This window comes from Papaver somniferum, chromosome 5 (genome assembly GCF_003573695.1).
Source record: "Papaver somniferum cultivar HN1 chromosome 5, ASM357369v1, whole genome shotgun sequence".
Lineage (NCBI taxonomy): Eukaryota > Viridiplantae > Streptophyta > Magnoliopsida > Ranunculales > Papaveraceae > Papaver > Papaver somniferum.
The window spans coordinates 161019411-161091499 of NC_039362.1; the positions used below are offsets into that span (position 1 = coordinate 161019411).

The following is a 72089-nucleotide window of genomic DNA, read 5'->3' on the forward strand; positions in this document are numbered from 1 at the left end:
GAAGTTGATATTCCTTCCAAAAAACAACGAGGACACTGAAAGAAAAAATTCATAGCTCAAAGACAAGCACAATATCCCAATGACACTTCAAGGGATTTTGTTGAATCATTTAAAGCAATGCGGAACTCTTAGCATATTTCAAAGATCAATATGGACCTCTCCGATAATAACTAAAAGAGGAAAATGAGATGTATGGAAGATAAGTTAAAAGAACACAAAGAAAAATTGATGATGACTTATTGGTCTGAGTTATCTCCCGTTTGCTAGAGACAACTTAAAGAAGAAAAAAAAATATGAGAAATACTTAAGAAGAATCAACAGTATAAGAGCAGGGGATAACGTTTAGTTGTTGTTTTCAAATTAAATTTTTTATTTCCATTGTCGAAGTTTTATGTTTCGATGTTTTTAAAATTTTATTTTTCTATTTCGATGTTTCTTAATTGTAGTTTAATTTTATTTCAATATTGTTGACGGGGGTTTTTAAGTTTAGGGCGATAGCCGTAAAATTATATTGTTGATCATAATATTGAACTCTAATCTTCATTATTCGGAGAATTGATGTTTAAAAACCTAATAAGCCTATGTTATCTCTCATTTTATGTATGTGGCCACATTTATGAGCTTCGTCCGGCCGAATTCATAATATATATATACTATTTATATTTACTGAGCAACTTAGTATCTGTATTTACAAGAATTATCAGAATATTAATAATGCATGTTGCAATATTTCCGGATATTCTATAATTTTGTCGCATTGAAACTCAAGTTCCTAAATGAATTATTCACTAGTGTAGAGCATGCCGGTGAGTATTTATTTAATGTTGATTTTCCAACTGAAATCTTAATACTAACCTGATATCCATGACTATATGTTTAATTGACATGATCTATATGTTTTTATCATAAATCTATGTGTCATAGTTATGATGTTTAATTGATTATATATGATAATATGCAATCTTTCGTTTAATTGATTATATATGATAATATGCAATCTTTCGTACAATTGCTTAAATAAAATTGCAGAACGACACTATGCTTATGACTGAAGAATACATGTTTTTATCATAAATCTATGTGTTATTAGTTATGATGTTTAATTGATTATATATGATAATATGCAAGCTTTTGAACAATTGCTTAAATTAAATTGCAGAACGACATTGTGCTTACGACTGAAGAATACATGTTTTTATCACAAATCTATCTTTTATTAGTTAGGATATTTAATTGATTATATATGATAATATGCAAGCTTTTGAACAATTGCTTAAGTCAAATTGCATAACGACATTATGCTTATTACTAAAGAAGAATGAGAGGTCATGTTGAATAATTATGATTGGGGTGGAGAAGTTATTTGGCATGGGGTTACATAACGGATTTTTTTTTCTTTGTATGGGATGTTGATGATTTTGGATAACATGGTAGAGGAATCAAGACCCTTTAAAGAAGGAAAGTTGATTGTGCGAAATTGAACTACTCCACTTCTTGTCATAAGCAGTGATGATCAAAAGGAGAAGATCCAAGTTTTCTTGAATACCTTCTTTTTCACTACCCATCGTAATAAAGTTCAGGGCCACATAATATTCAGTTGTGATATTGCAGTTCTAGCAGGCAATTTGAATGAACTGTTGAATCATAAATCAGCAAGGCTAAGTCCATGTTTCTGTTTAGTGCGGATACATGATCTAACCTACCGGCTTTCACTTTACAAAGGGGTATCTATTATATCTCTACTTTATTGCTATACTATCTTGTCTTTATTCTATTGTTATATACTGACTGCCTATTTTATTTCGTCATGATTTTACTGATTTTAATATTCTCTTTTCGCAGGATCCTATAAAGCGATCTGTTTTTCTACTACAAGTTTATGAACAAGAAGCCGACCAATTTTATGAGGCTTCACCGGTTCCACGCTCCCATTTGGTTTTGACAGAAGTCCATAGAATGTTGCGGGCTTTGAGACTCTTTCTGGAAGAGATTATGCCTCAGGGATTAATGTCACCCCTAATTTGCTCATAGATATTTTTTTAAGAAGACCACGTAGAAGAGTGGAGCGGAAGGTGCCTAAGAAAACTGAATCATATGAATATTTTGCGTCATCTGAGGATCTTGAAACTTGTCGTCGACATAAGGGTGTTATTCCTAAATGGGGGTTCAATTATAAGAGATTTGTGACACTTCTAGATTTCTTTCTTGACGCTGCTGGACCGAATCCGGATGTTTATATTGAGACCACCAAGATAACTGCAGAGTTTAGGCTTACCGTAAATAATAACCTTGTTTCTGCTTTAAGGCTTTAGTGCGCTGTAGATGATCTGCTTGAGGTGGAGGAGAGTGATCCCTCATCCGGTAAGGAGGTAAAGTATTCGGATGAAATGCCACATATGAGTGATTCGGACTCTGACTATGATATTTATTTGATGGTTCTTCTGACAAAGAATGGATTGGTTCCGCGGATGAAGTCATAATCTTTTGTGAGTATCAATGTAGGACTTGTATTTTGTTTTATTAAGAGCTGACATTTATGTTGTTTGAATCATCTCTAACTCCATCATAGCATTAGAAGTGAATAGTATGACTAACAGAAGTCTTTAAATTTTAGCAATCGTATTTTATTTTTCTAGGTATAGTCTATAGTTCCACCCTGCCTTGGGAAGATCCTTTTGTAAGACTTTTTTCTTAAAACATATAGTGCACCTTCTATAATATAAAATTAGTAATAGTTTTTAACAATGTTGATATCAAACCACTTTAAAATTAGTTCTGAATCAACATTTTCTTATTTTACATCTGTAGAACTTATTTACAGACACATTATTTTCTAATTAGCTGAAGGCCCTCTTCTTGCCCATTACTGGACTGATTGCTTAGTCTAAATTCTAACTGCTTCTGTTAAAATTCTTAGGTGTCACCTTTGCTTCTTTTGTTTCTTAGTAAAAGTACTAACTTCTTCAAACTACTACTACTTATTCTTTAAGGTTTTTTTATAGTGCCAGTGATACTTCATTCTGCAGTAGAAATCTTACTGTTTAGTATTTGAAAATATCCATTGGAAGGATCTACGCAGACTGATAGAAGGATTTTAGTCTTGTGTGATTAGTTTGAAGGATTTCCGGTACGATTTCCTAACGTTTTCCCCCAACGCAAACACACCCTGGGAACTGATAGAAGATTTTATATGGACTACGTACGTGTACTATTTTCTCTATCTACCAATTAGTCACGCCCTCATAATCTTTTTACCAACAACAACAAAATCTTTTCATGTTGTTGCGTTTATATCATATATTTGTGTTGGTAAAAATTTGTTGTTGATATGTAACCTCTACGAGTACAACAATAAAAGTAGAGGATGAAGACACCCTTGACTTGGTCTTAACACTCGCGACCAACATACACGCATCGAGGAAGATTAACTGAAATAAGATTCTTTTTCAGTATCAAGAGAAAATGGGTTATTTACCCTTATTTATTTTCTGATGAGAGTAAGTTAGAATTAAGGTGATATAAATACATATGTTTCTTTACTAAACCTACACATCAGTCGGTATATCCAACTTTCAACATGGAATTAAGGTTAGGATCTATGTTGTGGTCATTACACAGTTGTTTAGAGGAGCGTGGGAAATTTGCGCAAAAAAAAATGCACCTATGATCCCACAACAAAGAATGAATCTTTAATTTCAGGAGAAAAACAGCCTAACCTTTTTCATATTCTGGTAGGACTTGATATGCACTGCCGTAAGAGACGTGTTTTTTTATCTAGTAGTGTTAATACCCACTTGTATACTTTCACAAACCTAAAAAAAAAAACAGTACTTTCGTGATTTTTATGGACCAATTCCCAAGTGAACATTTTTCATGGTTTCAAAATTTAAGACGTATCAAGGACAAGAACATGCACAAAAATTGAGTCCTTATGAAACACCTCAAAAACCATTTTTACCACAAATTAACAGATATGAAAGGACTGATCAATCTTACAAAAACAAATGGTTTTGGCCTAATCCAAGGGTTGTAGGATAACGTGTTTTATCAATCGAAGGTTAATATTTCTTTCAAATGGCAAAAGATAAATCGTGGTTGAGAATGCTTTCCATTTACGTTACATGATCCAACGTCCCAGCTACCAAGTTCCCAAGATTTACGGTTTTTATTCACCTTTTCCCATCCTTTTACACGCCTAATGTCATTCATTATGCGTATTTATTCATACCATTCAATGTGAAATCCGTTTCTCTTCTTTAAATAAGAAGAAGAGAAAACCCTAATTTAAGATCTAATTAATTATTCATACCATTCAATGTGAAGTCCATTTCTCTTCTTCAAATAAGAAGAAAAGAAAACCCTAATTTAAGATCTAATTAATTCAGTCCTAATGGACGGGCTTGCAACTGTTAAAAAGTAACAGTTTGAAGAATCCTCCTCTTAAACACCGTGTTCAATTCGCAGTGATTGAATACTCAATCTGTTCTCCCTGCTCCCACCATCAAGGTAATCACCATTCTCAAATTTGTAATCTTGGTTTTTTCATCTCAGTTATATAAACTTTTGAACTTTTTGCCATTTTTGCAGGAAACTTACCACACATAGCAGCAACGAACTTTCCTACAAAAAAACAGGTAATTTTTCCATCGTTCTCTCGAATCTCAGGCTTCCAAAAGTGTTGAATTGCAATAATGTTTCAAGAATTTCCAGTATGCGGCAAAACTAAAGTCATACTATAATTTTGTAGCTTTTTTGTGGATTAATTTTATTATTAATCGAATGTCATTGAAGGTTGCTGGAGAATTAAAATTTCAATGCTGGAGTGACAGAGTTGGAAACAACAAGTCCATCTTATTATGTTGTAGATGTTCTTCTAGATAAATTTGAAGAAGCTCTCTTTTAATTTGATTCCAGCCTATGAATATTATCAAGCATTGGTTGATTGGGTTAAGCAGAAAATAAAATAAAAATTCCGATGTATAATTTTTCCTGTAGGTGATTGGCATGTAAATTTTTGTGTTGAGTTCATTTTGGTTCATAGTTCAATTTCTTTATGTTTTAAATTTACGTAGATTATAGAGAAGGTTCTGAGTGATAAACGGATTTTTATTCTTGCAGATTTTGTTGGAGAAATTACCAATTTTATAACCCTTAAAAATGGATAGGATCAACAATTTTCAACTGCGGCTATTTGTTTTATGTTTTAAGGCTTTGAGTTTGGGGTTGATAACTTTGTATGAGAAAATACATAAACATGAATTAATCAATTCATTATTGTTTCTTGGAACGGAAGGATTATAAAGTTTTTCATCCCTGCTAAAGCATCTTAAGTTTTTTTTGCAGTATTGTTCACAAGAACTAATTTATGATATACTGCTCGGCTCGAAAATATGCATGTCATGGCTGTGCAGAAGAATGTACTTAATATATCAAATCATTTGTTAACCCAACAAGATAGAACGTTTATAAAATTTGCAGATAGTTTGTGGCTAACATTTTTTTTATCATACAGGTCTGAAATTAATCAATCCTTCAAAATGCATACAAACTGTTTGATCAAATTCGTAAGTAATATGCTACTAAATATTATATTTTTTTCCAACTCTTTATCTCCTTAAATTTGTTCTAGTGTTCCAAGTTTAACATACAGTAGAAGGAAAGTGGGAGTACATGTTGAATGTTAATTAATCCATAAAGATGACGTGATAGTCCTGGATGAGGAGTCTTTGAGTTAGATTTGAAACTCTTGGCCTTTTGGGCTCAACGACGGCATTGGAATGTGAATGTGTGCAGCTATTTAATTGCCAGAAATGTTGACAGAAGGATACATATGATAAAGGGAAATAAAAATTCGTGAATATAAACTATATGGTATCTTGGGTTTTTTTTTTTGTGTGTTTCTTTTTTTCGAGACCATCATTTTTTCGAAAAAAAATTGGTTCTGTTGAATCTTACTTTTAAAAATACTATGTGGTAACTACTCTTATTTTATTGTGATTATTAGCAGCGCCGGAGGACTCTATGGAGAAAATCTCCACTTACATGTTGTTCATACCATGATCTCTGCAGCATGGGAAACAACAACATTCGCCTTTGCATATTATGGCTGTCAGAACCATTTTGCGATTGTCTGAGCCAAGCTGTGATTGCTATAACAGTTGAGGCACGCAATAACATAATGATTCTGATTAATTTAAGTTTTATATGGTAACTTTATAGTTCTATGGATGGTATTCTCACTTGGTGAATGTTTTTTGAGGTTTTATTGGTCCCATTTTCCTGAACCCGTGATATGTCGTTTGTCGGTAACCATCAATTGTTCTGCTATATGGGTTGTGAACTTTGACTTGCTTTGTCCTCATTTTTTTGTTACCAAATTAACTACCGAAGTCTATATGGGTTTTATGCGTTTAATTTGTACTGGGTTTTATTCCGTTCTTTAATGTTGGGTCGTAGAGTTTGTCATTATGCATGCTATGCATTACTATGCCAAACCTATACATTGTAGGGTTATAGAGATTGGTAAGAGTAGAAAACTAACACATGTCGAAAGCTAAAAAACACAAAACGAGGGGAAGTTAAAGAGTTTAGTAGTTATCTTGAAGGGAAAGTATATCTCCATTTTCTTCTATAATTATAGTGAAAGTGATGCAATCTTAGTTATCACTCATTGTGTTTAGGATAAGTGACCATAGTTATAGTTCATCACAACTTAGAGAACCAGTTTTTCCACTCAGCCAAGAACAATTTTGGACATATATTTTTTTTTCTTCTTCTTCTGCAGTTGCAGTACTTTAATTTTGGTTGTTATTGTTGTTGGTTTCATAGGGATTGGATTAGTTAGACCCAAACTGCAGTTTCAAAGTATGTGCTTCACCAAATTAAATTTTGGGTGCTATCCTTTATGATTTAACATCCAAGTATTTTATGATCCAGCTTATGTAGTGGGATTTTGTATAAATTCAAAATAGTCGTTTTGCACGTCTTAATTGCAAGATAACATTAATTCTATTGAGACTTCTATAACTAATTTTCTACTTACACCTTCCAAAATGAATTCCTTTTTGCAGATCTGGACTATTGGTATTTACTTTTTCATTTTACTTCGTTTCTATGTGTATCTGTAGGACTGCAGATGCCCGGGGCAAACTACCTGTAAAATGCGGACATACATCTTACCGCAATCGGGTAATACATTTTAATTTTCGGGTTTGTGGATAATACATTTTAACATATCAGTAATTCTTCTTCTTATTTGTTTACCAATTATCTAGCTATGTTCGTTAGCTTTAATAAGAGAGACTAAACATATTCTTTCACTTAGACACTACACGATGTTATGTCACTATCAGAAGTAGCCATTTGCAGCTCTTAAGAATCACTATCGCACCAAATTGTTGCATATATGTATTTAATATTTATGTGACTGTGGAGATTAAAACCCAAATCCAACATAGATCCATTTTATGAGTAAAAGTAACTTAGATCATTCAATACCCTGCAAGTGGGACTTCTGTATTTATAAACTTTGAAATTAGAATTTCTGAAACTAATTATTTTATTATTTTCCTCAATGCCCGTGTCAGGGAGAACTGTTTTCCTGTAAGAGGAGTGTGGGCTGGATAACAAATTTACATAGTATTCACAAATGACCCAGTGATATGAATATGGGATCATGCACCCATCACAACTAAGAATGTAACATCGCCTACAAGCAAAAATGGAGGTCAACAAACAACATGATCAGGTTCGTTGAGGTACATAAATGACTGCGGAGAATTGGTGGTCTCGAATAAATATACCGCGACACTCTCTGTCATAGCTTTTATAATGTTTGCGTTCTGGTGTTGCCTAACAGTCTTTAGAATGTTGTATTTTTAACCAATATTTTGAAGTTTTTGAATCATTGTTAATTATCCCAATAAGTTTAAAAAGAGTTTGTGTTGGCAAAACTTAGGTTGTTTATGGGAAAACCAATTTGTATTCTTCATGAACCATAGAATCAAAATTGTAGTAAGAACTTCATGGTTTATGTATTTATGATATATAAATTTTTTAGACATGTTTATGATTAAGAACAAGGGCTTTGGGATAGAGTGTTTTGACTGCCTTTCGAAAGGATTGAGAGACTAAGTGGTAGGGTGAGTTTTCCCGTGGGAAAGAGTGATACAGAGACCGCTTGACATATTTTTTTATGTTTGAAACATACAGATGACGACACTTGATTAACCGTTCACACCCAAAAAGAAATTTAGATTTTTCTTTTAATGAGATTCTTATCTATCCAAATACCTAATTATATCTAAACAATAGTATTTGGTAAGTATTTTCTATGCAACTTTGGACTTACACGGCTCTTTTTTTTTTTTTATACGACATTTGATTAGCCGTATAGTCTTCACTGTCATACACTCTTTCAATCGATAGAGTGCTTGATTGAGTTTAGAGTGAAAGAGGGTTTGAGATACAAAATAGTAAAGGGACCCATAATAGCACCAAATTAGGTCTATTGAGATAGACTCTTTCATTTTGAAGGAGGCTGTCAGCCCCATAACTCTTGCTCTAAGAGCAAGGGCTATGGAATGAGTGTTTTTGACACTTATTCCTTTTCAAATTGAGTGAGTGACTGAGTGAAAGAGTGTTTTGTGACAGTGGGACTCAAAATTAACAGACTAAGCAGCTGATGTTTATCCGCTTTGAGAAAAAAAATTTCTCCAAAACGGCTGAACTTATGCCTCCCGTAGTTTTTTTCTTTTTTTTAATAATAAAACCTGATGGGCGTCCCACATCCAAGAATTTTAAAATAATAAAACTCTAAAAATAGGGTTGAGATACATATGTTTAGCCGCTCAATGTAATTTTTTTCTTAGTCTCCACTTTCGCACACTCTTTCGTCCCAATGAGTGTATTAGTGATTACTGATGAATGAGTGAGCATTCTCACTCCATAGTAGCACCTAATTTGAGCAATCCAGTGATACTCATTCATATTGAATGAGAACACTCACTCCATAGCCCTTGCTCTAAGAAGAGACTGAAACATATCATTTTACTGTGGGTTTGGATTTTGAAGAGGCAAAGTTATAGGTATAATATTTACAATATATATTTCAATAAAAAGATGTTCATGCGGAAGTCAACATCACCATTTTTGTGAATAACAATTAGTACTTTATTGAAATATTCAGTGTATACATTTTTTTGCTTTGTTTTGAGAACAAAGTTTCTCTATTTTTGATTTTCTATGTTATAGCTAAATCGATATGAGTTAATGGTATCACATTTTGCATAACACCAAATCAATTTCGAGCCGTTACGGCGCGGGTCATATTCTAGTTGGATATAAATAAATAAATCTTTTTATTATTGTCAGTTGTTACCGAAGGTTCAAATCCACCAAATACTTATGATTTTTAAAAGACGCTATAAAATTTCTTGTAGCGCAAATTCGTTAGGCAAAAAAAAGAGAATGTTGCCCTGATCCTTGAATGTGTCCCTTAACCATATATCTTGTATTTTTTTTTTCATTTATACTACAATAAAAACTCCATATATTGATACTCCATATATTAATAAAAAATTAGAGTTCCGACTTGGGCCAGTTATAAATAGTACTAACCTCCACATTTTAATATTAATAGTTTTTTCTAGTCCCGTCATAAGGAATTTACCTCCATATATTAATATATTATCGTCATTATTGGAAACTTATAGATCTTGTTACATTAAAATTTAAAATTGAACAAAGTACTTATCTATAGTTATTTGAGAAATGATGTAAATTTTGGATTCTCATCGCATATTTTGATTTACTAATGCATAAGACCTCATTACTGTGAATACCTTCTTGTTGAAGGCAAAATATTTACTACTTGTCGAGAATGTTTAAAGCTTTTTGCATAAAACATTTGGTATCTCTTTATTATCACCATCAAGATTATCTCCCTTATTTTCGTGTCTAATTCCATCGTTCTTCGATTAAAGCATATACGACTTGTTGCTCATTTGGATGATTAAGGAAGGCATCCATATCCATTATCATTTACGTACTTTGAATTAGCAAAAAAAAAAAAAGAAAAAAAAAAGGAACCGGTATACCTCTCTATATTAATAAACTCCATATATTAATAATCTTGTGAAGTCCCAAGAATATTAATATATGGAGTTTTTATTGTAGTACATGTATTTGGGGTATTATATTTTTGACTAGTTACTATGACACATGCTATGTTACCTTAGGATCCCATTAATTCATTCTCAAATTCTATCTCAAGTAGCAAATGTTTAGAGAGACGTAAAACTACCGTTCGACAACCATATTGAAATCACAGAGATGGGTGAGAGTGATGAATACATGTTGCAAAGTTTATTTTATTTTAATACAACCTAAGATTTCGAGATGAATAAATTTTTTGGATGGTGAAAATTTTCGTCATTTCTCATCTCAATAATCGAATAAATAATTTGTACCTCATAACGAGGTAAGTGTGTTGCTTGGTTGAAAATTTAAGTTTTTCATGGTTAACAATGATGGAAACCTTATTTTCAGTCATTGTTCGTAGGATCAATAATTTGTATACTCGAATGTAATTCACAATCTTATTTTTTCATCGTTTGATGGTTTTTTTCGAACTTATTTAAGACCATTGAATGTTCTATGTAATAGTAATCAAGTTCAGCATTTCTAATTTTGTTAGATCTGCTTCCTACACTTTTGTTGTGACCTTCATTAAGTTATATTTAATTAAATAGTCATTTCAAGTTCGGCATGTTTCTTACCTATGTCGAACTAATATGATTCGACCTTTATGTAATATTTTGAAAGCGAAGTCTATTAAGTAATATTCATTTAATTAAGTCTAAGTAAATTAGATGAAGTTCGGCCTGTTTTACTCATTTCCTTGTCAAACGAGTCTGATTTGGCTACAAATCATTATTCTGTTACCGAACTTACATGATAATTAATATGATTGGGTTTTTAAATACAGAATCAGTTCGAAATGTATTTTTCATGTGTGTTTCGAAGTATCCTTTTTCGGTCGTTAATGGTTATTTAAGACCAACTAGATGATATATAATTGGTCTTTGAAATGTACATATAGTTCGGTAGATATTTGTAACATGCCTTCCGAACTATGGTCATTCGATGCTAATTATTATTTTGTATTGCAAACTCCGTTAAAATAATATTAGTTTAGTTGGGCCTAGGAAATTCAAATTAGGTTTGCCATGTTTTTGTCAATCTCTCTGAATAAATTGATTATTTCAGATAATGGTTCCAGGTATATGGTCAGTTATGTATAATAATATGTAAAATCGTAAATATTTACGTTTTTTGTTTCCTAATATTTTTAATATCTTCAAATGGCATATATTGTAGGTCATTTACATAGTCGATGTTAGTGATGAATATGCTCCAGATGAGGGGGACCCTGATAGTTCCCAATCTCCCAACAAAATTTTCCCTGACACTTCCAGATACTATCACACCAAGCATGCAAGTTATTAATAGGTAGTGCTTTAAAAGATTATATACTTATAACATCTCACGTTAAAATTTATTTATTTTGCTTCTTAAAAAAAACATCTCACGTTGACTTTTTTTAACCGACTTGTAGACCTACGAAACCAGTGATCAAGCAAACAAATGGGTTTTCGAAACTGGTAGGGGTGTGAAATGCGTGATTGTTGGAAACCATCGTTATAGCGCTGCAATAATGGAATTGGTGTGCGGAAGAAGTGGAGACTATCATCTCCACCGTAACGATGTAGTATTTACCATTAAAAGAAAAAATGGAAACGCGGAGGGAAAATCTTTTAGAGAGGGGAAAAATATTCTTATGCAGACTTTCCATGTGATAGAAACGCAAAGGGGAAAATCTTTTAGAGAGTGCTTGTTTCAGTTGATAAAAATCAACATTTCCACATAATACTTTGAGATTTAAACAATGTTCATTATGGACATGCATGAGATTTTGTACCCTTTCAGTTAGTTGGAAGATTGGTGTAACCAGTTCTTTCTTTTGTTTATATAAAGTTGATTGTTGTTTGGTTGTAAGTGATACTTTTGAATTAACCGAATGATTTTTCCCTTTTTTGGCATGATGAGAAGGTATTTACTTTTGAAAAGTGTTTTGATGGGTGTTTTCTTTCTTTATAAAGTGGGTATCATAGTTCGAGGTGGATTTTGTAGGATAGAAGGTTTGTGAAGAATCTGAAGATAAATTTTTGTTTTTAGTCTCTTCTTTATATGTAGCAAAGGTCGAACCTTCTGATAGTATCAGAACTGAGTTTGGTTGTGTTTTTCCAAGTTTCTTATCTGTGCAGGTTATGTGTATCAGTGAGCGAAGCTCGGCCTTTTCAGCCGAGAAACTGGAAGGATTTGTGGGTAATGGTGGTGAATATGTATATATCCATTGACAGAGATGAGAGGTTGTGGTAGAGATAGTGGAGGGATACAGGATTTTCAAAATTTTCAGATACAATCGTATTTTGGTAGATAGAATAAGCGCAATTATGTTTCCCAAACTCAACAAATCTTAAGTGAATCAAGGGGGAAACACGAATTTGTCTGATAGTTTGATCTTCAGGTATGTTGACATGCAAAAAAATAAATAATGACCTTAGAGCAACTCCAATGGGACGGGTATACTTTGCTTATTTTCCTGTCCACGTGGACAGACAACACATGATTTCTCATAGTGGTCAATAGGAGAACTTAACTAGGGGACCTACTTTAATGCATAACCAAATATTTCTTTTAACTGATGGGTCCTGTTTTTGTATAAACAAATATTTATTTTGGTTAAGTGAGACCGACTATATATAAAAATATATTGAAGTAATCAAAATAACTAACTTAACCAACATTTAGAAATTTTATAATTATTATTTTTCGGTGGTGTTTGAGACGATCTCCCCAATGTGAGCCGATCGGTGCAAATAAAACCAATCGTCTCAAATTGAGTCGATCGACTCAATATGAGATGTAGATAAAAAAATTCTTTTATTCGAGGGTTTGCTCATCTGTTTTAATAGTTTGTTGGTCTCATTATAGATATATAATCATCAAATCTGCCTTTTTGATGTGGACCCTGCTCACTAGAGTTACTCTTAGGACGACTCATATGGGGGTGGATAACCCACCCATTTGCCATGCCAGCTGGCCTGAAAAACTGGCCGCGCACTATGGGTAAAAGACAAGTGATCGAGTCTCCACCTAGCGGTCAAACTACACCGCTAGCGATCATTTCGATCACCCGGTCTAGTTTGCACTGCTGGCGATTTAAACTCGACCGTCCTCGGTCGGTGCTCTGCCACCTATAAATACCACAATTACCTTCGATTTTCATTCACAATTTTTTTTCTTCCCTTCTCTAAAGAGCATACCAGAGCGATTTTTTACTTAAAAATGAGTAGTTCCAAAACAAATAGACAAAGTAAAAGAAACAGGAAAGAAAAAGGAAAATTTCTTGCAGATAGTGATATCATATTGGTTCAGGATAAAGAGCAAGAGTTCGCTAATGTTAGGCAACTAGTTGGAACTGGTGTAACATCTACGCATTTATGTAACCATCTTGAGCGAGTTTTGTTACCTAAATTAAGAGGTGGGTGGTCTGTTCAATAATCCCCGAATCTGTTCAATAATCTTGAGCGAGTTTTGTAACCATCTTGAGCGAGTTTTTATGTAACCGAAGTGTTTGAATTACTCCCCGAATCTGTTCAATAATCCTTGAGAAGATATCCTTGGCAGTATTTATATTTCATGAAAGGAAAAAACCACATGACTCAACTTATGCGAGTTATTTGCGAACGTTGGTGGAACACTGCAGATACGTTTTTTTTTCAAGGATTTCGAGTGTGGTAAGTTCTATTTTCCATTCGATAGTTTAATTTTTAGTTCAGAAACAAATTTTAATTTTTAGAGATTCAATTTTTTAGTTTGATACAAATTTTAGTTCCACATACAAACTTTAATTTTATGACCATGTTGTTTTTGGGGTTCACACCGCCAGATTTGTATATGTTGGCTAGAATAAAAAGTGAGGGTGAAGTAGTACAATTTAACCAATTAAAGTGGATATCAGAAGGAAGATGGAAACAATTACTCCCCTTATACTCAAATGATACTGAAGGAAAGTCAAAATCCAAACGGTTACACTCATTTGGGTTAAGAGTGTCTGGGTTGAAGGATTTTTTGAGCCGTTACCATGCCAAGGGGATACACAGTGCTGAATATTATCTCGAGCTTGAACCTATTTCTGTATTATGAATGTTAGGTCAAGCTTTTTTCCCTAATGGTAGATCAGTGTCATTAATTGGTTTTCTGGAATTTTTAGAAGATTTAACTAAAGCACCAAATTATGATTGGGGTTATGCAATTTTAGCTGAGCTATACATATGTCTCAGTGATTGCTCATGTAAAAAGACATATAGCTTTAATGTATTTTTGGTCGTATTGGAGGTAAGAACCACAATCCCTTTCTATTTATTAGATTTATTATCGAGTTGTCAAACTAGTGATGAATGTACTAATTAATACATCAATTTTCGTCAATGTTATTTTTCAGTATTGGTGGTATACTTACTTTAAGGTCGGCGAACCTGATCTTCATGATACACGATTAATTTTTCCTGTCGTGTACAAGTACAAAGTTGATAATTGGATTGGTCAGATTAATGATGGTCAAAATATCGTTGTTGTTCAGAGGATGCAACAACTGTGCAGAACTAGTATCAATATTACGCCAGTGCCGTATGCAGAATGAGTTCCATGGACCAACGGCACAAGCCATGCTTCAGTTAATCCTTAGGCGACGTGTGTTTTACAGTCCAATTAGTGGTCAGGGTATTTGTTACTATGGAGAAAGACATATGTTTCAGCTACAAAGAAGAAAGGTAAAATCAATCAACCCGTTTCCAACTTCAATAATTTCACGCGATGATTGGATAAAGTTGATAAATAATGGACAACCTTGGGAAGAAGTTGATGATTTGATCCAAATTTCAGAAGATGACTATGATTACGTCAGTTGGGCTCAAAAGGTATGCAAGCTAAATATTGCTGTTCATCCACAAAACTTAGGTGATGTTGACTTTCCAGCAATCGAAAATTTGCCACTTACCTATCTTCCATCCCAGACACCACCACCGACGGGCGAAGCACGTACCTGACAGTCAAATGGGGTCGTCAAATATGCCTCCAATATCTTGGGAATTGGTCCAGATTTTATCAATAAGTGGAGATATTGTTACAGTTCCACTTACTAGTGAAGGTATACAATAGAGCTATCCATACTATGGTGTGGTGGCATCACAAGAAGATTATCACTAGTTGAATAATTTTTCGCTTTTATCAATCAATTCCAGAATTTTCACTTGAGACAGATGCAGACACTGAGGGAGAATATAAGTTATGAATTGCCTGAGACTCCGTTAGGGTCAAGTTCTCAAATGCCCGGTGATAGCAGTGCAAGAAGTCTTGGAAGTCGTAGAGGTCGTAGAAGTCGTCATCACACTCCAACTACGGTGGAAGAGACTCAGCTACCACCAACAACAGCAAACGTGGAGAACGTGGAGACGGATTTCCAGTCTCCTATTGGTTTCATCCCCCAAGGTTCTGTATATACTCCTGGTGGTGGTGTAAATATGGATGGATTTAGGCAATCCGTAATTTATACCCCAGTAAGTTCATCATTTCACCGATATCAAGCACCTCCAATTCAACCATCTCCGGTACCATATCAAGGTTATGAATCACCCGATGCTACTCAACCACCATCTTTGAGTCCAAATAATGAGTTTTCACAAGATCAATAGTCTTAGGGGAATATATATTTGGTAATCATTAGTATTAGATAAATGTTAATCGTTAATATGAATCGTGGTTTGTTTAAATCGTTAATGTAATTGCACTTTTGTTTGATAAATAATAATCTTCATTTAAATTTTTCTATTTAAGTTAAAATTGAGAATTGATACATTAGATTAAATTTGGAAACACTTTTAAGATTTCATAACAACTTGCATATCAGAACTGCTTTCCGTTGTCAAGGAGCCACTTTGCACGACATCTTTGATCAATTTCCAGCAGGGTTTCACCACTTCTCATGTTTCGAGCCTCTTTCCTTATCATACTAATATACTTGTTAACATTATTAAAAATTATGGAGAACCGAGCACTCAACACCAACAAATCACGATTGTTGAGGTTCGTTGTTTCTTCTTCAAATTTCAGTAAAATGCGTCCCCAAAACGAAATAATCCGTAATGCGCCATCAACGATTAGATGATTAATGAAGAGAACATAATTCCTGCAGATGCATTCATCTTCTAACGTGCTAAATTTGCTGTTGTGAAACTCTCCAACTATTTGCTCTTCTTATTTCATGTTGCACACTAGCTCTAAGTTCAATTCTTTGATTTTCAGTCGCATGTTGCTCTTTTATGAATTGAGCCATAGACATGTTTTGAGCCATTGAAAAATCTAAGAAAACAAGAAAAATGTGTGAGTTAAAATGAAGAGAAATTTGACATTTATAGGGGAAATATTATGGCCGTTGGATCAGATTCTACGCATCGGTGTAGACTACACGTCCCGGTCTTGTAAAAGCCGCTACTGGTATTCAAAACACCGAAAAGTGTAGTCTTGACCGAGCGGTCGAGACTCGACCTTTTGGTGGAAATTTGACCTGGCCTGGCTAAGTGGCAAATTTCCCACTTAGCCAGACCAGTTTGCCAGCTTGCCAGCTCCATGATGGGTGCGAAAATGGCAAACTCTCAAGTTTGCCATGCCCACACGAACCGGCCTTAGTCAATGCCGGCCAAATGGGCTTCTTTAGTTTTCCTCATGTTCGTGCTATATGGCACGGTAATCCCAGTAAATATAATCCAACGGCACCACTATTGGTCGTCATTCTTTTTATACATTCAAGGCCATAGAAAAACCCTATATTTTGCGCGTGTTCTCTCCTCCTCCCCCCTTCTTCTTCCATCTTTGCTCCTTTCTATCTCTTCATATTCCACCTCTTCGTTAAACCCTTGCCCGATGTAAGGAAATTGTGTATTATCTATCCCCCATATCTCAAAGCCTAGAGATTTTAAATCCCCAAATTTTGGTTGCTCAAATAACTAGGGTCAGGGTTTGCTGTTCTTTCATTATAAGAGAGAGAGGATTTTAGTCAGTTTTGTTCGAAGATCTAGAGAAAAATTCAATGGCTGAAGAAGAAATTGCAGTGGTCGCAGTTGAGACAGGGAACGATGTTAGTTCCGTTCCATCTGATAATAAGAGGAAGCTTGAAGAATTTGAGCCTCAAGAAAACGAGGAAGAAGAAGTTTCTGGAAAAGATCAGGGAGACGTCTCTTTGGATTTGAATGTGAACTCGGATGAGGTTACTGACTCCGGTCCTGATGCGAAACGACCTCGTCTTGACGATGATTCTGATGCTCCAGGTATATACATTAATCATCTCTAGTTTCTTTTATACATAGCGAATTAGGTTATTATGTTGAAGGATTGGGGTTTTTGAAAGTAATGCTGTATTTTAGGGATTATTTTGTATGCAATGTTGAGTGTTTATTGAAACCCTAAGATTTTCATGTTTATGTCTCTGAAGCTAATTAAGACTTCTTTCCAGCTGTAGAGAATGGTCACCAAGGTTTAGAGTCGGATTCTAAACTAATAAAGAATGAGGAGCAGGCATCTGAGGTGGATCCTCAAGATGACAATGCTGAAAATTCATTGGCTGGGAATGTTGATACAGAGAATCCAGAGCATTCAACACTAGAGAATCTGGAGACAGGCAATGCTCAACAGCCATCCGATGATAATAAGCAGACAACAGATGGTCAGCAGCCTTCAGGAGAGGATTCTGAACAACAAGAACAACAGAGTACAACTCGCAAAATGGAGGTCCCTAATAATAAGGTGTGTCAAATGGGTGAATCCTATTTTCCTATTGGTCTGTCTTCTTAGTTTCTGGAACTTATTGTGGTATCTGATAGTAGTGACGTGCTGTATGAATCTTGACAATTGTGCTTCTTGGCAGGTTGGTGTTCTTATAGGCAAATCTGGGGAGACCATTCGGTTACTGCAGAATAATTCAGGAGCTAAAATTCAAATCACCAGAGATGCCGAAGCTGATAGATATGCAACAACCAGACCCGTTGAATTAATTGGAAGCCTTGAAAGTATAAATAAAGCTGAGAAATTGATAAGGGATGTTATTGCAGAGGTATATATTCCTTTTCTTAACATAGTAAATAGTTTACTATAACAGAGTTTCTCCCTGTTCCTCCTCTGGTCCTTGATATTCTCTCATATTACATCAATTATCAGTATATATGGGTACATTATTGATACTTTCCTGCTTTCATTTAGGCTGATGCAGGAGGTTCTCCTTCCCTTGTTGCCAGAGGTTTTAATACCGTGCAGGCTAGTGGAGCTGCTGATCAAATTCAGATACAAGTCCCAAATGAGAAGGTTTGGTCCTTGTTGCTGTTCTTTTTAGTAAATTAAAGTGCGAGCAGTTTTACCACAGTTCGGGGGTATCTCTACTGTGTCTAATTTACAAGCACAATTTCTATGCAGGTTGGTTTGATCATTGGCAAGGGAGGTGAAACGATTAAATCCTTACAGACAAGATCAGGAGCAAAAATCCAGGTAGTTGATACCGTTAGGCTTTGTTTGCAGTGTACCTTGTGATGCAATATGAGGACTTTGATCAAAAAGATCGATATGATTCTCATATGTTTGAGTCCACCAATCATCTAACATTCTGTTTCTTTTAGCTTATTCCACAACATCTTCCTGACGGTGACCAATCAAAGGAAAGAATTGTGCGAGTTACGGGTGATAAGAAACACATTGAGATTGCTAGGGAAATGATAAAGGAAGTTATGAATCAGGTTGGTTTGATTACCCACTTTCTCTTGTTCTTGTTTTCATTACATCATGTATATCTTATCTTGAATGTGTCCATACATAGTCATTAAAATAGGTGCAACCATGCAAGTATGAGATATTATATATCTTATCTTGAACCAGCATGTCTTAATCATTTCACTGAAAGCTAATTAGTCTAGTTACATGCCTGAACGATACTTATTATTTGGGTCCACAGTCTCAATATCCTTATGATAGCGTGAGATACCCACCCTGCTCATTTGTAACATTAATGGAGAATTTTCTTGGATATGCATGTTACTCCAGAAATAGTAGGTGTGTTGATGATAATTTCTGTTTGCTTCTAAGTAACCCAGTTACATTTGATATAACAAATAATTATTTTAGGTATTCACATTGCTGCTAGTTGTTTTCTTTGGACCCTCTTATACTAATGGTTACTGTAGAAGCTAAACATAGGATAAAAATATGCATGTTTTAACTTATAAACTTGTTTAGAACTCATTCAGTTGACACAATATTTAGCTAGGCTTTTACTTCCGTTTAAACCGGAAAGCACGTTGAATTTGCTGGAATGGAATCTTTTTGTTTCCCTCTCAGCATCTTTATTTTTGCTTTTATGTTTGCAAACAATTATATCAGCTATTCGTTCTCCTTGCACAAGCTTTTGTGTTTTTTAAGACACTTCTAGTGTCCTAGTATTTGGTTAAAGTTGTATGTCTGTATTATGCCAATCCATCAAACTAGTGGAACACGTGAACCACTTATTACATCTGTTTGAAAATAGTACATGTACTGGCTTGTACATCGACCGTTTATTCGATGCAGAAAGAATGTTGCATAGTCTCACCATGGGATCAAGAGCATACTTTGTTGAATTGAACTCTTACCAAGCTTGTGTTATTGATGATCCATGTGAAGATCATATGAATGTAGCTAGGAAGATCTTACTTTCAGTTTAAGATATCGGTTGCCATGGTTTCTTTATGTTGAAGGTGCCGATTTCGAATTGGTTGGCTTTCAAAATGCAGATTGGGCTTTTGCCTTTCAAATGGGGTCAACATTGTCATGGTGTAGCAATAGACAATCATTCTCCACCCTGGTCCACTGAAGAAAGGTATCAGGCTTTAAACCTCGCGGTTGCCATATGTTTCTAGTTGGTAAGAATGCTCCTAAGTCTTTAAGAATTAAAAAGCCATTCGAATGCGATAAACTATATTGTGATAACCTAGTACCCCACATGTTTTATGCATGATATAAGCGCTAGAACAAACCTGTATACTTGTGAACTCAACAATGCTGAATTTATATATCATAGTGGAAGTTAGCAGAGATCAAACAATCTAACACGATGTGCATTGAAGAGTAGTATTGTTTGCTGGATGTCAGTTTTCAGAGTAAGATCTATTTGGTGTGATTTTGACTAATTTCATTGTCTATAATCATACTGGAAAATTAAGCATTGCTTCTAAACCATGGGGGAATATGTTAGTTGTTTTGAAAGTTATGAATGTATTCTAAACCATGGGGGAATATGTTAGTTGTTTTGAAAGTTACGGAATGTAGGACTCGTATACTCTGTGTTACCTTTTTGTCTTGACATATAGGGAATGGGGAAGTTGTATATGATTTGCTGATCAAGTATGCAATTCTGCTTAATTTTGATAGCTGTTTAAATCTTTTCTCCCAACCTTCAAAAGGCATTGGTTGGTTTTTCATTTCAGCAGCTGTTGTAAGTATGGTTTGGGGTACTTCGCAGGGTGTAAAGTGTTTTCGCTAACTTGAGGACTTCTGTTACTTCCAAATAGGGCCTTGGAGGTCGGTTTGTGGTTAAGAGGGCTGGTGTTAGGTGCCTATAGCTGTAGTTATGTATTTACTAGAGTTATCAATTGTCAGATCGCAGGGGTAATTTGAGGATATATATTGATGTGGTGAATCTGAATCGCTTCCATACCTAGCGTTGGAGGGTGGAAATGTTGTCTCTCATAATTTAGGGATGGGCAATATATGTAGGACTCCCGAGCTTCTAGGCAGTATAAATATTGCATGCACAACTGATTTGCCAGTTTTACAACATAACTATATTATTGTAGGTGCAAGTCTAAATCTTAAATGTGGAGCATATGTGGCCTGCTGCTGTTGATCATTTATTGGCTATCCATTTGAATGCCAATAATGATTAAGAAAATAAAAATCCTGCATATGCCATATATCTGTCACATTGTTCACTTATTATGTCATTATGCACTTCTTCCCCCGATCTTTGTGCCTCCTTTTGTACAGCTAACCATATTAGTAAACTTTTCATGCCATATTTTCATAAATGGAAGATGTGTTAATACTGTTATATTTGTATGTGGTGTTACATTATGTATGAATTGCATGACACAGAATGCTGTTTAAATTTTGCTTGAAATCTCGCATCATATGATTAAGATTCAAAGGTCTTTTGTGGTTGTTTGACTTGAAAATGTCAAGATTTGTGCTGTTATCTGTATTGACTAAACCGTTCGTACCATCTCTTTTTAACAGTTGCCTGTGAGGGGGTCACCTCTCTCTGGTGGATATAATCAACGTTCTCGTGGGGGTGCCTCTGGTCCACATTCTTGGGGTGGTTCTCGTGCTCCCGCAGCTGCACATGGATCGAGCTATGATTATCTGCAAAGGGGAGGAATGCATTCATCTCACAATCCGCATTATATGCCACCTCCCACTTATGGTGGCTATCCTCCACAATCTGGTCCCAGAGGTGGTAGCTTTAATGGTGGTTGGGATCACCAAAGACCTTCGGGTCCTGCACAACCTCATCATTCTCAAGGTGGTAGCGGTTACGATTACTATGGCCATGGGCAAGGCCAAGGTGGTGGCCATGCAGCTGATGCTCCAACACATGCTCCCATCTCCAATGCAGCAGCCCCTGTTCGTGGCTCAGGCCCATCAACCCAAGGCGGCTATTATGGCGGACCGCACCCACAAGGTGGTCTAGAGTATGGGCAGCCCCCTAATTATCAACAAACAGCTCCTCCTGCAAACCAGGGATATGGGCATGGATACGAAGACCAAAAGTATGGAAATCCACAGCCAGGAGGATATGGTGCGCAACCCCCAGTTAACTCTCAGGCGGGATATGGGCAACAACCATATAATCCTGGTAAGCCACCTGCATATGGAATGCCACCACAGGGGGGACCTGCTTCCCAAACATATGCTGGTCCTAGGACTGGTCAACCTGGAGAGATGCCACCATATCAAGGTACATATGGATCAAATATGCCAACTCAGCAGGGATACCCATATGCAGCAGCAACTGGTGGGCCTTCACAGCAAACATATCCTCCATTTGGTGCAGCACCAGCTGCTTCCAATGATGCGTACGTGCAGCAACCACCTCATGTTTACGCTCAGCAAGGCGCCCATTCTGGTTATAGTCAACCCGGTGCTCAGCCAGCACCTGGATATGCTCAAGGTGGCCCTGTCCCATATGTGACTACTCAAGCAGGTTATGGTGAGCAAGCAGTTCCCAATAGTGCGGGCTACGGGTATCCTGGGACTGCTGAAGCTGGATACAGCAACCCAGCAGCATCAGGTTATGGAGCAGCAGCAAGTGGTCAGGCAGGTTATGGACAACCAGCTCCAAGTCAAACAGGTTATGATCAGCCTATACCTCAATCAGCTGGTTATGGGAGTGCCCCTGGAGCAGCTGCAGCAGCTGCACCGGTTGGTGGTTATGCAAAGAATGTACCTCAACAGGTGTCCTTTGACTCTACACAACAGATGTATGGTGGCGGTCACCATTGATGATCTTTCTATTGGAAGTTCGGAGTAACATGTTGAAATTATTCTAGTGGTAGCTTCTAATACATGCAGTGTCATGTCATATAGTTTAGGAGTGGATGAGAAGTTGCTTTGTAGGTGGGATTTTTATGTAGCTTTGGGTGTTATCTTTTCTCCTTTGTCCTAGGTGAAACTGTTGTTTTTTCTTGGCTAGTTAAAAGGACATCTGTTATCTGATGATTCTGATCCTTCCCAAAATCTCTGTTTTACCTTTATTAATCAATTAGGCTTATATAATCACTGATCGATTAGTGTGGTAACTGTGGTGGAATCATTGAAAAATTTAAACAAATAAATTACATTAACAAATCTATCCGTGGGTTCCTTCCATTATGGGTCTAGTTTATTTGTTGTGGCCTGCACCTTGATTTTTATTAAGGTTGTAGGTTTTTGGTGTGCCGCATTCGGCACCAGTGCGGTTTGCTAGTTAGCCCACATGGCAGAGTTTTCCTGATTCATCACTGAACTGAACGGATGATGGAAAATTTAATGTTGTCTTTTGCAATTTTAGAAGAAAAAAACTCACTGGCCGGATGGTTTGCTTAGCTCCAATCAAGGCACTTGCATCAAAACATAAACTTTCAACTCAGATTCATTTAGTAATGCTAATAACCTCCCTTAATCATTAAGTCATCAGAAAAGCATAATTACAGAGATCAATAACTAATGTAGATCAGAAACATGGCAGCTGAAATAAAATCAAAATCGTTCAGACCCAAACAGATTCGTCGCCCATGATCTTCTTGCTTGTTCAAAACCAGTTGGCTTTTCCCCTGGTTTTAACTGTAGCTGTTTTTTCTCGTTTGATGTTATTTTTTGACAGTTTCAAGTAGATCAGCATTTATTGATGAATTCTTAGAATAATTGAAAGAAGTGGTTTTAGATATTCAATATGCATGGTAGAGTCATACAGCTAGACAGTTGTTCCCTACACGCAAGAAAAAAGTTAATATGGTTGGTGGGGATTGGGCGGATAGGTAGACCGCGTTAAATTTGTTTATGGGTGGGTTTAGTAAAACTTCACCTGTTTTGTGCAAAAGTCCATGGTATTCATCTTTCGTTTTTCTTTTTTGCGTAAGTTTTTTCCATTACTATTATTATGTGTAACTAATTTATCCTCTCTCTTCTAAGATGTGTTTACAGGTTGTGGCTGCTCTAATGGCGTTTGGTACTTTTATAGTTGTGTTCATAGCGTTTGCTGAGCGTTTTATCATTGTTCGTTTGAACATCTGCATATTAAGTGATTGCTTCTCTGGTTATGGTTTGAAGAAGACTTGTTATCGACTCAACCAAGTAAACAGGTCTAGTCAACTAGCCCGCCATTCCTTAATTTCAAAAAGAATTCAAATTCAGAGTCAGCCGTTATATTTGGCTATGCCTAGTTACCTTAGTTATAAGAATCAATTATCTTCGAGATTTAATTCGTATAACTCGGAAAAGAGTAACAAAATCCTGTTCTTCATTGACTATATCCGCTCTAGGCTATTTATTCCTATCGAGTTAGGTCTTATCTACAATCAAAACCTTTCAAACCCTAATAATTTCAGAACCATCAATATGGAAGAAGATAATTCTGCTCAAGTTGGAAAACTCATCAACAATATTAAGAAAGATGTTCTTGATCTTGGAGACACCAATGAAATGGTTATTTTTCAACAAGATAAGAATAATGAAAAATAGGAAGAAGAAGAAGAAGAAGGTAATGCTTGGGAAGCCAGTGCCATAGGAAGAGTCATCATTGGAGGAAGAATGACACATGAAATAGAGGAATAATACATTCAGTTTACCCGGCCTTTCATGAATGAATAAGATCTCAAAATTGTCGAGATTGATCCAAACACTTTCGTCTTCAAGTTCAACACCTGGATCCTACTCAATAATGTAATTAATGAGCGTCCTTGGAATATCAACAAGAAACTTCTTGTGATTCATGATTACATACCTGACATGTTTTACACTGAAAAACATTGGGGATTTCAACAATTCTAGATCCAACTTCAGTTTCTTCTTCCTGAGCATATGAATGCAGCAGCTGTCACTAAAATTGGAGAAATCATGGGGGAGGTTGTTGCTCTTGAACCAAAAGATCCCATCCCAGTTGGAGGAGTCCGTTTCAAAGTCCGTGTCAATATTGATTTAACTAATCCTTTATGCAGAAGAGTCAAGGTTATCACCAATGCAGGAGTTACTCGTTGGATTTAGTTCTATTATGAAAGGCAACCTCCAGGTATTTGTACCGACTATTACATAATCAAGCATTGTAAATGTATTTGCAAAGATGTTGCTGAATATCTGGCCAAAGCTCATGAAAAACCTTACTTCTTCGGTAAAGTCAGTAATTTGAGGAAGACTATTTCGACTACTCCAACTGTTAATGCTCCAGTTTCTAGAAAGAACCAAAAGAATTTTACCAAGTCTGCTACTTTTATCCCCCCTAAGGATGGTGTTCGTATCAATTTAGATTTCCTTTTAAGTCAGGGTGAAACTAATGAAGATGACACTATTAAACTAGGTAAACGAACTAGAATCTCCAATGACTCTACCAGCCTTGTCAATGACTTCGAGTCTTCTTCTACCAATACCACTGATAATGCAATCACAGACTCTCAGGAAGTTCAAAGGTGCACAACTCGAGGAGAACAACCTGGAAATGCATTAATGAAGAGTAAGGTATTTCTTACAACTATAAACTCTTTTATTGCTTCGCTACTTTCGATTACTATTTCTGTCATAGTCAAAATTTATTTCCACTGTTTTTTTCTCACTTTTCCCCCTCCTTGCATGCATTTATTGCCTTAATAGGGTCACGTAATTCTTTATCGCACTTTTGATACTAGGTTTTTTTCTCTTTTTTTACACTTCATTTTTGTTTTAAACTATGAAGTCCATTTATTTAACACTATGAAACTCATATCTTGGAATGTTCAAGGCCTAAAGACCACTAGTACTAGAGATCACCTTTCTGATCTTGTTAAAACTCAGAATTCTGACATAATATTTTTATGAGAGACCAAAATCTCTCAAGATAAAAGTCGACATCTCATAAGTCATTTTCAATACCCCAATCAAGCTTTCATTGAACCTATAGGATTATCTGGTGGTTTAGTCATTTTTTGGAAAGATGGTTTTACATTTTTTTTTTTTGCTGAATCACACATTTTATTAATTAAATGGCCAAAACCATAAAAAAAAGTTTTACAGGACCAAATGGACTGACCACATTATTACAGGGCTAAAAGACTAGCTCAAACAAGGAGATAAAGTAAAATTATAAGAAAAGACATACTTTTAGATCAACATAAGCTAAAATAAGCTACTCTGGAAGTTCAATTCTCTTTAGAAATGGAGGTCTTCCCAAGTGAATGATCCTTTCTCTTGCATTCAAACCTACTCCTTTGTTTTCCAATGTGTTGGCAGTGAAGTTTATCTCCTTTAAACAATGAACAAATTTACAAGAAAAGACATCTTGCTCTGATGTACCAAGGAATTTCACTACTTTTAAAACATTCAATGACCGTGTTTGAATCTAACTGAATGATTATCTTGGAGCACTTTAGATAAGCATCCCATTAAAGTGCACAGAGTACAACATACTCTCATGCAATAGAAGTTAGAGCAACACCAATTCCACCTGTAAGAGTACCAATTACCTGATTGTTGCAGTTTCTAGCAATGACTCCAATGCCTGCATTTCCTGGATCACCAAATGATATTCCAGCACGACAAAATAGAGTGAAACCATCTGCAGCAGCAATCCAGAAAGTCTCTTTGATGCAGTTAAACTTGATGTTTCTGTCACCAATTTTGAAGAAAGATAGTACTTGAGAATCATAGTCTTGACTCCACTTATTTCCTTTCATTCTGTGACTTCCTTCTTGTACTAATTTATATATTCTGCATTTAAAACTATTACTATGAGTTTTCACTTCCTCAAATAGTTGTTTATTTCTTTGAAACCACAGTTATCTCATGGTTGTACAGGGAACTGTTATCCATATTTCTTTTATGATGGGACTTTTGTTTTTGGCAGCTACACAAATGTCTTTAAAAGAGTTTGGATTTTTGAATCCAAAAATTGAGCTCATCCAAGACCATATCTCCAAAGTGAATTTGCATTGCTATAATGTATGACTCATATTATCTTGTTCTTCTTGACAAATGAAGCATCTTGAAACTATGTCATAGCCTATCTTTTTCATTTCCTCATCATCCATATATACTCCCTGCTGCAACTTCCAAATGTTGCTAGCAATACTTGGATGCATAAATGGTTTCCAAATGTAAGTAGGACATACAAGATTTGGCTCTTTTTCCCTTACTCTCTCAATTGCAGTTGAAGTTACAAACTTGCCACTCTTGTGTCCAGTCCATATTAGCCTATCTTCACCAATATTAATATCAGGTAAGTGTGCACCGGTTATAAATGGTTGCAGCTCAGTAGGTATGCACCAGGAATTTCCATTCAACAAATTTGCCACTTTCATGCCTATATTATTTTGAACAAACTCAGAGAAACCAATCTGGTCTATTAGTGGAGAATCTCCAAACCATGTGTCAAACCAAACTGATATTTTTGTTCCATCTCCTATACTCCACCTTATATCTTCTTTTAAGTAATTCTACGCCCATTTCAAACCCTTCCATATAGATGAATGTTTCCATGTAGTGATCCATTGTCCATGTTTGTCTTCAAATTTGGCATTTTAGAAAAGAGCCCACTCTTCCTGTGAATTGATCATTTTCCATAGCATTTTCATGAGCAAAACTTTATTCAACACCTCAAGTCTTTTAATTCCAAGACCACCCTCCTTGTATGGAGTACACACTCTCTTCCATGAAATTATTTTAGACTTCCTTTTTTGTCTATCACCAAAACATAGAAAATTTCTAATGATCTTCCACAGATCTTGATAACAGAAGATGGCCATTTATATACAACCATTGTATGGGAATACTACACAAGACTGATTTAACTAGGATTACTCTATCTTGGAATGAAAGTAGCTTACCTTTCCAAGTAGCCAATTTTCTTTGGAGTTGTTCCACCATAGGCTACACCATTTCTGAGGTGATTCTTCCTGGAGCTAGGATGACACCCAAACATTTGTCTGGAAAATGTGATAACTCCATATTAACCACTTCGTTTATCTGCTGTTTTCTTATAGCTGTAACACCATCCACAAAGCAATTACTCTTGTTTTTGTTGATTACTTGTCCTGAACTGATTTGATACTCATCCAAAAGAGATAGTAAATTTTGTAAGCTTCTTTTTGATCCATTACAGAAAATGAATACATCATCTGCAAAAAACAGATGAGTAGGATGTATACCATTTTTTATCACCATAGGAAGAATTTTACCATTGGCAACTAGCTGTGATATATTTCTTCTCAGCACATCTTCCATTAACACAAATAAGTTTGGAGATAATGGATCTCCCCGCTTCAACCCTCTCCCAACTGAAAAAAATCCACATGGACCACCATTCACCATGAGTGATGTTCTTGCTGATTGAAATAAAGTCATTAACAATCACACCATGATGAAGAAAATCCATATTTCTTTAATACTTTCATGAGAAATTCCCAGCTGACAGAGTCATACGCTTGAGAGATATCCAATTTTCAACCTACATTTCCTCCTCTTCTTTTTATCTTCATTTCATTCACCAGTTCAGATGCAAGTAATACTTGTTCTTGTATGCTCCTTCCTTTCATATATGCTGACTGTTGTGGAGATATTAACTTCACCATAAGACTACTCATCCTTGTGGTAATAATTTTAGTAAAGATTCTAAAAACTACATTACACAATCCTATATGCCTAAATTGGTTTGCAGTTCTTGCTCCTTGTGCTTTTGGTAACAACACTAAGAAAATAGAGTTCATACCTTTAGGAATGAATTTCCTCCTCCAACAAAATTGAATTGCAGCCACCAAGTCATTTTGTATAATTTCCCAGCAACTTCTGTAAAATATTCCAGAGAAACCATCTGGTCCTGAAGAACTGTCAAGATCCATATTAAATATTATATTATTTATTTCCTCTGCACTAGGAATGACATCCAAGAATTTTTGATCTTCTTCATTAATCAACTGGGGAACTACTTCCAGTAGTCCTCTTTAATATTGACACTCAGCTTTTCAAACTTTTTTTCAAAATGTTGTACTAATGCATCAACAATTTGTGAATAATCTGATATTACATTGCCTTCAGAATCCTCCAATTCGCTGATTAAATTACTTGAAGACCTTATTTTAAAATTATTATGAAAAAAACTTGTATTGGCTGATGCTTCCTTTATCCACTTAACTCTTGACTTATGTCTCATTAGTGTATTAAGTTGCACTTCTCTATTTGCATGTTCATTTTGTGCTTTTACTAACACATCCAATGCAGCATAATCAAATGGATCATTATCTGATACTTGCATAACTTCCATGACTTTTGCTTCAGTTTCTTTAAGTTTAATTTGTACATTTACAAATACTCTCCAATTCCAGTCATTAAGATTTCTTTTTAACTCTATCAATTTCTGCATAAAAGTGAAGGCAGGATCACCATCTATTTCAGTAGACCAACTTTTTTTTAACTACAACTAGAAACTCAGGATGACTAATCCACATATTCTGAAATTTTCTGGGCACATTTTTTGGTTTTGGAATATTGGCGCAGCCTCCTAAAAAAGGAGAATGATCTGAGACAATTCTGAGCCTTACTTTATAACCCCAATCTTCATATCTCTGCAACCATTTTTGATTAAACACTACTCTGTCTAAAGTACATAATATTCTTTTCTTCCCTTGTTGACAATTAGACCAAGAATACTGCATTCATGTTTTTGGAGCTTGAAGTAGTTCACATTTATTTAAACATTCACTGAATTCCAACATTGAAGCTCTACTTGGAGACCTTCCACCAACTTTTTCATCTGGAGATAATATAGCATTAAAATCACCTAAAATTATCCAAGGCTTATTGAGATCATTTATCACCTCCATCTCTAACCACATAAATCTTCTTTGAGTTAACTTCACATGAGCATGAACTCCAGAAACAAGTACATATCCTACACTGACTGTAACCATTTGACTTGACATTGATATCACTGTAGGTTGAGTTAAGTTTTTATTCCAAGAAAGCCATATATTGCCTTTATTGTTTGAAGTAGAATTACGAATATCCACTCTCTGCATCCCTGGGAGATTTAATTTACTGCAAAAATAAGTACTACAATGAGCTTTTAGTTCTGCTATCCACACTAAAGAAGGGCTAAATTGATTTACCAGAGACCATAATTTGTCTTGAGCCCTTTTTTTCCCCTAAGGCCTCTGATATTCCAATAAGCTATCTCCATTGTTTGGAAGATGGGTTTTTGGTACCTCCTTTACCCTGATTCTTTCTAAAATTATATTTGTTGTTGATTGGATCATGTTTAACCCCTTTTGAATTATTTGGTGAACTGATTGAGGAAGAAGTTGTTATCATTTATTTTTCAACAACCTTTGCCCAAGATGTAAATTGTACTACTTCATTTGTTACTTTTACATTAGAACCATTCACAAATTTGAAAGTAATATTTTGCAAATTACTTTCATCAACTATCTTGAGTAATTGTGGTACTTTAATTGTAACTGACTGATCTGTCATACTTTGAGTATTATCATTTTCTTTGTCAGATACTTTACTTGAGCCTTCATCCACAAATTTAACTACACCATCCACTTTAGTGACATCAGTAGCTTGAATCTGTTTTTGAGGTTCCATTTCTGCCAATATTTCTTCATCAAAACTTATAACATCATCATCTTCTTGTTCAAATTGGTTAAGAGCATTAAATCTTCCACTATTCATATTTGCTGAGATTGAGTTACTAGTAGCTTGAAAATTAACAGGTGTGACAATATTAGAAATTATAGTATCTTCTTCAAAGAAATGATTACCTGTAGCATTGGATGTACTACTTTGCCTTCTGTCATTAATATTACCATTTTTTTCAACTTCAGATCTGTCACAGATATCAAAAGGTATATTGGAATTACCAGTTCTGGGAGTTTGTTGCTTAGAAGTTGTTGCAGGTTTGATAATGATATTAGGCTGAGCTTTACTTGCTTGCTGGATTTTGTTCTTCTCAACTATGCATTCTGTAATGAAGTGGACAACTATCTTACATGTAGAACATAACTTTGGACAAACTGGGTGCAAATATTTTGAAAAAAACTACCATATTTAGTGCCAATCCAAACCTTGTTAGGAATAGTTTTTGCAAAATCGATTTCAACTAGAACATTTGCATAATACCCAACCTCACATTTAGCAGTAGCTTCATCTAGTTTAATTGGTGTACCAATTTCCTTACAGATCATGAACAATATCTTTTCACTCCAAAATTCAAGACCCAAACTTGGTAATCTAACCCAAACCATGGCTTTAGAAGTTTTTTGACTTTCTGGTCAAAAATTAGAAATCCATTTCCTGATTTGCAGTACCTGATTAAGAACCTCCCATTTGCCTTCCTTAATATATTGACGATCAATTTCATTATCTAGCTTTACTGTAAAGAAACCTTTTCCTAATGGAATAATTTTGCAATCTCCTACCAACTTCTATTGTTGACGAAGAGTGATAGAAGCATCAACAAATTTAACCAGTTGTAACTGTAATCTTCCAATAAGCGAAAAACTCCAAGGATTAAGACTTTCCTCAAATAAATCATCAGGTAATTCAATCGAAGGAATTACCTGAGAATTTTTTACTTTATTAAAACCTAACATATCTTATTTAAGTGATTCAAAAATAGTGGATTTATGACCAGAATCCATAACACCACCTGATTGAATGACTAATCATCAGAAGATACACCTTATTCAAGAAGAAATTTTGGTAGATTTCACCTGAATTAATGATCCTGGGCATGAAAAACGAAGATTGACAAAAAAAAAATTCTCCTGAGTCAGTCGCCCGATTTGCCAGATGGATTTACTTGTGAACTTTATGATTCCAGTTACAACATGTTTAATCTTCTTGTTTAACATGATCCTAGTCGCCCTGAATATCTACGTACATGTATGTATGGATATCCTGATTATGATAGGAAGAAAGAACAGTGGGACTACATGATCGAATTTTATATAGTGGTAAGAAGGTTGTCGTTCTCTCGGACTTGTGAAGATTAATTTAAGATTTAAGATTATGGAAAGAACTGAGACTATGGATTCCACCATTGACCAATTTTTAAGTGATTCAGTTAACAACAATATTTATGCAATTCATACGTTCAATTTGATTCTAAGATATTGCCAATATTAGATTTCCAAAATATTAATTTTTTAATCGCAAGTATGGAACATCAAGAGCTCTAAGCTAAGCATGCACCATCAAGAGAGAACACAACTAATTAATCAAAATATTATAATAAATTATAGTTCAGTGCAAATAATCATAAAGAAATTGCAATAATAAATTAATAAGAAAGTACCACTTTATTATTGGAACAACGCTTCCTCCGTAATCCCAGCATGTGATTCTAGTTCCTCATTATTATAAAGAAAACTAAATAAAAGAAATAAAAGAAAATTGTGAAACTGACTACCGGCTCACCGGCTCTCTAATCACTTCCCTGGTTTCCTGTTCTCGACATCAATATGTAGATTTCAACAAAATCTAACCTTCCTCTGTTAATTCTCTTCCACATGTCATGTCCAATGGGAGTGTGCCACTTGTCTAAGAATACACAATATCATCTAATAAAGACTCGCCACATGTCCGACCACTTGCTTTTATTTTCATGGGAAAGAAAATATTATATAAGCACATATTGATCTTATGCTCAAAATCAATTTTCTTTAGTTGCAAAAGATATTTAGTTTCCTTTCTTCCTCCACCATGTCGACATACCTCGTACATTAATTATTGAGTAGGATTTTTCATTTTACGTGATACCTCCTAAATCCTTCGAGAACTAATCACCAAGTCCTTCATCCTAAAATCCACGAGACCAAAATGCCTGAGCATGTTGATTTCTTAAACCAACTTCAGCCCATCATCTCCTTCACTAACATAAATTGGGCCTATCCCATTTAGATTAAAAAGTATCCACGACCCCTGTACTCCGTAGTCCATATTTTCTTCTTGGAATCCTAGGTTTAGTCGATTTTCTTGGAAGAGCCCATTTTATTCATTTACCTACAAAAACACAATAAATACCAAAATAAGCACCAACAATATATATTTTGGGTAGTAAATATGTAAGAATTAATCGCTCATCACTACAAAGTGTATGAAGATAATCTTGACACAACTAGGTTCAGGAGAAAGTGTATGAAGATAATCTTGTAAGATGGTTGAGGCACAAATATCAAGTCCTACACGAGGGAACTTTCTAAGAGTTAAAGGTAAGGCATCAGGAAAGTGATAATCACCCTCAAACTTAGAGTTTTCAGTGTCTCTAGGTAGACTTGTCATAATTTCCCTAATTTCTAAATCATTAGATTCCTGAAAATGGTCAATTGATTCTTCTAAGTTGTAATCAGGTGCATCCTCACTCATTTTTATGAGTTCACTTTCTTTGTATAAGACTGTTGTTTCTAAATCGCTAGACTCAAAATAAACTTGTTCCTCTAAACCATCATCACAATCATATAAAGGATTATCAGAGAAAGCTTCTAGTAAAGGCTCATTAACTAAGGTGTTAATCAAAGTTACTTCCTCCGATTCACTGATAGGCACTTCTAATAATGGATTATCCAACACACTGCAGGTTAAAGGATCATGAACTACATCTTCTAAAATGGTGGTATCCCTAGTCAAATCCTCATCCTTTTGAATAGGTGAATAATTATTAAAATTATTTGGATTTGTACTAGAAACAAAACTATCATTATAAAGCTCAATCAGAGTAACAAATTCCTGATCACTATGCCTACATATTTCATATTCTTCATCAATAATATCCTCATCATAATCATCATTATAATAACATGAAAATGATCGAACCTCATCTAAACAAGTAGTGTTACCAATTCTAACCTCTTCATCTTGATTATTATAAAAGTTATCCTCATTTTCACGGGTGATATAGGAAAGAATGCATTGGAAATCACGAGTAATTAGAGCTTCTCTTTCTTCCGTCTCTAATTCAAGCCTACGTGTTGAAATCAGCAAACTCACGTGTTGACTCAGTTAACTTACATGTTGACTCATCTAACTTCCTGAGATTATCTTCTAAATAAGGTTCACTCATTGTTACATTTCTTTCGTCTATAACTAAGTCATCTGTGTCCGTTGACTTATGTGTCGACTCATGTAACTTACGTGTTGACTCAAGTATCTTACGTGCCTCATCTAGAGAAGAGGAATTATAGGAATTTTGCTCGTATGACTGGTATTCATGTGAATAGTAATTGGGCTCACCATGGTATGACCCATAACCTTCAAAAGTATGGTGTTCCCAACCACTATTCACACTATGGTCATAAAAAGAATAATGTTCATGTTTCTCAGTCGAATAATCATTGTATTGGCTATACCAGTTCGACATCCTAACTGCAAGGGAATTCTAAACAAACACAAAGAAGGCTGACTCAACCACAACAAGCCTATTTTATCTAGCAAACAAAAATTATGATGGCTCCCTTAGATTATTTTTAGACCAGCTTTTATTCTTTCGAAAAGGAATTCGTTACAATCTGATAAAACCTCTCTGGAATCAATCCGAGTTAAAGTAAGTTGAATATAGACGAGGGAAGATCAGTGGAGCTTTGGTACCCAAGGCCTCACCGGCGTTACAAGGCGGCGTATTCAACTCACAGAGACCATCATGAACTTCAAAGTATGTTCAAAAGAGTAACCAATATTTTCCGAACGACTTTCCTAATAAGCTCGTTACCCTATCGGTCTCGTTCTAGTCCAAATTTTAAGGCTTAGGTTCGCGTAGGTTACGTGTTCCTAAGGCGGGCAAGAAGGAAACAGTGATGAAACCCGAGTCCTTATCTTGATTTGGCCAGGCCTTGCCCTTTACTAGAAAATTAAATCCGATTTCAGGTCCTCAACATATATGCATACGAAATCATCCAGTAAACCCGCTGACAGGGGATTCACGGGTGTTTAGAATTCTTACTTCCCGTTCCAGACGGGGGATGAAACGTTGAAGTCGACTCGGGCCACGACTCCTATGTCATGTACGAACCCGAGGGGCCGAGGCGATATCGTAATCGCCGTCCTTCTCTTCAAATAATTTATCAAAAGAAAAGAAGAAAAAAAATGTCCAAAAATAAAATATTACAAAAATAAAAACCTTAATTACAGTTTTTTAAAAAATAAAAATAAAATTATTTTCAAAATCTTCTTCTTCACTCCTTTTGGATTTCTCTTTTCTTTCCTTTTTGGGCTTTTCCCTTCTTTTCAGCACTTTCTCTTTTCCTTTAGCTTAGCTCCAAATCTGAAAGCAAACAAAAATATCAAAACGCGTAAAAAAGAACAAATAAAATAAAACCTAAAAACAAATCTATAAACAAATCCGCGTCGGCGGCGCCAACAATTGATCGAATATTATATGGTGGTAAGAAGGTTGTCGTTCTCTCGGACTTGTGAAGATTAATTTAAGATTATGGAAAGAACTGAGACTATGGATTCCACCATTGATCAATTTTTAAGTGATTCAGTTAACAACAATATTTATGCAATTCATACGTTCAATTTGATTCTAAGATATTGCCAATATTAGATTTCCAAAATATTAATTGTTAATCGCAAGTATGGAACATCAAGAGCTCTAAGCTAAGCATGCACCATCAAGAGAGAACACAACTAATGAATCAAATATTATAATCAATTATAGTTCACTGCAAATAATCATAAAGAAATTGAAATAATAAATTAATAAGAAAATACCACTTTATTATTGGAACAACGCTTCCTCCATAATCCCAGCATGTGATTCTAGTTCCCCATTATTATAAAGAAAATTAGATAGAAGAAATAAAAGAAAATTTTGAAACTGACTACCGGCTCACCGACTCTCCAATCACTCCCATGGTTTCCTGTTCTCGACATCAATATATAGATTTCAACAAAATATAACCTTCCTCTTTTAATTCTCTTCCACATGTCATGTCCAATGGGAGTGTGCCACTTGTCTAAGAATACACAATATCATCTAATAAAAACTCGCCACATGTCCGACCACTTGCTTTTATTTTCATGGGAAAGAAAATATTATATGAGCACATACTGATTTTATGCTCAAAATCAATCTTCTTTAGTTGCAAAAGATATTTAGTTTCCTTTCTTCCTCCACCATGTCGACATACCTCGTACATTAATTATTGAGTAGGATTTTTCATTTTACGTGATACCTCCTAAATCCTTCGAGAAATAATCACCAAGTCCTTCATCCTAAAATCCACGAGACCAAAATGCCCGAGCATGTTGATTTCTTAAACCAACTTCAGCCCATCATCTCATTCACTAACTTAAATTTGGCCTATCCCATTTAGATCCAAAAGTATCCACGACCCCTGTACTCCGTAGTCCATATTTTCTTCTTGGAATCCTAGGTTTAGTCGATTTTCTTGGAAGAGCCCATTTTATTCATTTACCTACAAAAACACAATAAATACCAAAACACAATAAATACCAAAAACACAATAAATACCAAAATAAGCACCAATCATATATATTTTGGGTAGTAAATGTGTAAGAATTAATCGCTCATCACTACATTCAGCAAATATGTAGAAACCCATTATGGTCCTTTATGATTGGTGATTTAAATTTTCATCTTTTTGATGAAAACACAAGAGCCTCTTCCTATTCTGATGGTTTTGTCAATAATATTTTCAACACATGTGGCCTTGAGGATATTGGGTATGAAGGTAAGGACTACACTTGGTCTAATAACAACTTAGGTTCTGGTATTAGAAGGTCTAGGATAGACATGACACTATGGAATGTTAACTGGAATTTAAGTTATCCAAATTCTAAAGTTATGCATTTAACACAAGTTGGTAATGATCACACTCCTATAATGCTTTTATCTGATACTAGTATACCTAACTGTTGAAATCCATTAAGTTTTTCCTTACTTGGTTAAATGATGATACTTGTGTTTCTGTGATTGAGAAATCATGGAAGATAGATGTCTCAGGTTTACCAGGTTATCAACTGGTTAAAAAGCTTCATTCATCTAGAAAATAACTGTCTTTGTGGAATAAGAGTCACTTTGGTAATATTAATCAAAAAGTGGATGAGTTACAACATGAACTTGATGTTTTACAAGCTCAACATCCTTCTGATATCAACCACAACATCATTCTAAGTACTAGCAAAGACCTTCATAAATGACACAAAACTAAGAGTGAATTCTATCTCCAGGGATCAGTTTGTCAGAGATATGGACTACAACAAAAAATATTTTCATACAAATATTAACAGAAGGAAAGCAAGGAACAACATTGATTCTTTGCAAGATCATAACAACAATTGGCTTCATACAAGACAAGAAATTTCAAATCATCTTACTTCTCATTTTAAAGATATAAGTACTTTTGTCTCTATCAATCTCAATGAAGAGCTTTTCATGATCATTCCTTCAATTGTTACCGAGGAGGATAATCTTCATCTCATAGATATTCCTTCACATCAAGAAATTCATAATACTCTTAAAAGTATGGAAAAATGGATTGCTCCAGGTCTTGATGGCTTTCAAGCAGGTTTCTACAAGAGTCAATGGAGTATTGTTGGGGATGATGTTTGCCAGATGGTCACTAGGTTTTTTGAAACAAAGGATATTCTGAAACAGATAAACATATATTTCACCCATTCCTAAAAAGAAAAAGCCTTCATGTGCAGCTGATTCCAGACCTATTGGTTTATGTAACACATCAAACAAGATTATGTCAAAGCTTATTGTTCAACGACTTAAGCCTTTGTGGAGAAAATCATTTCACCCTATCAAGCTGCATATGTCTCTGGGAGACTTATAAGTGACAATAATGTTATTGCTCAAGAAATAATACATTCCATGATAATAAAGAGAAGGCAAATAGGATGGTTGGCTTTGAAGTTTGACATGTCCAAAGCTTTTGACAGACTTGAGTGGGATTTCTTGATCAAAGTTCTAAAGTATTTTGGCTTCAGTGATGACTTTTGTGCTCTTATATATCATTGTATGAGCACTACTTCGTGATTCTAGAAGTCGAAGGAGCCGGGATAATGAGGGAACTAAGTAGCTAAGGGTAGTATGTTTGGTCTCAACTATACGAAGTTGGTATTAAATTTTGCATAGCGGCTTAATTCTGAGAGTATTCAAAACTCGACTAGGTCCCGAGATTTTTGTGCATTTGCTGTTTCCTCGTTAACAAATCTTGCTGTGTCATTTACTTTTCTTTTCTATTTTTATTATAACTAAAAGTAAATTACACTTTCTACATTAACTCCGAAATACTTGATATTACCAAACCTATTAGTTAAGAAAGATTGTGGTTACAATAATTAGATCACCTGGTTTTCGGTAGTTGATGGGAATGACACGACAAGACAACTATTTTGCCCGTCCACATAACCTCTTATAGGGGAGTGATGTACCGTGCATTCTCCCATGTCTCACATAAAAGGTGAGCCCTGGGCCCCACCGGAAGAAAACAGGCAGCCAGGTGTTTTGTGTGAGACACACGAGAATGCATGGTACATTCTCACAGTCAATCTAGCGTTATTGCTTATAGGGCAATAATAACATAATTTGCATCTGGAGTGTGACTGCAAAATGCAGTGAAATGGACTACGAGGAGCATCGTAAAGGCTAAATTAGTTCTGTTTCCAAGCTCTGATTGTTGTGCACATATGCACTTACAGATTCACATCACGTGTAAGATGCCTTGACTAGGTATGCAGTTTAATTAGTGAACAATGGAGTGACTTGATGACTAACAACAAAGATATACTCGGTCGCCGCCATCCTTGAATACTCCAACAGGCAACAGCTTGACAGATTCAAGACCAAAAAAAAAAAACTACAACAGCTTGACAGATTCAAGACCAAAAAATAAAAACTCGTTTATATACGAAAATAAAAAAAAATAAAAATCCAACAGCTTGACAGATATATATATACATCACATACTCTAGCAGCATGAGCATGAAAAAAAGCTAAAACTATCTAATTGAGATATATTTATCCTCTAAATAATAATTTACACCGTTATTTTGGAGGGATGAAGAAACTACCACACGTGGAAAAAAGACTAATAACCATCGAGAGAAATGGAGTGCTAATTGTAGTTAAATTCAACATGAATGAGATACCGCATTCGAATCTGATCCACACTGTAGACTATATGCTCGTTGTGCAACAAGTCAACCTGTATTGTATAAAGGATTATTCAGTTTATATCTTTAAAAAAGATGAATAAAGGATTATTCAGTTTTTGTTTCATGCACCGCCAAAAAGTATTTAAGTTTTCATATTTATATCTTCAACAAAATTGGAAGTAATATTAGCAAAGCATGGTACCTTTTGATCTCCATGATTCTTTGGCTTCCCAAGTGGTACTACAACACCATCATCAAGCACCTCAGACTCTGAGGGATCTGGTGCAGTTGAACCAACCACTTTTATGCTGCAACATATATTTCACATAAAAGTATTAGCAGTCACAATGACAGCTCGTATGCAACAGTCCAGGATCACTCTCTCTACAGCTATTAATCTAGGTTTCTGCTGTGGTGATTCAAGTGATGGTGTAGAACTTGTTAACTTAGAAAGCATGTGAATTGCGTACATGAAAGAGAGAACAATGAACAAACCTTTGCTTCCCCTCTGGCAACTGAACGGCATTATGAACTCCACGTAGCTCAGCCATCTCATCCAATGCAACCTGCCAACAAGAAAGTTAGAAAATGCATACTCTCTCAAGCCTTTTGGCACAAAGCATGAATACATCACACATAGATGCAATTGCGGGGAAAAATAAGTATCCTGGGTTAAATTATTTTGGTAATTTCGACCCACCACAGATCAAGTATTTATGAGGTATATAAGTAAGAAAACAACCTCACATAAAAGAAGCACCCCATCCCTAGAAGACGAAGACGGACAGCAAAGATTTGCACTTTTTAAGAACATATCAGCAAAATAAACCCCTTTACCGAACATGTAACCTGATACCGGGGATTGTGGAGGAGCAATGTGTAATCCTGTTTCAAGGCAGAAGAAAGAATGTGGAAAGTATGTTAGTATACTTTCTAGGTCAGCCTTACCATGTGACCTCGATAAGAACCATCAATGGTTAGTTGACTTGGTTTAGCTCAAATTTTGCAACCAAAAAAAAAAAAACACTTCCTTTATTTATTTTGAAATGAAAATAACATCCGCTGAAATGTTGAACAGGAAAAAGCTTAAGAATTACCTTGTGATAGAATTCCAGTCCAGTTAGCAAGTCGAGAACCATACCACAAAAGCATTCTGTTTTTGGTGATAGAGAACTGCACAGAGGAAGAAGATGAGTTTGCAAATGAGCTTCTACAGGCAATCACAAAACCAATCTGAACATTTCAGAAGTTCTCTTGGGAAGAAAGACATGTACATCTCAAAACCAATCCAAACATTTCAGAAGTTCTCTTGGGAAAAATGACATGTACCTTTCTGAAAGGTTCAGATTCAAACTTCGTGGATACTCTAAAGAACTGAACAATATCAACACTGTAACTTGAATCTGCGTTTAGATGAGTGTTCCTCATGTACTTCTCTATCTACACCCAAAAATTACAGGATCCAATTAAAAAATAAATAATACCTGTAGAGCTTACACAAATGGAACCATTGAAAAACTAATTGAAAAGATAGAACCTATTGATGTTATTTTTAATTCTGATAAACACCTAACCATGTTATTCAATTTTAACCAGGTAGAGTTTTACCATCAAGTAATCCTTTGAATCAGCATCAATTGCTTGCAACTCACACTGGAGGCGATTGTACCAGGCGTTTAGTAGATCTCCCTGTTCAATGGATAAAAGCACAAAAATGGATTATTGCAATCGTTGGTATATTGAATGTCCATTATATATTCTGATAAAAGAGACTGCACATATATCGTGTTAACCAGTAAATCGGTAACGGGAAAACAACAGACCTTCGTGTCATCCTCATCCTTTAACAACTTAGTCGCAAGCTCAATTTCACCTAGGGCTTCAACCTTTATGAACACAAAGGCGATTGTTGATTCAAAATGAGTGTCAATTGTAGCTCCAAACAGCAATAAATATAAGCTTAAGAAGTTCATAGCAGATACAAACAAAATTCAATACCATTTTTATCTTGCTCTTCAATTTCTGCGGTGTGTCAATAATAAACTCCGCTGCCATTGTATATATTCAAAAGTAAGTGACTGTCATGTTTACATAATACAAAAAAAAAAATTGGCCAGCAAGAAAGACCATGTCCAGTAAAAGTGTCGCACAACGTTATAAAATGATGATAGAAATTTCAAAATACAACAGTGTCAAACTTGGGAATACAAGACCGTCTATAGCAGTCTGTGACTTGTATGATGACAAAATTATATGGTTTGAGATATACAAACAAAAGGTTACAATTGGAAGGAAAATGCAATTCTGGCCAGAAAGAAACCTACGCATTTTTTGGAAACCGTAGTCATGAGGGATAACAGCGTAGAAGTTTCTGCAACGAGACAACCAGAGAATAATGAAAAGTAAAACAATAACAATAACTGAAACTATTGTTTTAACATTCAACATTATTCAGCAAATGCACATTACTTGAAGGGAAGTCGAATGCGTACCCAGATAATTGGACAAGTGTGTTCTTATCACGTTCATCAGTGATGGCTTCAGAAATGTTGTTCAAGGCCTCATATCCCTGCAGGAGTTCAAATAGATACAGTTTAAACAATAAAAGGGCAGGCAGATATGTGAGATCAGAACTCGATTTAGGGAACTTTTTTTATATATAATGGCATACTTTCGAAATGGTTGATTTGCTTAGCTCATCAAGAGGCAATATTTTAGCATTGTATCCTGAAAAGTTACAAAAGCTTGCTCAAATATGCACAGGAAAACAAAAGACTAAGCACTAACAAGGTGGACAAGCAAAACATAAGGTGTATATCATAATATAATAGTATGGTTGAATTGCAACTTACGAGTTGGTTGTTTAGAGGTAAAAGCTACTAACCTATTTCAATCATTTGCTCTTTCATCATGCTGACATTACAAATCAGAGAGATAAACTTAGCAATGCGAGAATCCAGTTTTGTCACTCCTGGTTGAGAGTTTATGAGCTCCTCTGGAACCTGAAATAATCAAAAGGGAGTCCACGAAATTGTTGAACTTACAAATTTAATGAATGACACTGGTTTTATTCAAGAGCAAGTTTTATTCAAGAGCAACAATGAGAGTAAATACTAACAAAATATTTTGGGTAACAAACAAACTTCTTGCGCTCTGACCACCGATTTTTTGTCGCCCCGTAATATGATATTTCAAACCCCTGAATAGCTCCATTTCTGGAGGGGAAGTTCCCTGGACTTTATCTCCAACATGACCCTCTCTACTGAGAACCATGAAATCTCTACCACCGTCTGATTCTGCATTAGTATATTAATAGCACAAATAAAGTTGATAAAAAAGAATATACCACATTCACGAGACTTGATTCTCCCCGGTACACAAAAAACAGAGTTCGAAAGATGACAATTGGACAAAGAGTACAAAACGAGGATATCCAGACTTTGCAGAAATACATGAGGATGGAGGAGAAGAGGAAGAAATTATACCAAGAGCTTGAATCACATGGAACATATTCCTATTATTTGATACATCTGTTTTGTATAACATTACATCATATCTTTCACCTTTCTGTATAAATATAAAACAAAACAAATTTGAAGCCAAAAGTGAATAAGAACCAACAGTATAAATTTACTAAGAAATTACTGAAAAAGAATATCCCGTGAACCATATTAAACAAAGAATAGCAATTCATTAACTTACATGCTCCAATACATGGTATCCCTTAGGGAGATACTGATCCAAGAAAGCACCACCTTTCTTGGTGGCTTTAACCAACTTTTCCTCCTTCAACTCAATCGCTTCTCCTTTATCTACCACCATTTCCTCCTTCAACCCGCTCACTTCTCCTTTATCTACCACCACAACCATATACATAATTATAAATTAAATCAATAAATCCCCAAATTTAATCACACAAACACGCACATAATTCACATTGATTTTGAGTCCACTCAATGCATGACAAAAACACATTGATTTTGAGTCCACTCAATGCATGACAAAAACACAACATTGTTGAATCAAATCACCTTTCTATACGTAAGGAAACACAACCCCCAATTTCATCTCCACAACGAAACCAATAAATATTGAATTAAAATCGAAACAATACCTTGAGTTATCGAACCCGAATCCTTTTGTATATGTGCAGAAAGTCTACCAAATAATTCCTTCTCAGTAGCCCCTAGAAAAGGAACCCCATGGTACTTAGCTTGTAATTTTAAGTCAAACAAATTCCGAAGCGTCTCAAGATCAAAAACAGCATCACCGGCAGCATCATCATTATTGTCTTGAGATTCCGTCGATCTATTTTCACCAGCATCATCATCACTATCTTGAGATTCCCTTCCTCTCTCTCTCCCACTTGTAGTTCCTGGTACAACTAAATCAGCATCATCAGCTGATTCTGTTTTTGCTACATTCTCTCTACTTTCTTTAAGGAGGACTGCTGCTAGTCTCTCAAGCTTAAATCAAAAAGGAAAAAATAAGAAAAAAAAATTAAAAATCAAAAAAATCCATGGGGAGAATAAAGATAAACAGGAGGAGGGCTGGAGGGGTTTCACATACCAGTTTTGCTTTAGTGCCAGAAGTCTTAACCCTCGTTTGGCCAGTTCAGATGCCAGTTCAGCTTTGAGTCCATCTACTTTGGGACTGCTAGCCATGGCTCTCACTGTAGTTCTTTGTACAGCTAAATCAGAATCATCAGCTGATTCTGTTTTTGCTTTTTTGTTTCTGCTTTCTTTCAGGAGTACTAATGCTAGCCTCTCATCCTTAAATCAAAAAGGTAAAAAAATCAATTAAAAAAAAATCAATTATCAAAAAATCCATGGAGAGAATAGAGAGAGATAGGAGGAGGGATTTCACATACCAGTTTTCGTTTAATGCCAGCAGTATCTAACCCTCGTTTGGTCAGTTCAGCTCTGAGTTCATTTACTTTGAGACTGCTGGCCATGGCTCTATCTCTTCAGTTATCTTCTTGTGTGCCTAGTTAGTAATTCGCCGATTCATTCGCGAAAAATTCGCCACTTTTTCCGTATTGGTCGGGAACGAATGATACACCCGTCCACTTGAATTCCCGACCCTAGTACACGTGTAATATGGAGTCACCGAATAGATCTCGTATTAATCGGAGTCGCGAATTGGTCGACGATTTAGTTCGGTTTAATTATGCATCGGGAACAAGACCCAGTTAGCCCATTAGTCCCTTAATGGGAGTGAATTTCAAAAACCGAGTACGGAGAAGGTCGAACCCATGACCTCCTACTTCTAAACTTAGAACTTGTTTGTTTGCAGCTGACTCGGCGTCGGAATCTGAGTCAACCCCTGACTCGGACCGAGTCAGCAGTCAGACCGTTTGTTTTCCATTTTGAGTCAGATCTGACTCGACCTCTGACTCAGACATAATCCCGGGCTCGGACTCATTTGAGTCAGGTAACAAAATACCCCTGACTCATGGGACCAAATCACTGACTCACTTATTTCCGAGTCAGATGAGTCAGATCTGACTCAAAACAAACATATCGACTCAGATCCAGATGAGTCAGGTGACTTCACTCAGATCCAGATGATTCAGATCCAGACGACTCAGATGAATCAGGAGTAAAAAAACATGGTGTTAGTCTGCAACCACCGAACTGCGACGTTTTTGATGCTAACACTTTATTATGCTCCACATATACACTAATTTAAATGTACATCATAGTATTCTCCTGGCTAATTAAGTTAAAATATTAGTTTTTATAATTTAATATGTGCCGAATTTTCAGTATCGAACTCAAAATAGTAATTCGAATTTTACACGTACGTATGCCGTCCGAATTATTGTCGTGCTACGAATAGTTGACCGACTCTTTGACCGAATTTAGATTTAGCAAATCCGTATAATACTCGTACGTTTGTCGTTTCGTACGTTTCCCGAATTGCTAATTAGGCTTTGTAGTTCTAGACACGGTTTGACTGGGGAGGTTACCTCTTTTTTGACCATTTGTGTGATCTTTAGGCTGCGTTTGGCAAAAGAAGAATTCTTGGGGTTGGAGCACGTAGGTGTGCCAGCATAGAACATCAGAGCAAGTTTAGGGGCACAAGGTGGTGATGATGAATTATAGGATTGTCCCAAATCAGTTTAGGTTTCTGATTCCCTCGAAGGAGTTTAGCTTTCAGTCCCCTGGTTTTGAGGAGTTTACGAGGAGCAGTTGGTGTTAGTGATTTAAACGTCCGTATGCGTGAGAATTCTTTAAATCGCCAACCGTTAGCTTATTTATCCAACTTATAAATTCACTTCACCGTGGTTCTTCGACCGGATTAATGAATTGTTTCTAACCAAACTTGCGGTTTGTAAACTGGTTCGCCAAGCTTCCTGTAATTCTGTATCTGAGATACCTATGGTTTGCGAACTGGTTTGCCAACCTACCCTGAGTAAAAATATGAGTAAGTTCATATTTCTCTCTTATGATGTTTGAAACATTCCCACGTGATATGATCACGTTCGTGGACAATTTTCAATTGATCCACAAATTAATTCATATAATTAATATTGTTAAGGACCTTTGACCATCTAATTGCTAAAATCATATTTCGAGATTTTTCACAAGACAAACTTGACTCGAAACATCTTCTTTGTAAATCTACTATCAGTCATATGACATAGTCTCAATAGATATAATGATGGTATAGGCAGTAAAATAAAATGGTTCGGTCTTCACATACCTGATTCAGAAGTTCTCCAAATGTCTTCATCGATTTTCACTCATCAAGGCTGATCTCTGATACTTAACTACAATTCTAACCTACTCTGAGACTTGACTTAACAAGCTTGAGATAGAGAAACTTGTGGATTCAACTGAGCAGCTCTGACAATCTCCCCCTTTGTGAATTGTAGTCACAAAATTATTCAATACACATGGATACAATAAATAAAACTTTTCAGCTTAATCAACTATGCTTGATTTCCTTGGTTCTTCAACTCAGTCTTGAATTCTCCGTACTTCAAGTTCTTCTAATGTTCTGCATGTGTTCGTCCAACACTTTGTTGTTGATGATCCATATCAATAAAAACTTACGAGCATACTCGTTTAAAGATTTTATAGAATGAAGTAATCATTCTCTACTGAAAAGACGAGGGTACCCAAATACACCACAATCATTATGAAGGTGTGACTGTTTTATGACTTGCATCAGAATATGGTTTCTGGATACTTGTGTTGATAACACTGGTCCTCTTTTTGGAATAGGTTGAAAATCTATTTATACAAGTCATTGAGCGCACCCTGACCTCATAGGAAGTGGAGGAAGTTGAGTAGTGGAGAAGTGGAATTGTGCAGAAAGTGGTGATCATCGCGTTTCCGTTATGAAGGAAGACTGGTCACACTTTCACCCACTACTTTCATTACTGTTAACCGTTATTTCTTGACACTTTCTCGTAATGGGTGTGTTGCACGCGGCACGCTATAAACCGCCAAACCAATACCCCAGTGAGTATCCCCCAATTTGTGACATGTTTGATGTCTCGAGTGAATGGGTCAAGTCATGTGACTTGCCGCTAAAATCAGCACATGTTTGAATTGCGTGTCCAAGTCGTGTGGCCGTGATCATTTTTAAAACTGACGTGGACAGTCTATATTTTCCTTACAGAATTAAAATGCGTTCGATCGCACTAACTTTTAATTAAAAAGTGTGTGAACATGCTGATCTCTTTGTCAGAGGATGATGTAGCCTATGTGAGTGTTTTCATGCAGGTCTCAACACTGACACTTCGGGAGATTTATGCTACTCCGCTGCGAGTGAACATTAATCGTCATGTCATGTCATTGTTGAGAGTTCAGCTGAGAACATAGCATAGGAAAACACTAGGAAGGTCAATGCATTAGTGAATAATGCGATAGGTTAAAATTTACAGAATATCTGTGGTTGTTGCTTCATGCACCATTCTGGATAAATTTCATAAATATGTTGAATTTCTCAATACATATGTAAGTAAAGAGGTCCGAGCACTCATTACTTTTAAATGGCTTTTATTCCTTTGCAGGATGACAGCGCATTAAATACAGGGTTTTACAATTTTGACCCTGAACTAAAAACCACCATCAATATTAATTCCCCTGCTTAGCACGTAATAGTGACACTATTGCAGGGTAAGCACTAGATGGTGACAGTAAAAGAAATTCACAAGAAGAGTTTTAGTGCGCATTACCAGGATAGAGCCTGGCTCGTCTCTTGAGAAAGATACGTTTCCCTTCAGCGCACGTCAGTTGTCTTCAGATAGATAAGTATCTATTTGATTGTTATCCCGCATCTGGAGCCTTTATACATGGGTTTCTTCCCGGGATCTTGCTGATTTGTGGAATATAAAGAAGACGCAAGAGCCTTTCTCCCATCGCAGAATTGCTTTTCTTCTTTGTTTCAGGTATTGCTTCATGTTCATCATGTGATTTGATTTTTTGATTGATGATGATTTTTTTTATATATATACATATACTGTTATTGATATAATCTGAAGTATATGATGGGAACTGCTGGTGATGATTACTCCTTTACTTCTCCAGAAAAAAGCTTTGAAGTCGAAAAACCCAAGGTTAATGCGTTCGAGGAGGTGATGGACAAAATAGATTCTCCATTTCGCGAAGCTGGTCGTGCCATACAGGGTATGTCTCTTCTGCACTTACGTCTCGTTCGGGAGCGTGTTCAGGCTTTCTTGGATTCAGTCAGCATGGAGGAGGAATGGAGGCGCGGCGAAGCGTCTGAGCCGACGAGCGCGAGGGATGAAAGGTTTGCATCTCGGCTAAAGCGGCAAAAAATCGAGCATGAGCGTCCTCCCAGTGAAAACAAGCATGACTATCCTATCCGCAATGGAATCATAATTCTCGATTCTGACGTGGACGAACCGGAGCATCCTCAGAAGGTTGTTGTGGCAGTCCCTGAGGAAGAGGTCGAAGTATCTTCCGCAGAGGATATTGAAGCGACCATTGGAGTGAACACTGAGGTGGCTGCTGAGGATATCATGGGAGCGGACGTTGAGAGAGGCGTCGAAACGGCATCGGAAAGGGAAGTCGAGGCGGCTTCCAGAGAGGATGCATTAGTGGCTTGTGATGAAGGTGTTGAAGCAGCTTCAAATGATGCCTCCGGTAAAGACATTGTTGATCTCGCTGATGATTAGACTTCCCTTTTGTTATCCTCTCAATATTTTTTTTTGTAGATGAGCACTTCTTCATAGTTTGTAGACATTTCTTTTTATACTCAGTGGTGGCTGAGCTTAAGTTTATTTAAATGATGGTTCCTTTGTATAATCCTGAGACTCTGTTTGATGCACTCTCCAATAGGGCTACAATAGAATCTCCCATTCCATCGGGTTGTGAGGATGAAGGGGTGCGACACATAAATAATGATGCTTTCACGTGCTTGGGTGTCGCCTCTATGATAATTATCTATATCCCTAACAAGCCCGAAGTAGGGAATCCAATAATGGAAACTAAGGATTGACACGAACCTATCCACCTCCAAGCGTGTCGTAGTTCGTGTAATGATGCGGTGATCGAGAGGTCGCTTCACCGTTGAAGCAGGCTGCACTGCAGGGGACAGAAGATGGTTTCCCTAAAAATCATCTGCTGATTTCTTGACGATTTCCTTCTCTTTTCTTCATATATCCTTCGATGCTTCTTCGAAAGACATGAGATATTTCTTTTAGGTTTTTTTTTGAATTGATGGGTGATTATGGGATTTTAGGCTTGCTCGAGACTTCTCCTCATGATTCAGGAGTAAAAAGATTTCTCTTAAAAGGGAATGATACTTCGATTGAGCGAAAAATTGAAACCCTAAGTATGAATGCAAGAAGTGCAATCATCTTGAAGGAATTACAAATATTGTATGAAACGGGAAATTGCTAGAGGAAATACTAAAAAGAACGCTGGAGGAAAAGGTAGCACAGTGTTTTAGGTATTGAAAAGCGTGATCCATCGTGAGTGAATTGTCACGCCTTCCAGTTTGTCGGCATTGATGAGCTTGAAGTAACCGCCTAAGATAACATCTGCCACCAGGTATGGCTCATCTTCCATTTTGGTAAGCGAACCAGGGTGAGCGGTCATCTTCACTGCCACATCTCCAACTTGAAACGCGGTCACCTTCACTACCATATCTCCAATCTGAAACGGGTTTGTATGTTGCACGGCTAATTGACTCTCAGACTCGTTGTCTTTGATTGATACAACTTTCATATATTTAATGAAACATTCAAAAGGCCTAGCAACCCGTTCACATCTCCTAGTAACGGCTGGGTTGACGATCGGGTCAAATCCCTGGCCCTTTACGAAAGGCAGATTGACTGATTGTAGAAAGAATTGTTCAATAAGACTTACTTGGGTTCAGAATCTTCAAATGTACGTCGATGGGCTCTCTTCAGGTAGCTGTGTCACATTGGAAATTTGTTGATACGGCAACAGATAATCTTTGGGGTTCGAAGGCTTTTTGGGAATCCTTTCAGGTATAGACACTGGAAAAGGACACATTCCTAGCTTTGCTTTGTTGTCATGCACCCACGAGCGTCCCAGAACCATATCGTAATTCAGGAATTTTTCACAATATGAAATTTACCGTGTGTTAGAGCGTCTCCTACCTTGATTTCAGGGTCGATGTACCCGTAAGTGTCTCTAGACTCTCCTTATGGGGTTTTGATTATGGTTGGACAGAGAATGACTTCCTGTTTTGGAATGTTTGCGGCTCTCAGGGTCTTGATATTGACAATATTGAATTCTGAGGTCGCATCAATCAATGCGCTATCGAACTCGACACTCTTTAGGTGGGCATGGGTGAGCAGTCCCCAGTTGCATTTTCCAACAACGCCTTCTAAGAGAGGTTGGGTTTTAGGAGTAGTTTCCCCGACTGAAAGCAGGCGCTTGCCTGACACAATGCGATTGAGAGCTGCAAATATATCTTGAAGATGTTCCTTAGAGAAATAAATAATTTTACATACACGCTCCATCATGGATTACACGGTTTTGTGAGCAGAGTCCCCGGAAAGTGTGCAGCTTCTGACTGGGAGATGGTCTCTGTGAACTCCCTCAGTGCCAAGTTGAAGTACCCACGCATCTATCTTTTCTTTTAAAATACGTTTCAACTTGTTGCATTCATTGGTGGGATGATTGACGAACCTGTGGTAAAGACAATATTTTGGATTTGCCATCTCTTCCTCAATTGGTGGGCGTCTGACATGAGGTAGTTTGATAGCATCATCCTGAATCCGTGCTTCCAGGAGCTTAATCACATTGGGAATGGGAAGTCTGAAGCAGCATCTCCGACTTCCTGTTGTTGTGCAGGTTCTTTAGTTGGTGTCTTTCGTGGTGGAGGTGCCTGACGCGTTGGTGCTTCACGTGTGTGTTGTTATGATGCCGCTGGAGATTTTTTATTTCCACCTTCACCTATTACACTTACAGAGGGTCCAACATTGTATTGTTTATTGACGAGGCGTCTGCTTCCTCGAGTCTCACGTGCATCTACGTTTCTGGCGGGTATGGTCCTCTCCAGTAATGTCAGTGCTATTGTGACCGAGCGCTTAGAAGCTTCATGAAGTTCAGAAAAAGTTTAGAAACGCAAGTTTTCCAGTAGAGCGCGATAGATGGCCACCATGCCGTTAATGCATGACTCTACAAACTGCTGTTCAGTCTTGTTTGAATCGTGACAATCTAGTGCCCGAATCCTGTATCTCTTGACATAATCATTTGGATGCTCGTTGTTTCGCTGAAACATCCTCCCCAAGTCTGAGAAGGTGATCTGTTCGGACAGTAAGAAATATTTTTTGTAGAAGGCAGTTACCATCTCACACCAGTTGGATATGTTGTTTGGTGCAATGTTATTGTACCAAGTGTACGCTCTTCCGGTAAGTGACTTTGATAACTCTTTCAGGCGGAGGGCATGATTATATTCGTGTTCTCCTAATGATTCTAGAAAACGAGAGATGTGTTCACTAGCATTACCAGTTCCATCATAAAGGGAAATTGAGGAGAAGAGAGTCCTCTAGGGAGAGCAACTCTTTGCACATCAGGGGGATAAAGAGGCTGATGATGGTGCAGGTATACCAGGTTTTCCTTGCTTCGATTTTGGAGAAGTCGTTCCAGATCCTCACGCGTGATGAAATTGGATGGATGATTTCTTTCCGGTGGACGTTCAGGAATAAAACGAGCCTTTTCCTGTATAAAGGCTCGCACTGTTGAGGTGCATGTGCCATGGGTATTGAAAGCACTCCTTACCGGCTCCGTTTTAGGTCGAAGTGGTTCTTTTGGTAGTCGCTACGTCAGTGTCTTGAGGAAAGTGAGTACCTTTTTCTGAGTTATGACCATGTTTGTCTGAGCCTTAGCAAAAACTTCTTGTCTTTCCATCAAATAGACAATAGTAATAGGGGATTGTCCTCCCCTGGATCCTGCAGTATCTCGTCATGATGGGGGAGTAGCAGCAGCTTTAGTAACGACCGGGGGTGTTACGCTCGAAGAGACATTGGGGGCAACGGCAGCGGCTCTGGCTCTGGTGATTGGAGGTGTCACGCCTAAGGGAGGGTTTCCTGCGCCGCTGGTGTTGGTGGTTGAGGATGTAGTTCCACGAGATACGTTGATCGTGCTGGTAGGCGGTACATTAGTGTCACGGGCAAGAATGTTGATAGTGTTGTCAACGCCAGTAACATCGGGATTTGTCGCTGATCCAGACCTAAGATCCACCACTTTGAATTTTAGAAAATTGAAATGAAATTGAAAATTGATCTTGCAACCGAGAGATTAATCTCCTACTGTGGTCGCTAGTTGTTTTGGGGTAAAAAATGATTCTACAGATTTTGGTAAATTTGGGTGTGTTGATGAGAAACGAATTCAAACCCTAATCAAATGTACTGCACATGAGTAGTTTTGAGTTCGAGAGATCAATCTGTAAGACTCTGTCCTAAACCAATAAATGGATGTTCCAGATTCAATTCAGTCACAAGGTGAAGGAGAACGGTTGATCTTAGGGAGGGAAGCGAAGAAGGTGTTTGAGATCAGAATGTTAAATTATGAAGGTGTGGCTGTTTTATGACTTGTATCAAAATGCAGTTTATGGCTACTTGTGTTGATAACACTTGTCCCCTTTTTTGGAATAGGTTGAAAACCTATTTATACAAGTCATTGAGCGCACCCTGAACTCATAGGAAGTGGAGGAAGTTGAGTAGTGGTATTGTGCAAAAAGTGGTGATCATCGTTTTTCCGTTATGAAGGAAGACTAGTCACACTTTCGCCCACTACTCTCATTATTGTTAATCGTCCGTCCTTTCCTGACACTTTCTCGTAATGGGCGCATTGCATGCCGCACGCTGTAAACCGCCAGCCCAGTACCCCAGTGAGTATCCCCCAATTTGTGACATGTTTGATGTCTCGAGTGAATGGGTCAAGTCATCTGACTTGCCGCTAAAATCAGCACATAGTGCTTTTAGGTAAAATAATAAGTTATTCGTGAAATAAATATTTGTATAATATTACGTATAATCGATGTATATAAAGCATCGGTTTCGAATAAGCAGCTGAAAATAATCGATATGTTAGAAGCATCGTTGTTTTAGAGCTCAATCGAATCAGTTATGAATCAAGCGTCTTAAAAGTAGCACGACTGGCCCTCTTTGGGTGATCGTTTGAGGACCCTATGGGAGAGCTATCACTTGGTAAATCGCTCCCCATGGAGGAGGGGTGGTCGGTGATCACAATGCTACTCTGTTGATTTTCTGAAAAAAAATCTACACCATCCAACTAGGCTAGCGAAGTTGGATGAATGAGATGATTTGCAACAGTTATATATTGCCGTTGATTCTAATTAGGGTTTAGAATCCGTTTGGCCATCCCTATTTTGTCTAAGCATGTTGAAGCGCCGGGAGCTAGTTCAAACAGGTCGATCGTCCATGCGCAAAGGTGAGTCACCGGTGAGCGCGCTGAAATCTTCGGTGCTGCCTGAAATTGGATCTAAGCCACTTAATTTGGCTGGCAAAGATGGACGATCGTGATCGATTTGCGATAGTAGTATAATGTCGCAACCCATATTAGGGTTTTGGAATAGCGCGCTCGCTCTAGTTTGGGCAAATTTTTTGACACTTTCTGGACTTGCCGTGGACAGGTCGATCAACTAAGGGAGAAGTGGGGCCGCCAATGGACACGCCAGCACTTCTTTGATCATTTGAAAAAGAATCTAAGCCGTCCAACTAGGCTAGCTAAGTTGGACGGTCGTGATGTTTCTGAGACCGTTTTGGCCGGTCTTAGCTCGTTTGAGCTCTCTTCTCCAGCAGCGCGATCACCCACATTGGGGTTAGCGTTCGACGACGTTGGAGTGTGCTAGGCAGAGTCCGACCGGTTGGGTTATTAGTGGGCCCGGCGGTGGTCATCCTGATGATTGCCTAGCCCCACTAGGAGTAGGCTTGGCCTATTGAATTGCGTGTCCAAGTTGTGTGGCCGTGATCATTTTTAAGACTGACATTGGCAGTCTAGATTTTACTTAAAGAATTAAAACGCGTTCGATCGCACTAACTTTTAATTAAAAAGTGTGTGAACATGCTGATCTCTTTGTCAGAGGATGATGTAGCCTATGTGAGTGTTTTCATGAAGGTCTCAATACTGACACTTCGAGAGATTTATGCTACTCCGCTGCGAGTGAACATTAATCGTCATGTCATGCCATTACTGAGAGTTCAGTTGAACTAAAAACCACCATCAACAAGTGGTAGTTCAAAATATATGCAATGAATCACAATACCAATAAGCCTAGTGATTTCCCTTTCGATTCACAAAACGAGTTCAGGAATTTACTTCCTTTAAACGAATGTAAAACATTGTTTCCTAGGATAAAATATGTTAGAGCATTTCTCGGTCGAACTCGCATGCGTTGCTATCTCAAGCATGGTTGTCAATGTTAGTGATCAAAACTACGAGTCTTGATATCTCGCCTATTTAGATGTCTCAGACTATGATATAAATTATGTAGTTGAATTTAGACTTCACGGCGTTCATCTCTTGAAGACGAAGTACTACTAAGGGGAGCTTGTGGAACTTCATCGACAAAAGGTATGTGGAGACTGAAACTTATCTATCACTTGGAAAGTCTATTTCAACTTTGTCTCCTATATTGAGACATAAGTCGTGTTACGAAATAGTTTTATATTATACACATTTGAGATTTCGAGCTGAGTTTATCTCGCTTATATATTTCTCGGAATATGTGTTGGCAAGCTTTCGCTTTGGCCTAATTCATCTTACATTCGTTGACGAAAGTCCGAATAAGATCGTATGGAAGTTGTCGAGTTACATCTTACATGGTTTGTATGATACAATCATTTGGTGTTGTCTTGGAATGTTTCATTATGATAATTTCAATAACTTGAAAATCTCTTTGAGGAAAAATAGTTTGTGAACAACAACTATATAACATCCTCTAAGAAAATTTCAATGATTGAAATAAAGAGTTGAGATTATGTAATCATCTTTGGATATAAGCATATATAGTGTGTTCGCACATTAGTGTATAAATCCATAAACCGGGATCCAAGTGTATGCATATGTGTGTATACGAAATTGGTGAAGGAGACAGGTTAAGTATGCGTACCCGTACGCATACTGGTGGAAGGTTTCGTACCGAGAATTTCTGTTGAGTTTGGTTTTGACAAACTCTTAACTAGTCACCTTAAGTGTGCGTACCCGTACGCATACTGGCGGAAGTTTTTGAACCGAAAATATCTGCTGAGTTTGGAAACCAAAAACAAACTCAAATCCGGTTGCTTAAGTACGTGTACTTAAGCTGGTTACTTTCTCAAATCGGTCAGTTCATGAACTTAAACATTTAAATCATACGGAATGCATTGTTTTCAAATCGTGGCTATAATGTTCATGATTGACTCGAGTGAATCAAACCGATTTTGTTTCGATTGTGTTCTTGTATACTTGAAAAGCTCTTTAACTAGTTTCATTTGAGTCATTTGAACTAGTTATGGATAAGATGAATATGGTTGATATGAGAGTTATCATATGGCTAACCTCGGTTAACTATTATTGAGCCAACATGGATGTACACGTTTGGGTACGGTTACATAAATCTAAATGAGGGTACTTTTCATTTGTGTGTAACAACAGTTGAAAGATATTAGCTTGGTTGAATCAGGTTTTTCATCTAACGGTGAATATTGAATGCTTTGTTACCAAGGTAACTTAGATTGCAAACCCTGATTTGAGAAACTATATAAAGGAGAACTCTAGCAACTAGGAAACCTAATCCGCACCTCTCTGTGTTACTAGTTGCATAAGCTAGAGTCTATTATCCTTTAACCTTAGGTTTTCCTAAACCTTTTTGGTTAACGACTTGAAAGACTTCATTGGGATTATGGATCCAGACCCAACTATTTCTCTTGTAGTTGCGTGTTATGATCTTGACCGATTCTATCGTTTGAGTACTATCTTCTCTAAGATTTGCTCGAGATTAATTTCTCCGGTAGGAAAGATAAAACTTGATCACAAACACCTTCATCTCATCATTTGTGATTCCATAATATTTAGTTTCGCCATCATACGATTTATATTATTTTGAGGTGATTGATAATACTGAGTTGTTCTTCGAGACGTAAGTCTGGTTTATCAATTGGTTCCTGTTCACCTTAATTTATCAAAAGACGAAATAAAAACTCTTGGGTATTTCTGTGGGAGATAGATTTATTTAATCCTATAGACTTTTATGTGTGAGACATATTTGTTTATCAAGTCTTCGACTTTGGGTCGTAGCAACTCTTGGTTGTGGGTGAGATCAACTAAGGAAATCAAGTACGTAATATCCTGCAGGGATCAGAGAACTAAGGAGCGCAACTGTACCTTGAATAAATGTGAGATTGATTAGGGTTCAAATACATTCCAGTCCGAAGTTCATTGGTAGTAGGTTAGTGTCTTTAGCGGCTTAATACAGTGTGGTGTTCAAAATGGACTAGGTCCCGGGGGTTTTCTGCATTTGCGGTTTCCTCGTTAACAAAATTCTGGTGTCTGCTTTATTTCTTTTACGCATTATATTTTTTTATATAATTGAAATATCACAGGTTGTACGTTTAGATCAATCAATTAGAATATCCAACCTTTGGTTGTTGATTTACATTGATTGGCACTTGAAAATTGGTCTTTGGTACCGTTCAAGTTGTTTCACATAATAATCAGGCTCGCGGATTTTTATCTGTTTGATTTGTTGATTACATTGTGAAACAGAGATATTAAACCCTTTGATATACTTTTCTTTAGATTGAGTCTGATTGTCTAGTTGATTCTCTAGAAAGTATATTGGAGAAAGTCCTCTCAGATTTCCAAACGAATTGTTGGGTGTGGTTATTCGACCCTCGCATTTTCGATTGGTATCAGAGCAGGCAAACCCGTTAAAGACCTTATAAGTCTGTGTTTGTAGCGATCTGATATGGACATAGGTGCTATCTCTATAAACGTACCACCAGTCTTCGATGGCTCTAATTACTTGTGGTGGAAAATTGCTATGCGTGCCTTTCATCAAGCGCTTGATTTTCAATCATGGGTATATGTTGTTATTGGCTATGACGCTGTGTTTGTAGCGATCTGATATGGATAGAGGTGCTATCTCTATAAACGTACCGTTGTTGCAGTTGGAGATGCGACCGTCCCTAAGAATATAGGTGCATATGATGCTGCTGAGATTCTTGCTGCAAAGCATAACTCCGATGGTTTGAATGTTATCATACATGTCATTACCCCAGATTTTCAGCACCATGTAACAACATGTACTAGGTCTAAAGATGCTTGGGATAACTTAGAAACCGCATGTGAAGGGAATACCAGTGAGAAGGAAGCTAGGCTTCAAAACCTTAATTCCGACTGAGAAAACCTTCGTATGGAAGATAAAGATTCATTTGATGAGTTTAATCATAAAGTATCTGAAATTATTAATGCGTCTTTCGCATTGAGTAAGACTATTCCTGAAAAGGACATTATGATGAAAACTCTCAGATCGCTGTCATCTAGATACGATTTTAAGAAGCATGCCATCGTTGAAGGAAATAACCTTGATGCTCTTTCCAGAAATACTCTGGTTGGAAAGCTTAAGATTTTTGATCACGAGCACACATCCAAAATTGGTAAGGATGTTTCCTTTAAAGCACAAAAGAAAAATAAAATACTTGATAAAAGTAAAAGTGTTTGTGTTTCTGAGGATGATCTTTCGGAGACAGATTCATCAGATGAAGATCTTGATAAGTCAGTCTCTTTGATCACATGACAGTTTAGAGATCTTCTGTGGAAGAGAAGTAAACGGTTTTCCAGAGACAAACCCAGGTCATCAGTTAACCCTCACAATCGCGTTCCTCCTAAAAACAAGGATGTTAACGTGACTGATGACAAGGACACACCTCAGTGATTTAAGTGTAAAGGTTTCGGTCATTTTGCAAATGAGTGTCCAAACCGCAGAAATTACACTAGGAACAAAGGTCTAGCTGCAACCCTTGATGAAATGTCTAATCAATATGATTCCAATGAATACGAAAAATCAAGTATTGCACGTATTTGTGAAGATATTAATTTTGATAATTGTAGCAATACATACATCAATCTTGATATTATTTCATAAGAAGATCCAACAAATCTGAAAGAAAAAATTGACCTTTCTTTGGAAACTCTCTGTCTGATTTTTCAGGTTCTACTATGTGTCTGTTAGCTTGAACATCCCCGACGTCTGAATCAGCATATGCGTTGACATGCTCTTATTGTTCACTCAAGGTTCATGAACTTTCAAAGTGTTTCAAGTACAAACACAAGATGAGATATATCAACAAACTTCAACGAAGAGCAAATCGACTAGCAAATAAGCTTGAACTCGCGCAAAAAACTGCTAAGGTATGTAAGATTTTTTCTTCGTCAAAGAGGTTAGTTTCCAAAGAAAATATGAGACCATTAGAGAAGAAAGTATAGTCTAATCGTTTTGATAGACAGAGGTCTATGGATTCCTCTCAAAAGGAACATGGTGGACAGATCGTTGTTCGCCGCAACACAACTTGGTTGTGTTGATTAGTGTATCTTGTCTCATGTTCCTGATCAAAATAGACAAGGTTGTGCACCTCTCAGGCTTTAGTAAAAGTCGTTTTCTTTTCCTCTTAGTTTTTTTTTCTTCTAAACTTGTGTTTCCCTGGAAATCAAAAAAAAAAAGAGGGTTATTCTCGAAAATTCTACTCTTGATAGGGTTAAGAGTTGTGCGTGCACGAACTTGTTAAAGGTTGCGTAACCCTACATTCATTTCCTTCTCTGAACTCTTTCTATCCTAAGACTGCTTGTTGAGTTTAAATTGTGCTTCCCTCTCACAAACCCGTATTCTTATGGATACTCCAAGCATCATGTCTTCTGATGGAAAAGATGTTAGTATGATTGCTAAGCCATCAATCATGAACTTAAAAGAGAAATATTCGTTGCCTCCAACTTTGAAAAGAAAAAGAAGGAATGTGAGAAATCCAAGAGCGGTTCCTTCAAATTTCCAGAAGTTTTCTAGTGTTCTTGAAGAGTTGAAGGATACAAGAAAGGAGATTCTGGAAATAAAGGCTATTGTTATGAGAACTCTTGAAATTCAGAAGGCCCTCGTTCGACATCATCAACCTATAAGGTCTGTTGAAATTGACTCATATCTTCGCAAACCATATGTTCCCATGGATGTTGACGACAAGGAGTTCGGGGACGATAAAGAATTCTTCAGATGTCTCAATGTCTAGGAAACTTCTTATGAGAGTTTTTATTCTCGTTCTTGTTTAGAAGGATTACTAGGGTTTGGAATAGCCATTATTGTGATTACACATAACTAGTTCCAAACGTATTTCATCTTCAATGTTTTTAGATTTATTTATTTAAATTCTAAGTTATTTGGAAGATGATGTTTGCAATTTTAATCTTTATGGCTTCATATATATTGCAAACTGTTATGGGATATGTTGTTTACGTTCGTCAACCTTGACTGTCCCATACTTGCTCAAAAGTTATCTTTATTATATGTCAGTATGAAAATATTTATAAAAGATAGAATGAACTATTGACAAACAAAAGTTATGCCTTTTATGTCTTTATTGATGGAAGAAAGAATGAACTTTTGTTTACAAGAATTGGCTATTTTATGTCATTGTGCAAATAATGATGGAAAATATAGTGAATTCTTGTTTTTTCCGCGGTATTGATCTTCCAAGATCCACATCTTTTGTGTTTTTACTGTGTTGCTTCGTAAATTCTCTTATGTTGAGCATGTGCAATCGAATTGATTATCTCTTGTGATTGATTCAATTGATTCCTTTCGATACAAATTCATGTTTTTCATGTGATTGGTTATGTCCAAAAAATCCTTCTTTTCTTGTAAAAGTAAGGTCGCCTTTGTTGTTCTTTCGGGAATGACATTTTATGGGGGAGAGTTCGCTTATGAACTTGTGCTTAATCGCCATATCTTTGTGGGGAGTGCGGTTGTGGAAATTTTTAGGGGTTATTATTGTATGTTTATAAACTCCTTGATGAATGCATTTAGCTTCGGATTTATGATTGCATCTAAATTTATTGGTATTTTGTTCTCTTTTGGTCATGAGGAATCTCTATGGAAATTTCATGACGATCCCACTAATTTTCGTACCTTTGCTAATTTTTATTGACAAAAAGGTGGAGAATTAATGTGTAGTTGCATACTACAAATACATATGGTTTACGAATCATTATGTAAGGGGGAGTGGTTTTCATATTGAGATGATGTATTGACTAAGGGGGAGTAATACGTATCACTGTAGTATTATTGTCAAAGTTGTGATGCAATTGAATTTTGATATTGTGTAATAATATTATGACATTGTTGTTGATGGTGGTTTTTAGCTTAGGGTCAAAATCGTAAAATTGTACATCTGGCATGACGTCACTATGACCATTAGCACATTTATTGAATCAATCAGCATGCCTACGTAAGAATTACCGGGGTACCCTTTTTTTCACATGGGTCATGTTCCACGGCAGAACCCTTAACACTGACTGACATCATCTATGCCAAACCCTAATTCTCATGCTACCGCGCCAAGGCATGCCATCCGCACCACTGTGCCAATGGCAGACCATGCCAGCCAAATCTCCGCACCAAGGCATTCCAACCATGCCAGCCACATCTCCGTGCCAAGGCATGCCAACTATGCCAGCCACACAACCGCACCAATGGCATGCCATGCCAGCCGCACCTCCGCGCCAAGGCATGCCAACAATGCCAGCCCCACTATGCCAATAGCATGCCATGCCAGCCGCACCACATGTGCCAATGGCATGCCAACCACCTTGCCGCGCCATACCATGCCGGCCTTCCCTATGCGGCTGCCAAAACGAAGGCGTGCGATGATCAACGACCACCCTTCCATCTTAGATGCAAATATTAGCCGTCCAAGGTCAACAACAACGCATGGTAACCTTTGGCCCAAAAACCTATTATTGGCCACGCCAAACCGCGCCAAGGCATGCCATGCCATATGTGCCAATGGCATGCCAACCACCTTATCGCGCCATACCATCCCTGCCTTCCCTATGTGGCTACCAAAATGAAGGCGTGCGATGATCAACGACCACCCTTCCATCTTAGATGCAAATATTAGCCGTCAAAGGTCGCCAAACAACGCATGGTAACCTTTGGCCCAAAACCCTAGTTTTGGCCACGCCAAACCGCGCCAAGGCATGCCATGCCGCATGTGCCAATGGCATGCCAACCACCTTGCTGCGCCATACCATGCCGGCCTTCCCTATGTGGCTACCAAAACGAAGGCGTGCAATGATCAACGGCCAACCTTCCATCTTAGATGCAAATCTTAGCCGTCCAAGGTCGCCAAACAACGCATGGTAACCTTTGGCCCAAAACCTTAGTTTTGGCCACGCCAAACCGCGCCAAGGCATGCCAACCACCTTGCTGCGCCATACCATGCCGGCCTTCCCTATGCGGCTACCAAAACGAAGGCGTGCGATGATCAACGACCAACCTTCCATCTTAGATGCAAATCTTAGCCGTCCAAGGTCGCCAAACAACGCGTGGTAACCTTTGGACCAATATCCTAGTTTTGGCCACGCCAAACCGCGCCAAGGCATGCCATGCCACATGTGCCAATGGCATGCCAACCACCTTGCCGCTCCATACCATGCCGGCCTTCTTTATGCGGCTACCAAAACGAAGGCGTGCGATGATCAACGGCCACCCTTCCATCTTAGATGCAAATCTTAGCCGTCCAAGTTCGCCAAACCACGCATGGTAACCTTTGGCCCAAAACCCTAGTTTTGGGCACGCCAAACCGCGCCAAGGCATGCCATGCCACATGTGCCAATGCCATGCCAACCACCTTTCCGCGCCATACCATGTCGGCCTTCCCTATGCGACTACCAAAACGAAGGCGTGCGATGATAAACTACCACCCTTCCATCTTAGATGCAAATCTTCACCGTCCAAGGTCGCCAAAAACACATGGTAACCTTTGGCCCAAAACCCTAGTTTTGGCCACGCCAAACCGCGCCAAGGCATGCCATGTCACACGTGCCAATGGCATGCCAACCACCTTGTCGCGCCATACCATCCCTGCCTTCCCTATGTGGCTACCAAAATGAAAGCGTGCGATGATCAACGGCCACCCTTCCATCTTAGATGCAAATATTAGCCGTCAAAGGTCGCCAAACAACGCATGGTAACCTTTGGCCCAAAACCCTAGTTTTGGCCATGCCAAACCGCGCCAAGGCATGCCATGCCACATGTCCCAATGGCATACCAACCACCTTGCCGCGCCATACCATGCCGGCCTTCCCTATGCGGCTACCAAAACGAAGGCGTGCGATGATCAACGACCACCCTTCCATCTTAGATGCAAATCTTAGCCGTCCAAGGTCGTCAAACAATGCATGGTAACCTTTGGCCCAAAACCCTAGTTTTGGCCACGCCAAACCGTTCCAAGGCATGCTATGCCACATGTGCCAATGGCATGCCAACCATCTTGCCGCTCCATACCATGTCGGCCTTCCTTATGCGGCTACCAAAACGAAGGCCTGCAACAATCAACGTCGACTTTTTCATCTAAGATGCAGATCTTAGCCGTCCAAGGTTACCATCTAACGCATGGAAACCTTTGGCCCTAGTTTGGTCGTGCCTAAACAAAGCCAAAACCCTAACTTTTGGTCGCGCCTAAACTAGGCCTTCCCCTCACGGCTGCCAAAACGAAGGCGTGCGACAATCAATGGCCACCCTTCCATCTTAGATGCAAATCTTAACCGTCCAAGGTCACCAACCAACGCATGGTAACCTTTGGCCCAACGCCAAAACCCTAGTTTTGGCCACGCCTAAACTGCGCCAAGGCATGTCGACTATGCCACATGTGCCAATGTCATGTCGTGCCATCCACCTTGCCGCGCCTAAACCATACCATCTCGGCCTTCCCCTCACGGCTGCCAAAACAAAGGCGTGCGATAATCAATGGCCACCTTTCCATCTTAGATGCAAATATTAGCCGTCCAAGGTCACCAACCAACGCATGGTAACCTTTGGCCCAACGCCAAAACCCTAGTTTTGGCCACGCCTAAACCGTGCCAAGATATGCCGACCATGCCACATGTGCCAATGACATGTCGTGCCAGCCACCTTGCTGCGCCTAAACCATACCATCCCGGCCTTCCCTTCACGGCTTCCAAAACGAAGGCTTGCAACAATCGACGGCCATATTTCCATATAAGACGCAGATCTTAGCCGTCCAAGGTTACCATCTAACGCAGGGAAATCTTTTGGCTCGACGCCAAGCCCTATTTTTGGTCGTGCCCAAACAATGCCAAAACCCTAGCTTTTGGCCACGCCTAAACTAGGCCATATTAAATCCATGACGGCCGTGCTTTCATGCCACTGGCTACCAAATGAAGGGTTGCAATAATCAACGACTACCCTTCCTCTCAAGATGCAAAATCTCGACCATCAAAGGTCACCACCGAGCCGGCAAGTCTCCCAAGCTCAACTTGCCAAACAACAACAACATGATACATGTTTTCCAAGAAAACACTCGAGACATCAACACATGTCACAAACTGGGGGATGCTCATTGGGTATTGGTTTGGCGGTTTACAACGTACGGCGTACACTATGCCCGTCACAATACAGTGTCATAAGGATGAGGCGATTAGTAAATACAGGGAGTAATGGTAAAACACTTTCTTTTATGGAACATCAATTCCAGGCGTTACCGGTTACCACCTCCTCCCATTTACTCATCCGTTTTCCATTTCTTACGAGACTAGAGTACGTTTCACTTCGACTTGTATAAATAGGTCTTACCTATCTCCACCGAACAACAAGTTCTTATCAGGAGCATACAACACTCAGAAAACGTTTGCTAGATTTCCCATATGTTAGCTTCCCACTTTCTGATGCAAGTCACAAAATAACTACTCTTCCAGAATCAACTATTCTGGTCTCAACACATTCTTCGCTTCCCTCCCCAAAACCAACCCTTCTCCTCCTCTTTGTGTTAGAAGCAAGTCTGGAACGGCCATTTCTTGGTTTATGACGGATTTGTACAGATTGATCTCTTGAATCTAAAGTACTCCCTTTCAATACATTGTTTAGGGTTTAGACTCGTTTCTCACCCACATACCCGAAATTACCGAAATCAGCAGAAACCGTTTTCACCCTCAAACAACACCAAGAGAATGTTTAGGTATTGACTTAGATGTGACAGTTATCTCAGCTGAATCCAAGATTTTAGAATCATCTGGTAATTTCTGAACTGGTACGTTATTAGAGATAGACTCGTCCATAATCAGATCTCTACAAACAAAGACTTATAAGGTCTTTAACGTGTTTGCCTGCTCTGATACCAATTGAAAAAAGCGGGGGTCTAACAACACCACCCATTATTTCGCTTAGCAATCTGTTGGACTAACTCCAATATACTTTTCTTGAGAATCAACTAGACAGTCAGACTCAATCTAGATAAAAGTATATCGAGGAGTTAATAACTCTCTTTATTTGATTTACTCGAGCTAATAAAATCAGCAAGTCTTTAATCAAATACAAAGAATAACTTGGATGGTACCAAAGACCAATATCCAAGGATCAATCAATGATAATCAACAACCAAAGGTTGGAATACTCTAATTGATGATCTAACGCACAACCTGTATTATTTCAATTATAAAGATAAAACAATATAATGCGAAAAATGAAATAACACATACACCAGAAATTTTGTTAACGAGGAAACCACAAATGCAGAAAAACCCCGGGACCTAGTCCAGATTGAATACACACTGTATTAAGCCGGTACAGACATTAGCCTACTCCAAGCTAACTTCGGACTGGACTGTAGTTGAACCCCAATCAATGTCCCACTGATCCAAGGTACAATTATGCTCCTACGCCTCTGATCCCAGCAGGATACTGTGCACTTGATTCCCTTAGCTGATCTTACCCACAACTAAGAGTTTCTACGACCCAAAATCGCAGGCTTTGACAATAAAAAAATCTGTCTCACACAGACAAGTCTATTAAAGGATCAATATGTCTCCCACAGATAAACCCTAAAGGTTTTGTTCCGTCTTTTGATAATAATCAAGGTGAACATGAACCAATTGATAATCCGGTCTTATATTCCCGAAGAACAGCCTAGAGTTATCAATCACCTCACAACAATCTTAATCGTATGGTAGCGAAACAAGATGTTGCGGAATCACAAACGATGAGAAGAAGACGTTTGTGATTACTTTTTATATCTTGCCTATCGGAGATATCAATCTCAAGACAATCAATCTGATTGTACTCGTACGATAGATGATGCAAGATCAGATCACACAACTACGATAAAAGTAGTATCGGTCTGGATTCACGATCCCAGTGAAGTCTTTAAGTCATTAACCCGGTTTGAGAAAAGAAAACCAGAGGTTAAAGGAGAATCGACTCTAGTATGCAAACTAGTATCACACGTAAGGTGTGGGGATTAGTTTTGCACAATACTAGATGTTTCCTTTATATAGTCTTTCAAATCAGGGTTTGCAATCAATGTTAGCTTAGTAACAAAGCATTCAATATTCACCGTTAGATGAAAACCTGATTTAGATTCAACCTAATATTTCTCAACCGTTAGATTGAAAACTTAGCTCGTTACACACACTTGACAATGCACGCTTCTAGGTTTGTTAACCGTACCCGAACGTATGTACTTGTTGGTTCAATAATAGTTAACCAAATGGTTAGACATATGAGTATTTCATATCAACCATGTTCTTCTTCACCATAACTAGTTCAAATGACTTCAAATGAACTAGTTAGAGAGTTGTTCAATTGCAAGGAAATCTTATGTACTGCACAAGACACAATTGAAGCAAAGATGATTTGATTCACTTGAATCGGTTCATGAACTTTTATATCCACGGTTTGCATACTGCATTCCTTAGTATTTATACGTTTAAGTTCAGAAATCATCTTCAGATATGTAACCTTCTTAAGTTCGCACACTAGGTTCGCGGACTTAAGCAACCGGGAAGAGTTTACAAACTCCAGCAGAAAATCTCGGCAAAAGACTTTCCGCCGGTTCGCGGACTGGGTTCGCGGACTGGGTTCGCGGACTGGTACACACGCAACTAGTTTGTTAACTCTAGCAGAATTTCTCGGGATGAAAAGTTCGGCAGTTCGCGGACTGAGCAACAAGCCATTCTTCCGGTTTCTCTTGATTAACAAAGTTCGCAAACTTTGGTTCAAGGAATAGGACTTATACATAAATGTGTTTACACAACAATGCTTATGTTCATCATTGGTTATGTAATCTAAACTCTCATTTCAATCATTGAAACATTCTTAGAGGACGTTATACAGTTGTTACACCATTTCTCGTCAAAGAAATTTTCAAAGTGATTGAAACATATCATGACTTTCGTCACTAGGTAAAGATAAACTTGATCAAAGCGAAAAGCTTACCAACACATATTTCGAGATATAGATAGGCGAAGTATACTCGGCTCGAAATACCAAATGTGTATAATCCAAGTATATACATATATATATATATATAACATACGAATTCTTGTCTCAAAGAGTAGGAGATAGAGTAGATAGAATTTTGAGTGATAGATAAGTTCAAGTCTTCACATACCTTTTTGTCGAGAAGTTCCACCGGTTCCTTGAGTAGTTCTTCTTCTTGTATGATGAATCGCCATGAAGTCCTTGAGCTCAACTACACTTTCTATCCTAGTCCGAGGCTTAGCTATAATATACTAGAAATCAAGACTTATAGTTTTGAGCACTAACATTGACAAACATGCTTGAGATAGCAACACATGCGAGGTCGACCGAGCAATGCTCTAACACAGGTAAACGAAAAAGATATCAGTCTGATGAATAGGAAGGTGATTCTGAGCTTGTCACGGGTGCTTTCTTCAAGAAGTGTATTCTTTAAGAACTTGAGTCGTATTGTGCCTTGACTATACGAAATTGTGTCGACATGATGCACACGGAAAAGAACGTCATGGAACACATTATCTACACTATCTTTGATAAGGATAATAAGGCTATTGTTGCATGGAATAATCGTGACAAATTGAAGGAGAATAAACTACACTTTGGAGAGTGGAAAGAGAAGAAAACAAAGAAAGGAGTAGAGATGGTTCCGCTGTTTGTTTTGAGCAAAAAAGAGAAAACCAATTTTTGTCAGATTCTTAAAGATCTGAAAGTTCCCACAGGCTTTTTGTAGAATATAAGTAACATGACTACCATGTGATTATGGGGTACTTATTACCTGTACTTATTGCCTTTATAGGAGAGAAAGACTTGCGTACCGCACTTCAACAAGTCAGTTCGTATTTCAGAATTTATGCTCAAAGGTGGTTAGCAAAGAGTATCTGAACCAGGCTAAGTGGATGACTGCAGAGGCCATGTGTGTGCTCGAAAAGTATTTCCCGACTGGATTTTTTGATATAAGCGTGCACAACATGGTTCATTTGGCTGATGAGGCCTTAGTTTGTGGACTTGTTAGGTATCGACGGATGTACCCATTCGAAAGGTAAATTGCTATTTTACCATTTGTCCTTTATTTTTATCTATTTTTGTACTGAAATTTACACGTACATATTGAATCATGGCAATGAAGGAGTGCAAAAATATCCCAAATAACAGCAGATACATTGAACGGTCAATTACGAAGTCGACTAAAATGGATGATTGTGTTAGATTTGCCATAGAGCACATGAAAAATTCCGATCAAGGAGGTCACAAAACAAATTTGGAGACCTTCTTAAAGGATGAACATGAATTCAGCGATGTGGGTTCTGTGCTTGATGAAAAGCCAGTTCAGGTGAGCCCTATTCAGTGGATGCAGATACGTCGGTGGGTAGCAAAGGTTCATCTCACCTAGAAGGAGGCTCCTTCACCAAAGGTTGATCTACCGTCACAAATTGAGTAAATGCCTGAGTTGTTGATCCCAAAAGTTTATGTAACCCGGAGTTACATATGTAACTCGCTCGGATCTAGGGAACCAGTATTCACTTCCTTCCACATGTGTGCGATCTAAACGGGTCATGAGCTGTTCAACTGATGGTTTCCTTCTCCGAAAAGTCGAAACACACTGATCCATACCCATTTGCCGAGCTTCCCTATCAATATTATATTCTTCCACCGATAATTCTCCATGTATTGTTGATATCAGGTAACCAGGAGTGCAACTCAGCATAAAAGACCTCTCACCGTCGCTCAAATCAACATCATATTTCAAAGTCATACTCTCTTCAGCATTGAAAGTTGTCAACTGAGAAATATGAGGAGGGATTGACACCCATGGACGGAAGTTTAATTCAGATTCACGGTCTAATATATCAACGAGTCTTGAGTCGGGGCTGCTTTGTAGACCAACGCATGATCCCGACATTGTCCCTCTCAGAGAAAACGTGACGAGCATCAGCGTTCAGTCCTTGCAAGATAGTAGTGGAATGGGTGCATAATTATTGAAACGTTCCCACATCAAAGCTTGAAGAAACATCGTATTGCCATAGCATTCAATCTTCACAAATCCATTCGAGACGCTGGAGTCTATAATCAAGGAGTCCAAGTTAGAGTACAAAGAATCCAAGAACAGACTACCTATTGGGAGTTGCTCACCCTGAGCCATCTTAATGGCAAAAGGAATCACGAACGAGTTCAACAAATTTCCAGCATCTTCAAATACATCTCTAGACATCCATAAACACAAGAAAGCAGCAATAGATAACGTACCGTCAATAGGCCAGTCAAGAGGAGTATCTCTCGGACACCAATGTATTAACCAATGAGCGTAACAACCTTTGCTGCCGGATAACTTATTGACCTCCTCCATTGCGGCTGTCAAGATGTTAGACATTGTTGTTTCCTCTAAGGAAGAAAGACCTTCAGGAGGGTTACCCGTGATTGGAAGATGCAACAAAGAAACTACATCCTCTAAGGTGATGGTAAACTCTCCCATCTGCATATGAAAGTATGAGTTGGAATACACCAACGAGAAAGTAGAGCTACCATACCTCGCACATCGTGAAAAATGAACAAGTCTCCAGAGGCTTGGATAGCCCTTGTTATTTGTGCATCATGAAACACGGCTCGAACACGAGGAAAACCCAGCATGTACCTCGCCCATCCAGAAAATTTTTCTAAAGGCTGTCGAGAAAGCTTGAATTCAATGATTGACGCAGAAAAATATCCTCGTTCAAGACAAAACCGAATGGATGCCTGAGGAGTCACCAATTTTTCTGAGTAACCTTTCTAGGATTTATCAGAAGGCAAAATGCTGGAGTTCTGAGGCGCTTTTCAGGTCCTTGAGCCACGAAGAATGCATCCCCTATGTTTGGAACATTCTTAATTCCATGTGTTTCATCTTCTTCTTCATCAATAGAAGTTTCATCCATGCATGCATCATCTCTGGAGACATCATTTTCTTTAGGGCCAGACATCCTTGCGAAGTAGCTATAACATGCACACAATACTCTACTTCAGTATATCATCCATACGAGATGCAAACTTCGACAAGATGATGGAATTATGCACACGCAAAACATCTACGAAAATGGTAATTCTTAACTCTTACCTCTTTATAATTCCGCTAGCGCAGTGATTGTGATATAAGAGTTAGCACCCCAAAATCTGCTCGTTCCTTGGAACCTGCGAAAACGAACGAAGCCTTATTATTTGAAAATTGAAACATGATTTTCCATAAAGTCATGAACATAATTTTCATAGTGTGAACAACCACAACTGAGTTATAAAACTCACACCAAGGCAATATTTCATCATAAATAAATTGTCTAACTTCAAGGGTTGCTCAAAACCTGTATTTTGATTTTAACAAAATAATAAAAACGTGAAATTATTCATGTAAAATTTTCAAAAAAAATTTAAGAAAAAAAAGTGATCAAACTCACGTAATAAAAATCTTTCATATATTTTTCATGGAATATGTCACGGTTTTATAACAAAAAAAAAAAACTTTTTCCTACGATCTTCTGTCTTTGAAACGAAGGTTTATTTCGATTTTGTGAAAGTTTACATCTTTTAAGATAACGTTTTGGTTTCCATGAAAGATCATAAACAAAATTTTATCATTAGACACAGGTCTATATATATATATATATATAAAAATCTCTCCTTAGTCAGGGATTTTTACTAGTTTCTTAAACTAACGATCGAACGAACATACCTTTTCAAACAAGGGTTTTCTACAAAACTCACACTCATACATGCACATGTATATAACTTCAGCATAAACAAAGCATGAACAACTCATGAAACTTCAGGAAAAAAAAATCGTACTTGTCGGTGTCGGCCGTAAATTGGCCGGACGGCCAGCGACGGTGATTTCCGACGAATTTTTCCTACTCTTCTCTGCTGCTGGCGTGAAGGAGGTAAAGGGATGGAGGTGGTGGTCGTTTATGTGAAGGAGAAATAAATAAATAAATAAAAGATTAATCCCTTTTATATCAAATTTTATTTCCAAAACCTAATTTCACAAGAATTTCCTTTCTTGGGCCCGGGCCCGTGAATCCTAAATCGACCAAGGTTCCATCACCAAATCAGCGGTGTTACACCACTTTATGCTCGTTAGATGACACTCTATCATGCCACTTGGATCTTCGTTCAAGCCATGGTCTGTTCATGCAATCGAAAATCTAGTAACATCTTATCTTACGACTAAGTTCAACTACTTATTTTCCGTCGTAACAAGAAAATCACCATCCAGTGTTGACTGAGGAACATGCATGCCCCTCACTAAGCAGGGGACTTAATGTAGATGGTGGACTTTCGACAAGGTCTAAAATCGTAAAACCATAATTATACATGCTCCTGATCCAGCAATCAGATGAGTATTGAGGCTCATGTATTTCATCGAAGCATGAAAGATCATGCCACAAGAATCTCTGACTGAGAATATTGTCTCTCAGAGCATATGTAGATGTGTAGTCTCTCAGCTGAGGCAACGACATATCTCATGAATACTGAGCAATTTCAGTAATTACTTCTGTAAAGAATAGAAATGATTGGACGGATCCTAGATGTATTACTCACTAGTATAGAGCACTACGTTTTCAGGACGCTGCAATGTTCCCTGACTTTTCAGAATAAACATTCAAATCGAGCGTTCCGCTTCAGCTATCTCATACCTCGATTTCTGAATAATTATAATGCTCCTAGACAGCATGCCTGCTAGTATAGAGCCACCAATTAATTAAATCTAGTCGCAAGATTTATCAATTGAATTCCTAGAAAAATAATCTGCATTCCGCATAATATTTCATTACTTTAATTCATGGTTATTCCCTGCAAAATTCCATGGGTTAGTAATAAATATTCAACATATGGGCATCTGAGCCACCATCGAGTAAGCCCCGAGAAAATGGTGCAAATGTATTCAGCAATAAATGCACTAACGAGCACCTGAATGCACGAACGAATATTCAATAACACGAAGGAACGATCAAACCATGGAGAAAATAATAATAATAAAATACTTAAGTGAGGCGTCTAAGGGGACCCATCCCACCGCCCGGCCGGTCATATCGCCGTGGTTGGTCCCACGCTTCTCCATTTATTTTATCATATTTTATTATTTTTCCTTGATCCCATGAAAATCCCTTCAATTTATGAAACTCCTTCGTTTCATGGTATTTCCTTCACATTAAGGAAATTGTACAAAAAATTACATAAAATTAGGAAAGGTGTCACGGGACCGTGATCACTAGCCGGCCGGCCATGCCCTAGCCATGCCCGGTCTCACACCTTGTAATTCCTTATTTTATTAATTATTTCCATCATCTCATGGAAATTCCTTAATCCTATGAAACTCCTCCGTTTCATGGTATTTCCTTCACATTAAGGAAATTGTACAAAATTACATAAAATTAGGAAAGGTGTCACGGGTCCGTGGTCACTAGCCGGCCGGACATGCCCTAGCCATGACCGGTCCCACAAATTGTAATTCCTTATTTTATTAATTATTTCCATCATCTCATGGAAATCCCTTAATTTCATGATATTTCCTTCAAATCATGAAAATAATACAAAATTAGGGGAGACTCACGGGACCGGGCCCAAGACGGTCCCACACGCCCTTATTTTATTATTATTAATATTATTTGTTTCCCCTATCTCATGGAAACTCCTTCACTTCAAGGAAACTCCTTGATTTCAACAAACTCATTGATTTCATGATATTTCCCTAAAATCATGAAAATAATATGAAATTAGGAAAAGTGCCATGGGACGGGATCATTGGTCGGACGGCCATGCCTTGGCCATAAGACGGTCCCACACTTCATGATTCCTTCATTTTATTATTATTTCCTTCATCTTATGAAGTTTTCTCAGTTTCAGCAAAATCCTTGATTTCTTCATATTTTCTCAAAATGTTGCTCAAACGCACATCAGAAAATACCAAAATTCTAAGGCTGAGACACGGACACTTTGGCGGCGTGATCATGTTACCTTGATCAACCAAGGTTGTCTCTTTGGCTTGCAAGGAGCCGGTCCCACGCATTTTCACAATTTGACCTAAA

At 37.5% G+C, this 72089-nt stretch overlaps 2 protein-coding genes across 8 annotated transcripts; one reads left to right on the top strand and one right to left on the bottom strand.

Annotated features, from left to right (window-relative positions):
* The first annotated feature begins 16934 nt into the window (after positions 1-16934).
* On the top strand, positions 16935-22974 carry LOC113283427 (far upstream element-binding protein 2-like). 3 transcript variants are annotated; one of them, XM_026532673.1, is made up of 7 exons: positions 16935-17450; positions 17636-17925; positions 18047-18232; positions 18379-18480; positions 18589-18663; positions 18789-18905; positions 21436-22974. In XM_026532673.1, exons 1-7 carry the CDS (start codon positions 17213-17215, stop codon positions 22699-22701), a joined length of 2274 nt encoding a protein of 757 aa, XP_026388458.1. In that variant the 5' UTR covers positions 16935-17212; the 3' UTR covers positions 22702-22974. The 3 variants fall into 3 exon arrangements, with proteins under 3 accessions (XP_026388458.1, XP_026388459.1, XP_026388460.1); XM_026532674.1 differs by having other exon boundaries at positions 18589-18660; XM_026532675.1 differs by having other exon boundaries at positions 17642-17925.
* A 15989-nt stretch (positions 22975-38963) lies between these two features.
* Positions 38964-43998, bottom strand: LOC113283428 (poly [ADP-ribose] polymerase 2-like). Of its 5 annotated transcripts, XM_026532678.1 has the most exons (19): positions 43916-43998; positions 43615-43817; positions 43160-43511; positions 42748-42899; positions 42531-42612; positions 42164-42341; positions 41930-42047; positions 41717-41772; positions 41538-41614; positions 41370-41416; positions 41044-41093; positions 40869-40931; positions 40654-40734; positions 40375-40485; positions 40143-40218; positions 39788-39930; positions 39541-39611; positions 39248-39353; positions 38964-39095 (listed from the first exon to the last, which is right to left on the bottom strand). In XM_026532678.1, the coding sequence occupies exons 7-19, from the start codon at positions 41955-41957 to the stop codon at positions 39006-39008; spliced, it is 999 nt and encodes a 332-aa protein (XP_026388463.1). In that variant the 5' UTR covers positions 41958-42047; positions 42164-42341; positions 42531-42612; positions 42748-42899; positions 43160-43511; positions 43615-43817; positions 43916-43998; the 3' UTR covers positions 38964-39005. The 5 variants fall into 5 exon arrangements, with proteins under 5 accessions (XP_026388463.1, XP_026388464.1, XP_026388462.1 ...); XM_026532679.1 differs by having other exon boundaries at positions 42164-42612; positions 43160-43420; XM_026532677.1 differs by having other exon boundaries at positions 42164-42612.
* Between the last annotated feature and the right edge of the window lie 28091 nt (positions 43999-72089).

Excerpts from the sequence above, each read along its gene's own strand:
- LOC113283427 (XM_026532673.1), top strand. The coding sequence starts at position 17,213 with ATGGCTGAAGAAGAAATTGCAGTGGTCGCAGTTGAGACAGGGAACGAT. Across the intron at positions 18,664-18,788 it reads CAGGAGCAAAAATCCAGGTA|CTTATTCCACAACATCTTCC; the intron begins GTTGATACCGTT and ends TGTTTCTTTTAG. Across the intron at positions 18,906-21,435 it reads TAAAGGAAGTTATGAATCAG|TTGCCTGTGAGGGGGTCACC; the intron begins GTTGGTTTGATT and ends TCTTTTTAACAG.
- LOC113283428 (XM_026532679.1), bottom strand. The coding sequence starts at position 41,957 with ATGATGAAAGAGCAAATGATTGAAATAG. Across the intron at positions 41,773-41,929 it reads AGAGCAAATGATTGAAATAG|GATACAATGCTAAAATATTG; the intron begins GTTAGTAGCTTT and ends GTAACTTTTCAG. Across the intron at positions 40,932-41,043 it reads TGAAGAGCAAGATAAAAATG|GTTGAAGCCCTAGGTGAAAT; the intron begins GTATTGAATTTT and ends GTGTTCATAAAG.